This window comes from Musca autumnalis, unplaced genomic scaffold (genome assembly GCF_047663935.1).
Source record: "Musca autumnalis isolate F117 unplaced genomic scaffold, ASM4766393v1 scaffold_2, whole genome shotgun sequence".
NCBI classification, from domain to species: domain Eukaryota; kingdom Metazoa; phylum Arthropoda; class Insecta; order Diptera; family Muscidae; genus Musca; species Musca autumnalis.
The window spans coordinates 120,994,286-121,066,374 of NW_027411755.1; the positions used below are offsets into that span (position 1 = coordinate 120,994,286).

At 35.5% G+C, this 72,089-nt stretch overlaps 2 protein-coding genes across 2 annotated transcripts; one reads left to right on the forward strand and one right to left on the reverse strand.

Annotated features, from left to right (window-relative positions):
* Window positions 1-28,334: 28,334 nt before the first annotated feature.
* LOC141393197 (KIF-binding protein-like) lies at window positions 28,335-30,582 on the reverse strand. Its single transcript, XM_073966162.1, has 2 exons — window positions 29,663-30,582; window positions 28,335-29,406 (listed from the first exon to the last, which is right to left on the reverse strand). Exons 1-2 carry the CDS (start codon window positions 30,489-30,491, stop codon window positions 28,589-28,591), a joined length of 1,647 nt encoding a protein of 548 aa, XP_073822263.1. The 5' UTR covers window positions 30,492-30,582; the 3' UTR covers window positions 28,335-28,588.
* Window positions 30,583-31,632: 1,050 nt separating this feature from the next.
* LOC141392374 (KIF-binding protein-like) lies at window positions 31,633-35,393 on the forward strand. Its single transcript, XM_073965324.1, has 3 exons — window positions 31,633-32,461; window positions 32,718-33,328; window positions 35,295-35,393. Exons 1-3 carry the CDS (start codon window positions 31,633-31,635, stop codon window positions 35,391-35,393), a joined length of 1,539 nt encoding a protein of 512 aa, XP_073821425.1.
* Window positions 35,394-72,089: the final 36,696 nt, after the last annotated feature.

A 72,089-nucleotide genomic window follows, 5' to 3' on the forward strand; every position in this document is an offset into this window, starting at 1 on the left:
TGTTGGTGTGGGAGCAGTGTTGGCTCAAGTTGATGACAATGGAATAGAGCGCCCAATAGCTTATATGTCCCAAAAACTAAATAAGTCACAACGAAACTATACCGTGACAGAGTTAGAATGTCTTGCAGTTGTACTTGCTGTGAAGAAATTTCGAGCCTATATTGAAGGACAAGAATTTAAAGTCGTGACCGATCATGCGAGCCTAAAATGGCTAATGAAGCAGAATGATCTATCTGGTCGACTTGCTAGATGGGCTCTGAAATTACAGGCATTCGACTTTACCATAGAACACAGGCGTGGTAGAGATAATGTAGTCCCGGATACTTTGTCGAGGGCATTCGATGAAGGTAAACATATTTCTGAATTAGAAATAGATGTCCTACCAAGTATTGATATGGACTCCGAAGCATTCGACAGTGTTGAGTACTCAAAATGGAGGGCAGAATTTCAAAAATTAGAATTTCCCGATTATTGTGTGGTTGGCAAACACATATACAGACGGGTCAGTGTAGAACCCGATTTCGAAGGCAATACCAGTAGTTGGAGATTGCTCGTTCCGACTGAATTACGGGATAAGGTAATGTTTGCAGCTCACAATCAAGCCAATGCAGCCCATGGCGGAATAGCCAAAACAATTGAGAGGATTCGAAGGATATTCTACTGGCCTAGACTCGTATCTGACGTTAAGGAATATATTCAAAGATGTGATATATGCAAAACATCTAAATTTCCTACAACCATTTTGAGGCCACCAATGGGACAAATGCCTATAAGTGAAAGACCCTTTCAGCGGTTATATGTTGACCTGATCGGGCCTTTTCCTAGAACAAGTAAGGGTCATATTGGGATAGTGATAGTTTTAGATCACTTTTCCAAATTCACATTTCTGAAGCCCTTAAAGAAATTTGTGACATCTCCTATAGTGGCATTTCTTAAAGACGAAATCTTCAATTGCTACGGTGTTCCAGAAGTTATCGTTTCTGATAACGGAACCCAATTTAGAAGCAAGGAATTTAAATGTCTACTTAAGAAATTTGGAATTAAACACCAATTTACAGCGGTGCATAGCCCACAAGCTAATGCAAGTGAAAGGGTTAATCGCTCAATCAATGCTGCTCTTCGATCGTTTGTTAAAGAAGATCAAAAGAAATGGGATAATTATCTCAGCTCTATAAATTGTGCCTTGAGAAATAGCCGACATCAAACATTAGATAAAACCCCATATGAAATAGTGTTCGGACAAGTAATGACCACACATGGTGATGATTATTCGATTTTACGGAATTTGAAGATGTTAGAAGATAATGATCTTCGAATTCAGAGGCATGATCAATTTGTTATTTTGAGAGATTCTGTACAAGCAAAGATGAGGGAGGCTTATGAAAAGAATGAAAGATTGTATAATTTGAAATGTAGAAACCGTGAGCTGAGTATCGGACAACAAGTGGTAAGGAGAAATTTTCCGCAAAGCTCATTGGCAAATAAATTTAGTGCAAAATTAGCACCTACAGGAATAAAGGCAATAGTACTTAGGAAAGTAGGTAATGTAAACTATGAACTAAAGGATGTTGACACCGGTCGATGTGGTATTTATCACTTAAAGGACATTTGGGAGTAATTAAAATTGTTTTTTTTTTTTTTTTTTTTTTTTTTTTTTTTTTTTAACCGTGGTGTGATTGTGAGTTTCGTTTGCACTAGTTTGCCTTTCCTTAAATTCTTCAACCTGATATTCCACTTTGTACATTTTACATGTTTCAATCGAGTGGGCTGTTAGGAAATAAACAAATTGAAAACAGACTTTTTGAAAAGAAAAAAATATTGTCGAACATTCGGTTTTTGGCTTTTGCCCTGACAAGAACACATAAAATAAATATTAAAGAAAAAAAAAATATTATATTCCTCTAAAGGAAATTGTGAAAATTCCTTGAGAAGGAAATCCTTGTATATTCAAATTGTGTTCTAAGGATTGGCAATTTTAATATCCTTTGAATGGGACTCCTGCTTATTGATTTGTAAATGGAAATTGGAACAACTCTTTTAAAACGCTCATAGAACGAATTCCTCAGTCACTCAAAATTTGAAGAAGATTTTTCAAGAAATTATATACGAATTTTGCAATTTATCCGTGAAAGCAGGACGAATCCTTGAAAATAAGTTAAAGATTTGGAATTTTGTGTGATTTTGCGATTTTTTCAATGTTGGCTACTCTACAATTGTTGAAATATTAATATTCCTAATATCCTGAAGATCGAACATTTCAAGAACATCCTGTTTCAGGACTAAACCAAACCAAAACGTCTATAACAACAGCAATTTAATTTGGATATCAGATCATAACATCCTTTCTGTACTGGTCATATCATCCTCTGCCCTTCGAGGCATAATTTTGGAACCCATGAATTAAATCTTTGTATGGAGAACGCAGTTTTTATTATACGTTAAGAATCAACACACAGTTTAACATTTGTTTTATCCCAAATACTTGAATTTCATCTAAACGGGCGATGCAATTTGAATATTAATTAACTTTTCCATCCAGCAATTTCGACCAAAGAACCATTATCCTCAGGCCTGATGACAACGGTGATCTTTATTGGTAAGTCGACAATATAAATCAATATATATTCTCATTGTATTTGCTCGTTCACCCTGCAAGACACTTTATTACATACATTATTTATTTTTTTTTATGACCACCGGTCAGAATAATCACTAATACCCATAGTCAAAATCTTTTTATCACACAATTAATATAAATTTTACACTTAATACTAACTGTACAATCAACTTAGCTTTATTTTAACTCTATATATATTAACTTCATATTAAATCTATACCATCGAACGAATGGTTTTCATTTTGTTTTCAATCAACATTGCATTTACTAAACATATTATTTTCGGGATCAAAAATACTTGTTAACACCATTGCAACTTAGATTTTGTTATTTTTTATTGTTAAAAATATAATTGATTATGAATTTTAACTAAACTAATACGCCTTTTCTCGCACGAAAGATGAAAGGGAATTCATAAGGAAATTTCTATAACTGGGTCTAAAGAGTTATGAACTTCTTTAGAATGGTTGGGTGGGCGGTGGAACCGCTAGTGGCTGACTGATACCTTAGGCCACGTCTTTTCTTACGTCACTCCTCTTACTCCTTTTTTTTACTCTTCCCCAACTTCATTTATTTCTGGGGATATACTCCCCTAATAAGAGCTACCTTATTTAAATTTTACTTTATGTAAGCGGACCCGAATGCTATTATCCGAGGAAAACAACCCCCCCATGACTGAGCACGGCTGGGGCGAGAAGGTAGCCACTTCCTCCGGAAATAGAACCAGGTAGGGTGGGTCGTTACAAGTGCAATACAGCATTTCCCCCATCGACGTCCCAGATAGGCGAATGTCTTTTCAACAAGATGAACTTCATTTGATTTCGAATAAATTTTAAACTCATACGCCAAATAATCAGCTGCGGCCAGGTAATTTCGAGCCTCTTTGAAATTTTTACTTTTAATATAAAAACTGGACAGATTGGCTGATTGGAGTGCTAAATCACAACTAATGTACGATTTACTTTCAAGTGACAGTTTCATTGTCAAGTAGTGATATTTGGCAGACATATTAAATGTTCCCAAATTTTTATATACCCTGGCCAAATTTTTAGTAATTCTATTATAAAATCGATCTATTTGGGTAGTATCTTTTACTTTATAATCTTCATATTGTCCAGATTCTTTGTATCCTTTACAGGCCTTTTCTGCATCCGTAAGCAAAGTGAGAGCCTTCGTATTGTCAACGGTAATAATACCAAGATTAAGCAGCGATCCAATATATGGTGTAATTGCTTCTCTTTCAATATCACGCACTTTTATCAACTCAATGCACTCCTGCCAATATGCCTCGGCCTCGGTGGACTCGTTGCTATTGGCATTTAAACGTCCAATATCATAGTAAATATGAGCCAGAAGGATTTGGTACGCTAAATCCTTTTCGTCTTCGATATTATTTAAAAATTCTTTGAGATCATCCTTCAGCTGCAACAACAACTTCAGAAATGTTGAATTTGTTTCTTTATTTTCAGTCATTTGCTCTTTTATTTCGTTGTAACGCTTGAGGAATGTTTTGTCCATTTTGTAAATTTGTGTTTTTAAAATTTCTTTGTTAAAACTGCACTCGAGCTTGGTTGTATTTGTCGTTGTTGAAGCAACGATTGTTAAAATAAAACTGATCGTTTGAACACAGAAAACGACCTCACTTAATTTTTTGTGATTTAATTTTAGTCATGGTAAAGGACTGTGGCCACACTAGTGGTGCACAACTAGTGGCACAATACTAGTTGTGTTCCATCACATCTTGCCTACAAATGATTTTGCTGGTTAGTAATCCTTGTGTGTATCTTACAGGGAAGAATAATTCTACAGTATTGCGTTATTGATGTATCGTAAATTGAATTATAAATTCTCTTTTAAAGTGATTCTATGAAACTCAAACATTTTATTTTTATAAAAGCAAACATGACCAAAAAATTATTTACAATATTTGTAAAAACTATTTTCAAAGAAAACTACCAAACATTTTTTTCTATCCCCTAATTTTTGGCTCTATTAGGGCAACATCGTTAAATACTAGCCTAGTGTGGGGCAATTCTGGCTAATATAGAACTTCTCATTTATCATTAAATTGCTTGTACATTAGGGATATAACCAAAAAAATACCACGCCAGTACCATGTGCGGAATATTGTCCTGATAACGAAAACGCGTGTTTTAGTTCGATTCGGTGAAAAAAGTTTCTGCACCGACTGCGATTACTAAAGCCCTTTTGATATTTTTTATATTTAAAAATTTAAATTTGCTTTGTTTAAATAAATATTTATAAAAAACAAATACGATTCTCACAGGCAAAGTCATTAAAAAACAAATGACCACATATTCTCTTGTCCGATAGGTACAATCAATATACTCGTAAACATAAAATTCGCGAGATTATAAAGAAAAACAAAAAATATCAATATTGTCGCAGGTGCATTAAATGCTCTGAAATTTCGCGATTTGATAAGAAATTGGTCCAGAATGGTTTGATATTGATTTTAAATTAGATTAAAACTCTTAATAAGTTATTACGAAAATCGTATATGTCATTATAACAAATAAAATTAAAAAATGCATTATTAAACGTCAATGCATTTGGAGCAGGAAACTTTTTTCGCGATAGGGGAAAAATTACACCTTATTTCGTAGTAGCTTTTCATGCTCTACACGGCTATGCGGTTGTATTTTTGATATTGGCAAAAATTTCAAAAAAGTTATAACCCTATTGTACATTCTCTAGACATAACAGCTAATAATAATTTGTCATAGTCATTTTTTCGAAAATAACTGCAAAAACATACAAAAAATCAAATTGTTTCAAAGGACAAATTAACGTCAGGAACATCATTCTTTCTGCCGGAATCAATGACAGACAAAACTACTGAAAACAATAGAGAACAGTTTATTTCACTGTTCTGATTACTAAAATGCTAAAAAAGTAAATAATTTGATTACTTTTAAACGACTATTGTGGTGCATCATTTTAAATGCTCAATTTTAAAATGCCCATTTTTTGTTTTCCGCAAAATTTTAAAATAGCAGTGTGTAGAAAGGTATATTTTGAATGTTTTAAATTGTTAAAAATTCTCAACTCATTTCGTAGTTATCAGCGTTTACATTTTTGAGTTCAGTTTGCATAATTTTTAGTGACACTCAGTTTGAAATTTTGTGGAGAAGGTCTCAGCCTAAAGGTAAAAGCTTTAGGTATACATATTTTTTGTATGCAATGGACATTGAAAAGATATTCAGGCACAGTCAACATATGCCTTGTTCAGAATGACGGTAATTCGCTATCTATTCGTTGTTCGACCTCAAATTACAAATAAATTACTTAATTTTCCACACAAAATAGTGAACAACCATTCTTATACTTTTTTCAGTTTTAATTAATCTCCGAACGACGATAATTTAAAACTCTATTAGAAACTCAAACATTTTTAGAAAAACTGAAAAACATGAACAAAAAGGTCAATCTTGTAGAGAATTTTCATAGCTACAATATTTTCTTTAGTCCCATCTCGAAAGAGCTTGCAGTTTCCAAGCAAAATCGTGAAAATCTAAAAAACCTCTAAAAATGTCAACTAGAATCGCGATTTATGTAAAAAGCGCTCAGGCGATTTTTGTTTTTTTCATTTTTGATTGTATTTAAGTCTGGAGTATTACCCCAATGGATTAAACTTCATAATTTTTCTCATCTATGAACATTGTAGTTTCAGAATCCGTAAAAACTTCCCAGGTGTAAGCACATTCCATTTAAAATTGGTTCAAGAGGGTACATAAGCTGCCTTGCCTGCTTCTGATAAAAGAATAAAGAAGGCCGAGCCAATTTATGAACTAGGTTGTCCTTTTATTTTTTATTATACCCTCCACCATAGTATGGAGGGTATATTAAGTTTGTTTTTCCGTTTGTAACGCATTGAAATACTCATTTGCGACCCTATAAAGTATATATATTCTTGATCAGGGTAAAATTCTAAGTCGATCTGAGCACGTCCGTCCGTCCGTCCGTCCGTCCGTCCGTCCGTCCGTCCGTCCGTCTGTGGTAATCACTCTAGCATCCACAAAAATGGAGATAGGACGCTGAAATTTTGGGAAAATGCGTCTTTTGTTTGCAGGCAGGTCAAGTTCGATGATGGGCTATATCGGTCCACGTTTTGGTATAGCCCCCATATAACGGTACCCCCCGATTTACGATATTTTGACGTTTTTAGCTACATTTTCAGACCGATTTGGCTATAATTTGACATTTAGGGTTCTTAAGTGTCAATAAACATATATAACAAAACTTGTGGACATAGGTCCACGTTTTGGTATAGCCCCCATATAACGGTACCCCCCGATTTGCGGTATTTTGACGTTTTTAGCTACATTTTTAGACCGATTTAGCTATAATTTGACATTTAGGGTTCTTAAGTATCAATAAACTTATATAACAAAAGTTGTGGACATAGGTCCACGTTTTGGTATAGCCCCCATATAACGGTACCCCCCGATTTGCGGTATTTTGACGTTTTTAGCTACATTTTCAGCCCGATGTATATAATTTGACATTTAGGGTTCCAAAATGTCAATAAACTTATATAACAAAAGTTGTGGACATAGGTCCACGTTTTGGTATAGCCCCCATATAACGGTACCCCCCGATTTACGGTATTTTGACGGTTTTAGCTACATTTTCAGACCGACTTAGCTATATTTTGACATTTAGGGTTCTTAAGTGTCATTAAACTTATTTAACAAAACTTGTGGACATAGGTCCACGTTTTGGTATAGCCCCCATATAACGGTATCCCCGATTTGCGGTATTTTGACGTTTGTAGCTACATTTTCAGACCGATTTAGCTATAATTTGACATTTAGTGTTCTTAAGTGTCAATAAACTTATATAACAAAATTTGTAGACATAGGTCCACGTTTTGGTATAGCCCCCATATAACGGTAGCCCACTGATTTACGGTATTTTGACGTTTTTAGCTACATTTTTAGACCGATGTAGCTATAATTTGACATTTAGGGTTCTTAGATGTCAATAAACTTATATAACAAAAGTTGTGGACATAGGTCCACGTTTTGGTATAGCCCTCATATAACGGCACCCCCCGATTTACGGTATTTTGACGGTTTTAGATACATTTTCAGACCGATTTAGATATAATTTGACATTTAGGGTTCTTAAGTATCAATAAACTTATATAACAAAAGTTGTGGACATGGGTCCACGTTTTGGTATAGCCCCCATATAAAGGTACCCCCCGATTTACGGTATTTTGACGTTTTTAGCTACATTTTCACACCGATATAGCTATAATTTAACATTTTGGGTTCTTAAGTGTAACTAAACTTATATAACAAAAGTTGTGGACCTAGGTCCACGTTTTGGTATAGCCTTCATATAACGGTACCCCCGATTTACGGTATTTTGACGTTTTTATCTACATTTTCAGACCGATTTAGCTATCAATTGACATTTAGGGTTCTTAAATGTCAATAAACTTATATAACTAGTGGATATAGGTCCATGTTTTGGAATAGCCCCCATATAACGTTACCTCCCGATTTCAGGTATTTTGAGAATTTTACCAACAAGTTTTAACCGAAATATCTGTAATATGAACATTTGACATTTGAAATTCTTAGTGGTCACCACACCTCTCCACCAAAAATTGTCAAGAAAGCCCCCATATAACGGTACCTCCCGATTTTCAGTAATTTGATGATTTTAGCTACAATATTAAACCGAACTAGCAGTAATTTGACATTTGAAGTTCTTAGTGGTCAACACCTCTCCATCTAAAATTGTCAACATAGGTCCATGTTCGGATATAGCTCCCATGTAACGGTACCTCCCAATTTTCAGTAATTTGGCAATTGTAGCTACAGTTTTTAACAGAACTAACTGTAATTTGACATTTGAAGGTTGTAGTGGTCACCACACATCTGCATCAACAATTTTCAACATAGCCCCAATATAACGATACTTCCCGATTTTCGGCACTTTGAGGATTTTACTTAAAATGTTTAACCGAACGTAGGTCCATGTTTTTGTACAGCCCCAAAACATACCTCCCGATTTTCCGTACCTTAGTTTTATTTTTTGGACGAACTTTCTGTAATTTGAAATTTAAAAGTCAACAAAAATTCTGCAACAAAAATTGTTCATTTAAGTTCATATTTTCGTATAGCCCAGATACCTCCGAACTAGCTGTTAATGGCATTTGAAGTTCCCACGTTATGTACCGATTTTCGATATTTTGAGGATTCTAGCTAAATTTTTTAACCGAATTAGGAGTTATTTGACATTAAATGCTCCCATCAAAAACTGTCAACATAGGCCCATGTTTTATTATAACCCCTATATAACAGTACCTCCCAATTTCTAGCCCACCAAAAATTGTCAACAGTTAGATATAGGCACCATAAAAAAGGGCCTCCCGAATGAAGCATTTTATGTACATTATCTGACATTTTAACGTACTCACTTAAAGTTGGGGACAGGAATGAATATTTTATGGTGGAGGGTATGAAAAGTTCGGCCCGGCCGAACTTAATGCTTTTTTACTTGTTCTTTTATCAGAAGCAAGCAAGGCATTCAAAAAACAATTTTGTAGGCTGAAAAGTTGTCTTTAAGATGGCATACAAAATATTCCGTTTACAGTAACGTTATACTAAAATTTTACCGGACAACAACAAATGGGCATTGAAAAATTGAGCATTGAAAATATTCACCACAATAATCGATTAAAGGCTTGGGTACATAAGCTGACTCGCCAGTTTGCTTCTGATAAAAAATAAAAAAGAAAAGGACAACCTAGTTCGAAATTGGCTCGGCCTTCTTTATTCTTTTATTTTATTATGTCATACCCAGCAAAATGTTCGATGACAAAGATGCCATTCAATCATGGGTGCAAATGATCTGGCATGTCATCTTTTTAGCATCTTCATCGATGAAGAGCGTGGACCCCAAAAGATGCTATTAATTTTTGGATCCAAAGCATATCATTTACACCAATGCTTTGCCATGTCATTTACACCAATGCTTTGGCATGTCATTTCCACCAATGCTTTGGCATGTCATTTTCACCAATCTTTTGCAATGACATTAGGTGTGTTCGTTTACTCAACAATTTGTACAAATGTGTACAAGTTCAGCAACTTCTTGTAATCGGCTAAGGTCTTTTGCTTTGTACTGTAGAGTAAACGAACAACATCCAGTAACAATTTGTACAAATTTTGAGTGAACGAACACACATATTATCATTACGACGAGAGTTTTAACACCGTTGGTTGTGATTTCGAGTCTCCGACAACATCAAGCCTATTGCAAGTATTTAATCTTATATATTTAAAAAAATGTGTATAAATAAAAACACAAAATTTATCTCTATTGGATCGATGGATTGGGTTCAAATGCTGATGAAAAGATCGGATCTTTTACGACTTCCTTTGAATGGATTCAAATGCTAATGAAAAGATCGGATCTTTCACGACTTCGTTTGAACCAATGCAAAAGATGCCATGAAATCACGTCATCGCATGCAACCCCTTCATTAAAATTTTGCTGAGTAAATAAAGCAGGCAAGCAAGGCAATCAGGCGAGGCAGCTTATGTACCCAGGCCTTAATAATTTCCAAATATTCGGTATTTTATGCGATTTTAATAATCAGAGTGGTGGAATAATAGTTTCTCTATCGTTTTCAGTAGTTTTGTCATTGATTCCGACAGAAAGAATGATGTTCCTGACGTAATTTTGGCATGATTGTAATTAATGTCCCTTTGTAGGCAATTTGGCTACAAATTTCTAGTTTTTAAAGTTATTTTCCAACAAATGACTATGACAAATTATTAAGGGTTATGTCCAGAGTATGTAGAAACAATCTAATGATATATGGAAAGTCTTGTATTAGCCAGACATGCACTATATTATACTAGTCTTTAACGGCGTTGCCCTGATAAAGGTAAAAATCGGGGCATAGAACAAAATTTGTTGTACTTTTCTTTGAAAACAGTTTTTAGAAATATTGTTAACAATTGGTATGTTCCAGTACTGCAAGAATCTACTAATTTTTACTATTTTTTTTCGATAACATACACGAAAAATTGTTATCGAAGTTAAAAATAGTAGCTTCTTGCAGGTTCTGGAACCATGTTTGCTTAAAAAAAAAACAAAAATTTCAGTTTGAATGATTTTCAGTGACAGTCCTGATAGAACTGAAATATTTGTTATTTATTATACCCTATACCACAATGTGGAAAAGGGTATTATAAGTTTGTTTTGGTAAAAATTCATGTAACACCGCGAAATATTCGTCGAAAACCCCAAATGTGGTATACCAATCTTCATATCTCGACGAGATAAAGCGATTTTGAGATGTCCGTCCGTCTGTTCATTATAAATTGTAAACACGCTCCAGGCCGCAATTATGGACCGATCGTCACGAAATTTTGTATGGAGGTTCAGATCAGAATAGATCCCTATTCTTATTGGTGATGATCATTAAATATTTAGCGGGTGAAATAGACCAAAAACATAATATTTATCCAATTTTCTAGCGGCTCTGTAGGTCTCAATAATAGTCCGATCAACGCGTAATTTTAAATAAGGTAAGAGTATATCACAAAGGAGAAGCTTGCAATTTGAGATGGCGATCTGATAATATTTAGAGGGTTAAATGGACCAAAACTTTTGTGTGAAAGTTGTGAAAATTTTTAATATACAGCTTATATCTTAATTCCTGGAAGTGACATTCCGGACAAGTGAGATATACTTGAAAGTGGAACGCTTGACCTTTCAGTTGATGCCAATTATGTTGGTGTGCATGATCAGATAACAGAGTTACAGCCTAATATATTCCGTTATTTGTTTGTAGTGTAATAATAAACTCGCTAGAAGTCGGAATTATACTTCAATAGTCACGAAATTTTGCACCGGATAAGAGTATATGTCGAAAAAGATGCCTACAATTTTGAATGATGATCTGATATTCTTTAGCGGGTGAAATGGACCATTACTTTTGTATGAAAAATATACAAATTTTATTTTTGGTCGATATTTTAATTCTTTGAGGACATATATTTCGCAAAGTAGCCTACATATGGAAAAAACTACTGACCTTTCCTCTGATGTAAATTGCAATAAAGTGTTTGCTAGATAACGGGCCTACTGCCTAATATATAATGGGTTCTGTGTAGAGAACCACATTTTTATTCCATGCTACATATTGTCTCTCCAAAAGTTTATGTAACACCACGAAATATTCGTCCTACACCCCTTATTTGGTATGCCAAATTTCATATCTCGACGAGATAAAGCGATTTAGCGATGTGTGTCCGTCCATTAAATATTGTAAACAAGCTTAAGGCCGCAATTATGGACCAATTGTAATGAATTTTTTAAGGAGGTTGGGTTCGACCCAGAATAGAAATGATTAGTTTTTGGTGATGATCGTGAAATGTTGAGGGGATGAAATGGACCAAAAACAAAATTTTAACCAATTTTGTAGCGGCTCTGTAGGTCAAAATATAAACCCGCAAAATTTTAACCAAAGTTTGCGTTTATGATGAAGAAGAAGCGTACAAACCAACGTGAAGATCAGCTAATACTTAGCGGGTTAAATGGACTGAAACTTTTGTGTGAAATTGGTAAAAATTTCAATAACGTAGCGGTTAAACAACGGAAGTAGTAGTACTACATAAGTGGGTTTAATTACATTTTAGTTTGTGTGAACTAAATTTTCCGTTCCTGCTACAAAAATGTCTTTGTCATGCTAGATAACTTTTTGGTGTTGGTCAGAAGTATTATTAATTACATCTCTGATATTTGTTAATTAAATTTTCACAATCATTGAAAAGAAGTTCCGTGGAGGGCGATTGTCCAGGGATAGTGGTATAGGGTATCCAATGGTCGGCTCCGTCCGACTATAGACTTTTCTTACTTGTTGTACCCTGCACCATAGTATGGAGGGTATATTAAGTTTGTAACACATCGAACTAATCATTTGCGACCATATAAAGTATATATTTTTGATCAGGATAAAATTCTAAGACGATCTAGTCCGTCTGTCCGTCTGTTGTAATCACTCTAGCGTCCGCAATAATTGAGATGAAATTTTGCACCCGAGGGTCTTTTTTCCATAGGCAGGTCAAGTTCGAAGATGGGCTATATCGGTCCACTCTTTGGTATAGCCCCCATATAACGGTACCTCCGGATTTGAGGTATTTTGACGTTCTTCGCCACATTTGCAGACCGAATTAGCTATAATTTGGCACTTAGAGTTCCTAGTGATCAACAAACTTATTTCCCAAAGAATATGGACATAGGTCCATGTTTTGGTATAGTCCCCATATAACGGTACCTCCCGATTTTCGGTATTTTGAGGATTTTAGCCACAATTTTTAACCGAACTATCTGCAATTTGACATTTGATGTTCTTAGTGGTCATAAAACATCTCCACGAAACATCGTCAACATAGGTCCATGTTTTGGTATAGGCCCCATATATCGGTACATCCCGATTTTCGGTATTTTGAGAATTTTAGCTACAATTTTTAACCAAACTAGCTGTAATTTGCCGTTTGAGGTTCTTAGTGGTCATGAAATATCTCCACCAAACATCGTCAACATAGGTCCATGTTTTGGTGTAGGCCCCATATAACGGTACCTCCCGATTTTCGGTATTTTGAGAATTTTAGCCACAATTTGTAACCGAACTATCTGCAATTTGACATTTGAGGTTCTCAATGGTCATGAGGCATCTCCACCAAACATGGTCAACATAGGTCCATGTTTTGGTATGGCCCCCTTATAACCGTACCACCTGATTTTCGGTATTTTGAGCATTTTAGTTACAATTTTTAAACGAACTAGCTGTAATTTGACATTTGAGGATCTCAGTGGTCATGAAACATCTCCACGAAACATCGTCAACATAGGTTCATGTTTTGGTATAGCCCCCATATATCGGTACCTCTGGATTTTCGGTATTTTGAGAATTTTAGCTACAATTTTTAACCGAACTAGCTGTAATTTGCCATTTGAGGTTATCAGTGGTCATGAAATATCTCCACCAAACATCGTCAATATAGGTCCATGTTTTGGTGTAGCCCCCATATAACGGTACTTCCCGATTTTCGGTATTTTGAGAATTTCAGCTACAGTGTTTAACCGAAATAGCTGTAATTTGACATTTGAAGTTCTCAGTGGTCATAAAACATCTCCAACGAAACATCGTCAACATAGGTCCATATTTTGGTATAGCCCCCATATAACGGTATCTCCCGATTTTCGGTATTTTGAGAATTTTAGCTGCAATTTCTAACCGAACTAGCTGTAATGATCGGAATTTTTAGCTACAATTTTGTCTATTCAAAAATAATCGTTAATATAGGTCCATGTTTTGGTATATCCCCCCATATAACTGTACCTCCCGATTTTCGGGAATTTTCAGTGGTCACGAAATTTCTTCACTAAAATTCGTCAACTTGGGTCCATTTTTGAGGGTCTGCATTGTTTTGATGAAACTATCCCCAATTTGACTCATGAAGTTCCCTGCAGCTATAAAACTTTTCCGCCAAAAAATTTAAAGATAGGTTGACTCTTTGATATAGCCCCGTAGTGGTACCTTTCACCAAGCTGAACACATTTTTTTAGATTTGATTAGATAACACTGCGCAACCAAATGGAGGTGAAAGTCTGGGGCACGGAAAAGTCCTCTTGGGGAAGAAAGGCCTTGGTGAGTATATTATGAACCCCGAAGGACAGATCCGCCGTGAGTCGAATTTCCGCGTTATGGCGTGATGAAATTTTTGTTAGAGACCCTGTGGGCCATCAGGAATTAGCGTTTTATCTTTGTTCACTGTTGCTTAAGTGCTCTACAAAAACAACAAACAAAGATATAATGCTAATTCATGATGGCTTATAGGGTCTCTTGCAAAAATTTCATCACGCCATAACGCGGAAGTTCGACTCACGGCGCATCTGTCCTTCGGGGTTTTTAATATACACACAAACCATATTTCATCTCCAAAAGGAATTATCTCTGACTCAACATTTGTGTTCACAGTGTAATTTAAGCAATAGTGGGAGGCAGTAGTAGTCAATCCATTGTCGAAAAGTTGTTTCACCTAAAATTGTGAAAGGACCCAAATTATTCCATTTTAATTAAGACTATTTTATGGTGGAGGGTATAAAAAGTTCGGCCCGGCCGAACTTAACGACTTTTTACTTGTTTTTGAAATGTGTTTTGACAGCAAATGAAGGCTTAAAATCGCATTCGCCTTTGGTATCGCCTTCTTTAATTCGCCTTGGTTCATATTTAGGTATATTCACAATATGAAGGTACATCCGGGTTGTACACGCATAGCCAAATGGAGTGCTATTTCGGATTTTTAATGGTTGTAAAACATCGCAGCCTAAAGGGTATTAAACGTTGTTTAAAGCAGCTTAGTACTTCCATAACTTAATCTTCGAAAATAATTTATGTTTGGTACTAGTTGTTATTCTTGGTAATCCGGACGCCCCCGAAACATGTGGTGTCCGGATACTGTATGTATATAAATGTAATATGAGACTTATGCAATGTTAGTTATTTGCGTTTGAGAGCTATCCTTGGGAAACAAAAAAAAAAAACATTTTTAATGGACCGTTACATATTTTACAATTAAAAATTTTGGAATATGTATGCAGTTTTCTGTAAAAATAAATTTCTTTCTATATACTATGAGTGTGTGTGTTTTTAATGACAACCTTGACAACCCAGCAAGCAAAAACTATCGCGGAAGTGACTTAGGCGTGTCGCCCAGTGCGATGAAAACAGTCGCGGCGATAGTCGCAGAAGTCACCCTGGAGTGACCTCCGTTGTGAAGAAATGAACCACGCCGGCGTGTCGTCTTGGAAGTCACTCCAGCGACACTTCTGGAAGATCATTTCCGCGATAGTTCTGGAATTATAAAAAAATATTTTTTTATTTTTATTTATTTTTTTAATATTATTTATTTAATTTTTTTTTTTTGAAGTACGCTCTTTTAGAGAAATTATTCTTTGGAATTTCCGCCTACATTAATTTTGTCATTTTAAAAATGTGATATTTTGTTGATGACTTGGGAAGCGAACCCGGAGCTTCAGAGTGCAAAGCGAGTATGCTTACCACTGCACCACCATCTCATATAATCATCAGATAGAAAAATGTCCCACATTAGTTCAAATGTGTTGAATCATAAATAAATGTAAACAATCGCCTTGGAAGTCACTCAGAAGTCACTCCGAAGTGTCGGCATACGCGATAAAAGGCAATCACAATAAGGCTATAGAAATTGTTTGTGTAATACACCAATGATCTTCCTTGGCGTGTCTCCGGAGTGACTTCCTAGGCGAGGGAGTGCGAAACTCACTTCCAATTGCTGGCAGGGAATAAGCATGTTTCACACAAGACTAGTAACCCTAGCAATGTATAAATAAACACAACTAATGCTATCGTTACCTGCTCTCAATATGGCAACTGGTGTGTTCGTTTACTCAACAATTTGTACAAATTTGTACAAGTTCAGTAACTTCTTGCAATCGGCTAAGGTCTTTTGCATTGTACTGTAGAGTAAACGAACAACATCCAGTAACAATTCGTACAAATTTTGAGTAAACGAACACACATAACATCCTTCTTGATTTAGCTATCCTCTATTCATTTTCATTGGGGCTAATACAAAAAATATTTGAGCATCACTGGTTCACAAAAAATGGTGTGTGTACGTTTCCTGACGGCAAACGTTTAGATCAGTTTCGACCGTCGCACACTGGTCGAAACCACTGATCTAGCGGCGCTAAAGTCAGAAAATTACAGACACTTTGCAGACAAATATTTTGTTTTTTAATTTTTGTTATTGTAAATATTCACTCAGTTAGTTATTCACTATCAAATACAAGGGTTTTTTGTTGCAGCAGATTTTAAAAAATTGTTGCAAAAAATTAACTTTATATTAGTTTTAATGTTAAATGCATTCGTAATGAAACTGGACAAGATTTATATTCAATTAATAGCTGAGGGTGAAATTTAAATTATAAAAACTAGTTTGGGGTCTGGAGGTACTTAGTTATATAGCAATAAATTTTCAAAAAATTATTTTTTTTGTGTTTTTATGGGTTGTACGCGCTTGTTCCATAGAGTTTGTGCCAAATTTCACGTATCTCAATTCGTTTGCAAGTTATTGATTTCGCGCCGCTAGATCAGTGCTTTCGACCACTGTGCGCCGTCGCATTAACAACGATCGGTGTCGTTTAGTAAAAGAGTCGGCTAAAAAATAAAGTATTATATTTCATCTGCTACAAACAACTTAAGCAGCAATATACCACTACTCTGAAATTATTCCTGCAATTGAAGAACGAGATTGAAGAATATTTAACGTCCAGGAATGATGAAGGAGATGTGGCATATCAAGTTTTGACTCATACTTATCATGACATTGGATGCCTAAATGCAGATAATGGAGTGCTTAGAATTTATTAAAACGCGCAATATCCAAACAAAAGTCGGACCATTGCTTAATCTTGGCAATATTACCGATGATAATAAGAAGGCTCTTTATTTCCTTACGGATGCCGAAAAGGCCTACAAAGAACACAAGAAATCAAAACAAGGTGCTAATCATAATAAACAAAAGGGTATCACCGAAGAAGACCAACTCTATAAAGGATTTATTGAGAACTTGTCATGAGTATACAAAGAGTTGGGAATAGCTAATATGTCTGCCAAATATGCCTACTTGACAATGAAATTGTCATTTGAAAATAAGTCCTACAAGTGTTGTTATCAGCCCAATCAGCCGAGCTCTCATTTTTCTAAATTACACGTAGAAATTTTAAAGAAGACCGGCGTTACATGGCCGCAGCTAACTATTTTACCGATGCATTTAGAAACGAATCAAATGATGCTCATCTGGTTGAAGAAAAATTTACCTATATGAGTCGTCAATGGACACAATATGGCCTTTCACTACTGATAGTATCAAGGAAACGTTTGGATGGAGGAGCGCATGAATTACTTTTCGGTATGTATTGAAATGAAAATGGTCGTCATAGGCATTATACATATAAAACTAACTATCTTCGTGTTTTTACTATATATTTTTAAATTGAATGAGAGTTCAATTCCATTCCAATATTAAGACACGTTTCCCTTATTTCATTTCAGGAGTAAAAAATATTGCGTTGGATAACGAAATGCCATTTTTGTTTTCTCAACTGCCATTGGCGAAATATGAGAAGAAAATAACCGCTACTTACTGCACCACATTAAAGGATGCCAAAAAAGTAAACATAAACTTGAAAATAGAACACTTATTATGTACTTTGTAGAGTTTTAATTAGTTCTGTGATTGTTTTCAGTGAGAAAGTTGTTTAAATAATAAAAACGAAAATATAGAACACCTTATATATATCAAACCACACTCTTTTTTGCTTATTATTGAACAAAATTAAAGCACGTACGTAAGTATTGGACCAATTTTCCATGTTAGGCCAATTTGCTAGTGGCACATTTAGAAGGACTGTTTAATAACAAAAAAATAGAAGAATGAAAATTGCTTTTAAAAAGGATATCGAATTTGCACAAAGAAGAACCGAATCAGTTGATGAAGTATTCTTTGGGCGCTAATAAAACTTAAACTTGAAAATAAAAGTCTGATTTTGTAGAGTTTAGTTCTGCGATTGTTTTCAGTGAGAAAGTTGTTTAAATAATAAATAAGTATATAATTAAAAAAATTAAGGAACAGTGTTTTATTTATAAATGCACTTAAAAGTAGAAAATAATTTTTCATGATGGAATCTCTCAAATAAAACGCTTGCCGTTCAATATTGTCACAATTTTTAATTCAAATGCAAGCGTTTTATTTGAGAGATTCCATCATGAAAAATTATTTTCTACTTTTATAAATAAAACACTGTTCCTTAATTTTTTTTAATTATATACTTATTTTCTAGTTTTTAGTGCATTTAAAAATAGAACACTCAAACTTATTAATTTTATAATTATTTTTAATTTTTTTTGTAAATACATTTTTAAGATTTTCAATTTTATTTGCATACTAGCTGAACCCGGTGCGCTTTGCTACCCCGACTTAGATAAAATATAATGCAATGATTTTTTAATATTTTAACGTATAAATATAGGAGATATGAAGGCGTTCTCTACCCATTCAGGGCTGTTTTGGAGCTACTATGGTATTTTTGTATGTTTCAGGAGGTAACACTCCTCCTAAAGCCTTTTCGACTATAAGTATTCCTACGGTAGTTATCTACTCTTACAATATTAATTTCTCTTTATTTGTACAGATTGGATTTGGAGTGAATAAAATTAAGAATAGAACCAGGTTTGAGAACCTTAGGTTTGAGGATAGTTGTAATTTATTTTATAAATGGGACTTATTATTTCCAGGTCATATACATATTAACATATTGTGATATCTGAAATTACTCTTAGGATAACTCCCACTCGTATTCAAAATTTTTACTCAAATAATGATTTAGTTATATCATATTAAAACATTATTCTTAAGAAGTCTCTCAAAGATATAATATTTAATGCTGTAGCCTTGGTCAATTCCTTCTCAACTATAAGTACTCGTACTTGTGTATATAATGATGACTTCTAAGTATCTTCAAAATTTCATTCAAATTAAACATATGTAACAAAAACATGAAAATATATATGGGAGCTATATTCCGATCTGAACATATCTCGATATCATTTTGCACATTTATTTTTACACCAAATCCCGTCTCGCATTCCAAATTGCAATGAAATTGAACATACATAACGTGTTTGCCGAAAATATATATGGGAGCTATATTCAAACCTGAACCGATTTTGATATAATTTGTAACATTTGTTTCTAGACCAAATTCCGTCACACATTCCAAATTTCAGCAAAATTGGACATATATAGCGTGTTTGGCGCATAAAAAAAGGAAATCGGCCGAAAATATATGTATATGGGGACTATATCCAAATCCGAACCAATCTCATTATAATTTGGCACATTTATTTCTAGAACAAATGCCGTCAGACATCCAAAATTTCAGCGAAATTGGACATATATAGCGTGTTTGGTGCATGAAATAAGGAAGTCGGCCGAAAATATATGTAAGTGGGAGCTATATCCAAATCTGAACCGATTTGAAAATCATTTGGTAAATTTATTTCTACATCAAATTCCGTCACACATACAAAATTTAGAGATTGTATCTGTAATAGTTCTAAAGATATTTGCAAACAAAATCTAAATTTTTTTGGAGGTACCTCCGGTTTAGATGCTAAATCTCCAGATCAACGCGAAATTTCAAAAAATAATATAGCCTATTTTCATTCCAGGCCATGTAGCAATGTACCCTAAAAATTTCAGTAAGATCTGTTCAGCGGTTTTCGAGTCTATATTTCACAAACAAACAAACGTACAAACAAATTTCAAATTTATATATAGATAGCTGAACCCGGTGCGCTTCGATACCCCTTTAGATTGATATGCATTTGAAATTTTACGGATTTTTTGAAATCAGAAAGAAATCAAATTCAAAAATTTAAAGTAAAGTATTTATTGTAATGCTTTAGGATATACAATGTTTTTTGTTTTTCCTTCAGGAGCGTAAACAAACAAATCGGCCGGTCTACCAACACGTGAACATCCAACGTAGAGCTGACCATGAGAAAAGCAAGAACATGCTAAATTTAGGCCGCATACACGAAGAGTCTGTCCTTGGGATTTATTTATAGTCATTGCAAACGCCAAAAGTACAGGAAACTGCAATCTTTTAAAATTGAAGGGCGTTTCTGTTGCTATATACTTCCCAGTAATAATCGTTGCCTCAATTAAATAGTTATGTAGTTTTTTTACTGTTAACTTTGTACCATTGCAAAGGCGAGGTGGGTCTATGTTTCTTAATAAAATAATAGGAACACCAACTTTTAGCCTAATTATGTGGTGGAAAGCCTGAAGATCCAACGAACTTAGGAATTCAACTGGATAGTTAACCGCGTCGTCTTCAGTTGCCACAGTATCAATGGATTTGTACGTTCGTGCATTTCCTGAAATTCTATTGACTGAAATTCTTTCAATATAATTTACCAATTTGTTTTGTAGACCAATTCCCGCCACATATTCCAAATTTCATTGAAATTGGGCTTACATAGCGTGTTTGGTGCATCAAATACATGAAATCGGCCGAAAATATATATGGGAGCTATATGTAAATCTGAACCGATTTCAATATAATTTGACAAATTTTTTTGCAGATCAATTTCCGCCACATATTTCAAATTTCATTGAAATGCAAATTGCATAAAATATATGAAATCGGCCAAAAATATATATTGGAGGTATATCCAAATCTGATCCGATTTCAATATAATTTGGCAAACTAATTTCTAGGATCTATTCCGTCAAAGATTCCAAATTTCATCAAAATTGAACATACATGGCGTGTTTGGTGTAGAAAATACATGAAATCGGCCGAAAATATATATAGGAGCTATATCAAAATCTGAACCGATTTCAATATAATTCGGCATACTCATTTCTACAACAAATTTAGTAACACATTCCAAATTTCATTGATATGGACATACATATTGGGTTGGGTGCATCAAATACATGAAATCGGCCATAAATATTTATTGGAGGTATATCCAAATGTGATCCGATTTCAATATAATTTGGCAAACTAATTTCTAGGATCAATTCCGTCAAAGATTCCAAATTTCGTCAAAATTGAACATACGTGGCGTGTTTGGTGTAGAAAATACATGAAATCGGCCGAAAATATATATAGGAGCTATATCCAAATCTGAACCGATTTCAATATAATTCGGCATACTCATTTCTACAACAAATTTAGTCACACATTCCAAATTTCATTGAAATTGGACATACATAGTGGGTTGGGTGCATCAAATACATGAAATCGGCCGAAAATATATATAGGAGCTATATCCAAATCTGAACCGATTTCAACCTAATTTGGCATACTCATTTCTGTAACAAATTTAGTCACACATTCCAAATTTCATTGAAATCGGACATATGTAGCGTGTTTGGTATATCAAATACTTGAAATCGGACGAAAATATATATGGGATCTATATCCAAATCTGAACCGATTTCGATATAGTTTGGCACATTTTGTTATAAACCACGTTCCGTCACGCATTCCAAATTTCATGGAAATCGGACATATATAGCGTGTTTGGTACATCAAATACTTGAAATCGGACGAAAATATATATGGGAGCTATATCCAAATCTGGACCGATTTCGATATATTTTGGCACATTTATTTTTAGGCTAAAATCCATCACACATTTCAAATTTGAAGTCTGTATCTGTAACCGTTCTATAGATATTTGCATACAAAGTTTAAATTTTTTAGAGGTACCTCCGATTCTGATGCTATATCTCTGGATCAGAGCGGAATTTCGAAACTTTTAATAGCCTATGTTACTTTCAGGCGATGTAGTAATATACCCTGAAAATTTCAGCAAGATCGGTTCAGCGGTTTTTGAGTCTATAAATTTCAAACAAACAAACAAACAAACAAACATACAAACATTTTTCTATTTTATATATATAGATACTTGAGATTATAAATGATATTTAATGATGGAATCTCTAAGGGGCTATATCAAAATCTCAATTTTTGGTGAAGAAGTTGGGAACTCGAAATCAAAGTTACAGCCATTTCGGCGCAAAAATTAAGACAAAAAACACTTGAAGTCGGGTGGAGCCGTAATATGGGGGCTATACCAACACCTGGACCTATGTCACAATTTTTGGTGGAGAAATTTCTGTACCACTGGGATCTCCAAAGGCCAAGTTACACGCAATTCGGTATAAAAATGAAGATAAAATCCTTAAAACACTTGAAATCGGGCGGTACCGCTATATGGGGGCTATACCAAAACCTGGACCTATGTCCATATTTTTTAATGTGTACGTTTCTGTACCATTGGGAACCCTAGTTGTCAAAAAACTGCCAATACGGGCTTAATCCATATCGTACCGAGAAAAATTTTTTTATTTTTTAAAAACAAATCACTTTTTTTAGGGTAATTAGGATCCACTGATGTCAAAAATCAACTCAAAAAATTTTTCCGATTTTTCGTTTTCCGGAGAGTGGTGTTCGAAATTTCGAACACTGGCGCTTAAGCTATTTAAGCCATTTTTGTATAAAAATGGTTGAAGATTGGTATTGAGACTTCTTTGGACCTACAAAACTTTTAGAAATGGCTGAAATTTAGTATTTAGTCTTATATGGTGCTATAATAAATTTCCCCGCAATTTTTCAGTACATTTCCACGTTTTGGATATACCCATCGATATGTAGGTTAAGTACCAGTGTTTAAAATTTTGAACAGTCAACTTTGCACATATGTAAAGTCGCGCTTGCGCATGTAAATCATATTCTCTAAATTTTGTGAAACGGCTACATATATTGGCAATATTTCCCCATGATTACTTTTTTAATTTCCTTTTTTAAAATTTTTTAAAATTAATTTAAAAAAGATCCAAAAATATAAGATTCAAGAATCTACACTTAACATCGAGGGGGAGGGGGGTTTTTCAAGGGAACAATTTTTTTTTATTTGCTGACAGATTAGACTTTATACATATACCAAAACTTGTTTAAAATGTAACCTTTTTCATCCATTAATATTTTTTGAAAAAAGTGATTTTACTGTTCGAAAAATCGAACTCCAAGTACGAAATGGGTTAAAATGACGATAAAATACCTTAAATCGAGTGGTACCGCTGGGTGGGAGCTACAGGAAAAAATGGACCCATATCGGTTTTGGTTTCATATTCATGTATTGTCGTCCAAATCTGAAAAGTGTACAATGTTTTAGTTCGATTGGTCAACTACAACTGTGTGAAAAATGAGTTACCATATTTAAAAAGCAAATTAGATAAAAACTGTAAAACAGTGTAAAAATGGACCAATATTGGTTTTGATTTCTTATTCATGTATTGTCATCCATATCTGAAAAGTGTGCAAAGTTTTAGTTCGCTTGGTCAATTACAACTGTGTTAAAAATGAGTTACTAGATTTGAAAAACATGTAAAATTGAACACTGTACAACACAGTAAAAATGGACCAATATTGGTTTTGATTTCATATTAATGTATTGTCATCCAAATCTGAAAAGTTTGCAAAGTTTTAGTTCGATTGATCAACTGCAACTGTGTGAAAAATGAGTTACCAGATTTGAAAAAGAAAATACCGGAAATCGGGTGGTACCCTTATATGGGGGCTATAGGAAAAAATGGACCCATATTGATTTTGGTGTCATATTCACGTATTGTCATTTAAATCTGAAAAGTGTGCAAAGTTTTACTTCGATTGGTCAACTTCAGCCGTTTTAAATATCAGTTACCAGATTTGAAAAGGGGGTTAAGTTAGACACCGTAAAAACACTGTAAGAATGGACCAATATTGGTTTTGATTTCAAATTCATGTATTGTCATCCAAATCTGAAATGTGTGCAAATTTTAAGTTCGATTGGTCAACTGCAACTGTGTGAAAAATTAGTTACCAGATTTGAAAAGCAAATTAGATAAAAAACTGTAAAACAGTGTAAAAATTGACCAATATGGGTTTTGATTTCATATTCGTGTATTGTCTGTCATCCAAATCTGAAAAGTGTGCAAAGTTTTAGTTCGATTGGTCAACTGCAACCGTGTTAAAAATGAGTTACCAGATTTGAACTAAACACACACCAAAGCAAGTTAAATAAAACACTGTAAAAAAGGTAAATAAGGTGTTCTATACCTTATATTCATCAAACCACACTCTTTTTTGCTTATTATTGAACAAATTTAAAGCACGTACGTACGTAATTTCGTGACGATCGGTCCATAATTGCGGCCTGAAACGTGTTTACAATTTATAATGGACAGACGGACGGACGGACCACCCAGCCACCAAATTATGTGACCGGTTTCGCTGTTAGTTGGGCAGCTCTTCAGACATATCGACTGTTGGATGGCTTGTCTGTCCTAAAATATTTGGGTTTTCAAATGCAAATGTTTTTATACAATAACGGATATTTGGCCGTTAAATTGTATATCTTCATGACAAACGCTTTTTTGCACTGCCTTTGACGTTATGAGTTTGGCTTTGACCGCTAACACGCCGTGGCAACATTTTTTCATATGTTTTCAAGGGTTCAAATCCGAGCCGGGCTTATTCTGTTTTTTATTTTTTGAAATCAGCATTTATGCTAACGAGGGTATATACACTTTCATACGGGCAAAATATGCCTCACCGAAGTAATGGTTTTAGACCCCAAGTATGTTCCCAGCAAAATGTTTGTAGCCAAAGAAGTAGTTGAATCATGAGTGTAAGTGATTTCGGACTACATCTTTTTACGTGAAAGAAGTCATGAATAAATATACATTCCATGGAATGTATTTTGAATTGATTTTTCGATTCATTTAAAAATTGATTCGCAAGCAAGCATTTTGAGGATATGGGAGAAGTTAACATCTATTAAGCGAGGATTTTTCGCTGGTTTGAGACATCAGGGCCATTTGGAAAAATGTTTGGCTACAAACAAAGATGCAGTCTGACATTTCTTGCACCCATGATTATGTTTTTGGATACAAACATTTTGCTAAGTAATTAAAACACCATAAAATAAATTGTTTCTTGTGTTCTTAAGAATTTTATTTGCAAAAAGTTCTTATAAGTGTAAACATTGCTAAAACGTGAAAATGTTATGAAATGGATTCAAATCGGACATTGTCAAAATGTGCAGAACGGAATGCATTTTTCATGACTCTGCGTGGACTGCTTCTAAAAAAGCTATTCAATCACTACTTCACATGGAACAACTTCAAATAAATTTTCCTGGGTTTGGACGAAATGTGTTATATCGGTCCACTTCTTCCGGTACCTCCCTTTTTTTGATTTTTGTTGTAGCAACTTGTATTCACTGCCCCATACGATGCTATAAGTTGCATCAGGGGCAAGTCCATACTTCCTGGGAAAATAGCCTGAAAACTACAAAAAACCCCTATGACACCGTGTGTAGTGGTTGGAGCGCAAGATAACTCTCAAACGGATCTGCCGATTCGGTCAAAATTTTTCGGAAAAAATGTGCACACGATAAGTCTTGATGGGAGTGACCGATTTGGTCCATACTTAACACATCCTTATATATATACCAAATATAGATCAGGTTCGAATATGGACTATATTTGTCCACTCCTTCGGGTGCCTCCCACACAAAATTTTTGATAAATTCACTTTAAGACCTGCTCTCGAATTTTTGTTGAAGCAACTTGCATTCGCTGCCTCAATTACAACAGCAAAAGTTTTTTCAGGGGCAAGTCGATACTTCTTGAAAAAACAGCCCGAAAGTTGTAAAAACCCCTATGACACCATATGTAGTGGCTGGATAGCTCGAACCGAATACTGCGTTCGCCCACACTTTGGATATTATAATATTTCTTAGAATATTAGATGAAATTCGAAGTTGTTGCTTATAGGTCCTCTCCTTTCTGTGAGTTGAAAGCCCTTCAAGTTTATAGTTTTTAAAATTTATGATATATTTTATTTGCAGCTCAAAGGGGAGAACTGCTCCCCCTTAGAACGGCTGGACCGAATAGGATATTTTTTTAAATGTCCGTCATAGCCCAACTTAGGTTTTTTATGAAAAAGACAATTGACCACGCCCACTTTTATAAATATGTCACATCTATATAATTCTATATATTTATTGGCGAATTTCGGGGGCCTATTGTTTTATAATAGCTATTTTTGCTAAACTTATGAATGCATCGGCTTGCAAATTAATTTTCGAGACAACGGTGATTGCGCCCCGATCAATTTTTTTTGGTTCCCGCAGTCCCGGCCAAAGCCAGTTTTTAAGTATATCGAAAACTAGCGAACCGATTTTACGAAATTTTGTGGAATTTGCCGTGGTACATGTAGACATATTAAGAAAACCGATATATTTACAAATTTCCTTAAATGTTGAGGTTCAACGGTCCATCAGTCATGAAAAACCAAAAACGTATAAGTCTCAATAAACGGGAGAATGCGGCTGTACCATTTTTTTACTTTTAAAATTATATCGCTTAAGATAAAGATATGAGACATGCACGATAACAAATCCTTAACAGTATCAATGTGCGAAAAAATCTAACAAAGTCCGTAAGAGAAAAGAAAGGTTACAGACAAAATCGGTTGATAAATTTAAAATCCTCAATGAATAACTTGGTTTGACAATGGACCCAAAGGAATGAGACAATACCTATTTTTGAATTGTAAAGCATAAGTTCCATAAAAAGTTGTCATTAAAACTCAATACGACGGGCCAGCACCGCGGGTCTGCTAGTATGAGAATAAAAACTGCTATAACTACCTATTTTGTGAACGCGAACGCGATTTGAAATCAATTTTTATCCTTAATCTCTGTACTAAAAATCGCAATTTTTTATTTTTTTTTCTTTTCAAATGGAATTGCAAAATGAATTTGGTTTTTACCATATACCGAATTTTACCCATTTATTTAGGATAATGCGTTTAAATCTTGATTCGTTTCTGGGGGAAAGTTTTGTAGCACCAATGACAAAAACCAAAATACAAAATTTCTGCCATTTCGGTACTTCAAAATACCGAAAATCGGAAAATACCGTTCTATGGGTGCTGTGTCAAAATGTGGATATATGTATACTGCCAAGATTTTGGGGAAAAAGTTTTGTAGCCCCAAAGAAGACCAAATTTCTGCGATTTCGGTAATGTGGCTAAAACCTTCATAATGCCGAAAATATTGAAGTAGCGTTCTTTGGGAGCTACATATATCAAAACGTGGACCTATACTAGGTCCGCTCATACTACTACAAACATATTTTATTATTGTGTTGGTTTTGAAACCCAAACATTTTGATAGTTTCCCAACATACCATTCAATCTGATTTTATAAAATTTACGAAAAACAATTCGTATAATTACATTCTACAATTACACGGATAAGGTAATAATTAGCATACACATTCATTATTTTCAAGAAAATGAAGTTTCGTTTATTCTCCAGTGGCTACACAAGAATTTATAATTCAAACATTATGTTTTCTTCGAGTAATGTTGGTTTGTTGGATTGTCTTGTGTAATTATAAAGAAGGTTAACCCTGCAAAAAGCTCTAATATAAACAGCATATAATACAGGACTTTCCATACATCATAAGATTGTTTGTACGTACTCTGGATATAACCTTTAATGATTTTTCAATGTCATTTTTCAAAAAATAGAAGTTTCTAGTCAAATTGCCTACAAAGGGACATTAATTACAATAATGCAAAAATTACGTCAGGAACATCATTTTTTCTATCGAAATCAATGACAAAAATACTGATAACGATAGGGAACCATTTACCATTCTGATTACTTAAATGGCATAAAAAGCGAAAAAAATTATTAATCTATTATTGCGGTGCATCATTTTCAATGCGCAATTTAAAAATGCCCATTTGTTGTTTTCCTATAAAATTGTTTACAGTACCGTTACTGTAAACGGAATATCTTTGCATGTCATCTTAAAGACAACTTTTCAGTCCACAAAATTGTTTTATGAATAGTTAAAATATCTCAACTTGTTTACAATTTATCAACGTTTACATTTTTTATTTCCGTTTGCATCATTGTCAGTGACAGTCACTGTACCCCACTCCTTATTATTAAAAACAAATTTTTAGAAATAGGATACCAATCTTTATTTTTATTATTAAAACATATAATATGTCTGTTCCAGAACCTGCAAGAATCTACAAATGTTTACTAAGATGACAATTTTTCCTTCCGAAAATTTCGAAAAAATATTAAAAACTAGTTTCTTGCCGTTTTAGAACAGACCAACAATGCTTATTTCAATATTTTAACAATCAATTCTAGGAAAAATAAAGATCAACGTATTTAAATATAACTAAAAGGCTTTTGTCCAACTCTTCATTTGTTCAATACCCAAGCATACTATAACTTGAGGACATTGAGGACAAATGTCCTTGTGCTACTTCAATGTCTGATTTAAATTCAATTCTCATTTCCTCATCCTTACTGCATTCTTCGATAAAAGTTTTAAAATAAAAACCAGCCTTTGCAATGTATGACGGTTGAAAAGGGTTCATAGATTTTGAGTAAAGGAGTCCAAGTCTGATATGGGCATTCATGCACATTTTCTTCTCGTCAAATGTCATATCGGACAGGCAATAGTTCGATTCGCCTCTAAACGAGGAGACCACTTTTTTAAAATTTTCAATGGCACTTTCTGTCAATTGATTAAGATCATTATGATTTCTGTAACATTTAGTCCATTGATTACCATCATTATGATTTCTGAGAGGCGTATCGACATTTTCCTGGATCATTCGCATTTTAAGAATTAGCTGTCGCATATAACCCATAGCCGCTTCATACCAACATTCCCGAGACATTGCCATATGGGTTTTGGGGTTAAGTTTTGCAACCAGTTCTTTGTTGTATTGAATGCGCATTTCTTGCATTTGGAATTGGCTTCGCCTGTCTGTGTCGAAAAATGTCATGTGATCGTAGAGTTTTGCGAAATCCTTCATTACATCGACATACGTTACTAGGTCGACGCTTGGTTTATAAAAGTCTTTGGCCATTTCAAGCCACCTCTTTGCGAATAAGAACACTTTCTTAGCATCCTTCGATGTGGTGCAGTATTCAGCGGATATTTTCTTTTTATGTGACTTTAATGGTAATTCGGAGTATAGAAAAGGCATTTCACTTTCCAAAACAATATTTTGAATACCTAAAATGAAAAAAGAAAACATAAATTTCAATAAACTAGAAAAGTGATAAATGTTGGATATAATACTCCTGTGCCAGGCATTGGAAATATAACATGAAAATTTTTAACTTTTAGGAGAGAGAGGAGATATGCATAAGAGATCCCTTTCTCCCTTCTTACCCAGAAACTCAAAACATTTTCATGAAAATTTTCATGGTCTGGCACAAGACTTATACAAAGTTCTGTTGTATATCGTCTATAATAATACAATACACACCTGAAATTAAATTTTCCGCTTCTTGTTCTAAATGTTTCTTTGATGCCGACAATAGTGCAATGCAGTATTTCCCCCATCGCCATCCTAGATAGGCGAATGTCTTTTCAACACGCTGGACTTCATTCGATTTCGATTTAATTTTAAACTCATTCGCCAAATATTCAGCCGCGGCCAGGTAATTTCGAGCTTCTTTGAAATTTTTACGTTTAATATAAAAACTGGAGAGATTGGCTGATTGCACTGCTAAATCACAACTAATGTACGATTTAGTTTCAAGTGACAGCATCATTGTCAAGTAGTGATATTTGGCAGACATATTAAATATTTCCAAATTTTGATATACTCTGGCCATGTTTTTTGTAATTTGATTATAAAATTGATCTATTTGGGTGGTATCTTTTAATTTATCCTTATCTTCATTTGGTCTAGATTTTTTGTATTCTTTATATGCCTTTTCTGCATCCGTAAGCAAAGTGAGAGCCTTCGTATTGTCAACGGTAATAATACCAAGATTAAGCAGCGATCCAATAAATGGTGTAATTGCTTCTCTTTTAATATCACGCATTTTTATCAATTCAATGCACTCCTGCCAATATGTCTCGGCCTCGGTGGATTCATCGCTATTGGCATTTATACGTCCAATATCATAGTAAATATGAGCCAGAAGGATTTGGTACGCTAGATCGTTTTCTTCCTCTATGGTATTTAAAAATTCTTTGAGATCATCCTTCAGCTGCAACAACAACTTCAGAAATGTTGAATTTGTTTCTTTATTTTCAGTCATTTGCTCTTTTATTTCGTTGTAACGCTTGAGGAACGCTTTGTTCATTTTGTAAATTTGTGTTTTTAATATTGCTTTGTTAAAACTGGCACTCACGCTTGGTTGTATTGGTCGTTGTTGAAGCAACGAGTGTGAAAATCGAACTGATCGTTTGAACACAGAAAACGACATCACTTAATTTTTTGTGATTTAATTTTAGGCATGGTAAAGGACTGTGGCCACACTGACTTCAAGTGGCGCAACACTAGTTGTGTTCCATTACAACTTGTCTACAAATAGTTTTGTTTACTGGTGATCCTTGTATTGTGCGTTTCTTGTAGGTAAGAAATCAATAGTATTGCGTTGTTGATGTGTCGTAAATTGAATTGAATATCAGAATTCATTGTATGAGAAAATATGAACTAATATTTTAATTGGTTAAAAGTGCGGTAAAAACATTCCGATTATCTTAAATAGTTGATCTTTATTGAAAAACGATTGCAATATATGAGGCGCTCAGCGTCAAAACGGCCTAACCCACATGCCCAAAAAAAATCAAACTGACTATAAAGATTTAACTGGAACCTTTGGAAATAAAATCTAAAAAATTCCATATTGCATTATTTTAGAAGGTTGTATGTATAACTTAGTGTTATTCAATGCAATATGGAATTTTTTAGTAGCTATTTCAAAAGGTTCTAGTTAGATCTTAATAGCCTGTTTGATTTATTTGGGCATGTGGGTTAGGCCGTTTTGACGCTGAGCGCCTCATATATTGCAATCGTTTTTCAATAAAGATCAACTATTTAAGATAATCGGAATGTTTTTGCCGCACTTTTAACCAATTAAAATATTAGTTCATATTTTCTCATACAATGAATTCTGATATTCAATTCAATTTACGACACATCAACAACGCAATACTATTGATTTCTTACCTACAAGAAACGCACAATACAAGGATCACCAGTAAACAAAACTATTTGTAGACAAGTTGTAATGGAACACAACTAGTGTTGCGCCACTTGAAGTCAGTGTGGCCACAGTCCTTTACCATGCCTAAAATTAAATCACAAAAAATTAAGTGATGTCGTTTTCTGTGTTCAAACGATCAGTTCGATTTTAACACTCGTTGCTTCAACAACGACCAATACAACCAAGCGTGAGTGCCAGTTTTAACAAAGCAATATTAAAAACACAAATTTACAAAATGAACAAAGCGTTCCTCAAGCGTTACAACGAAATAAAAGAGCAAATGACTGAAAATAAAGAAACAAATTCAACATTTCTGAAGTTGTTGTTGCAGCTGAAGGATGATCTCAAAGAATTTTTAAATACCATAGATGAAGAAAACGATCTAGCGTACCAAATCCTTCTGGCTCATATTTACTATGATATTGGACGTATAAATGCCAATAGCGATGAATCCACCGAGGCCGAGACATATTGGCAGGAGTGCATTGAATTGATAAAAATGCGTGATATTAAAAGAGAAGCAATTACACCATTTATTGGATCGCTGCTTAATCTTGGTATTATTACCGTTGACAATACGAAGGCTCTCACTTTGCTTACGGATGCAGAAAAGGCATATAAAGAATACAAAAAATCTAGACCAAATGAAGATAAGGATAAATTAAAAGATACCACCCAAATAGATCAATTTTATAATCAAATTACAAAAAACATGGCCAGAGTATATCAAAATTTGGAAATATTTAATATGTCTGCCAAATATCACTACTTGACAATGATGCTGTCACTTGAAACTAAATCGTACATTAGTTGTGATTTAGCAGTGCAATCAGCCAATCTCTCCAGTTTTTATATTAAACGTAAAAATTTCAAAGAAGCTCGAAATTACCTGGCCGCGGCTGAATATTTGGCGAATGAGTTTAAAATTAAATCGAAATCGAATGAAGTCCAGCGTGTTGAAAAGACATTCGCCTATCTAGGATGGCGATGGGGGAAATACTGCATTGCACTATTGTCGGCATCAAAGAAACATTTAGAACAAGAAGCGGAAAATTTAATTTCAGGTGTGTATTGTTTTATTATAGACGATATACAACAGAACTTTGTATAAGTCTTGTGCCAGACCATGAAAATTTTCATGAAAATGTTTTGAGTTTCTGGGTAAGAAGGGAAAAAGGGATCTCTTATGCATATCTCCTCTCTCTCCTAAAAGTTAAAATTTTTCATGTTTTATTTCCAATGCCTGGCACAGGAGTATTATATCCAACATTTATCACTTTTCTAGTTTATTGAAATTTATGTTTTCTTTTTTCATTTTAGGTATTCAAAATATTGTTTTGGAAAGTGAAATGCCTTTTCTATACTCCGAATTACCATTAAAGTCATATAAAAAGAAAATATCCGCTGAATACTGCACCACATCGAAGGATGCTAAGAAAGTGTTCTTATTCGCAAAGAGGTGGCTTGAAATGGCCAAAGACTTTTATAAACCAAGCGTCGACCTAGTAACGTATGTCGATGTAATGAAGGATTTCGCAAAACTCTACGATCACATGACATTTTTCGACACAGACAGGCGAAGCCAATTGCAAATGCAAGAAATGCGCATTCAATACAACAAAGAACTGGTTGCAAAACTTAACCCCAAAACCCATATGGCAATGTCTCGGGAATGTTGGTATGAAGCGGCTATGGGTTATATGCGACAGCTAATTCTTAAAATGCGAATGATCCAGGAAAATGTCGATACGCCTCTCAGAAATCATAATGATGGTAATCAATGGACTAAATGTTACAGAAATCATAATGATCTTAATCAATTGACAGAAAGTGCCATTGAAAATTTTAAAAAAGTGGTCTCCTCGTTTAGAGGCGAATCGAACTATTGCCTGTCCGATATGACATTTGACGAGAAGAAAATGTGCATGAATGCCCATATCAGACTTGGACTCCTTTACTCAAAATCTATGAACCCTTTTCAACCGTCATACATTGCAAAGGCTGGTTTTTATTTTAAAACTTTTATCGAAGAATGCAGTAAGGATGAGGAAATGAGAATTGAATTTAAATCAGACATTGAAGTAGCACAAGGACATTTGTCCTCAATGTCCTCAAGTTATAGTATGTTTGGGTATTGAACAAATGAAGAGTTGGACAAAAGCCTTTTAGTTATATTTAAATACGTTGATCTTTATTTTTCCTAGAATTGATTGTTAAAATATTGAAATAAGCATTGTTGGTCTGTTCTAAAACGGCAAGAAACTAGTTTTTAATATTTTTTCGAAATTTTCGAAAGGAAAAATTGTCATCTTAGTAAACATTTGTAGATTCTTGCAGGTTCTGGAACAGACATATTATATGTTTTAATAATAAAAATAAAGATTGGTATCCTATTTCTAAAAATTTGTTTTTAATAATAAGGAGTGGGGTACAGTGACTGTCACTGACAATGATGCAAACTGAAATACAAAATGTAAACGTTGATAACTTGTAAACAAGTTGAGATATTTTAACTATTCATAAAACAATTTTGTGGACTGAAAAGTTGTCTTTAAGATGACATACAAAGATATTCCGTTTACAGTACCGTTATACTACAATTTTATAGGAAAACAACAAATGGGCATTTTTAAATTGCGCATTGAAAATGATGCACCGCAATAATAGATTAATAATTTTTTTCGCCTTTTATGCCATTTAAGTAATCAGAATGGTAAATGGTTCCCTATCGTTATCAGTATTTTTGTCATTGATTTCGATAGAAAAAATGATGTTCCTGACGTAATTTTTGCATTATTGTAATTAATGTCCCTTTGTAGGCAATTTGACTAGAAACTTCTATTTTTTGAAAAATGACATTGAAAAATCATTACAGGTTATGTCCAGAGTACGTACAAACAATCTTATGATGTATGGAAAGTCCTGTATTAGCCAGGCTTGCTCTATATTATACTAGTCTTTAACGGCGTTGCCCTGATAGAGGTAACAATTTGGACATAGAAGGTAGTGACCTCAATATAGCACCAAAAAGGCTGAAAATTGTCAGTATAGGCTGCTCAAAGGGCGCACTTCTGCTGTCGGTGTGTGTCAATTTACTCACTCACACAATTGAAAAAGAGATTTTTGAAATGAAAATTTTAAATACACAAATTTTTCCATTACACAAGACAACCCAAGAAACCAACATTACTCGCAGAAAACATCATATTTGAATTATAAATTCTTGTGTAGCCACTGGAGAATAAACGCAACTTGATTTTCTTGAAAATAATGAATGTGTATGCTAATTATTACCTTATCCGTATAATTGTAGAATGTATTTATACGAATTGTTTTCCGTAAATTTTATAAAATCAGATTGAATGCTATTTCAAAAGGTTCTAGTTAGATCTTAATAGCCTGTTTGATTTATTTGGGCATGTAAGTTAGGCCGTTTTGGCGCTGAGCGACTCATATATTCCTAGATGTGTTTCTGGCTAAGGCCATGTTTATATTATAGCCTTTTGCAGGGTTAACCTTCTTCATGAGGATTTATTTGAAATATAAACAATGGAATTGACATTTGAAACCCAGACGGTTTGTTAAATCCTGTTATATAAACGTACTATAAGGCGAACTCAAATTATCACACACATTCAAAACATCTACGAGTGTAACACTGGTCAACACGACTTCTGTATCTTCTGATATTTTTGGAGACTATCTCAGTTGTCTCCCTCTACTATAATATGGAGGGTATAATGGAATTTGAAAAACATCTAAATATTAGTCGGAAACCCTATAAAGTATATACCGTGACTGAAAACAAAAAAATGACAGTTTTAAATTGAGCATTGAAGATGATTCACCGCAATCATCGATTATTTAGAAAATTTTGGCTTTTTATGTTATTTTTAGTTATCAGAATGGTGGAATAACTGGTTCCCTATCATTTTCATTAGTATTGTCATTGATTCCGACAAGAAGGGTGCTGCTCCTGACGTAATTTTGTCATAATCGTAATTAGTGTCCCTTTGTTGGCAATTTGGCTAGAAATTTCTAGTTTTTGAAGTTATTTTCCAAAAAATTACTATAAAACTTATTAACGGTTATGTCTAGAGTACGTACAAACAATTTAATCACATATGGAAAGTCCTGTATCAGCCAGGCTTGACCCATATTAGTATAGTCTTTAACGGCATTGCCCTAATAGAGGAAAAAATCAGGGCATAGAACAGAAGTTTTTTCACTTTTCTTTGAATATAGTTTTAGAAACAATGTCGTAATCATGTTTGCTTTTACTAGGCATTTACACAAGACAATTTGTCTCCAAATACAACTCTGATTTACTAACACATACATACATTTGTCGGCTGTCTCCCAGCTGTCCATCATTTTTTCAAAGACAGTCGGGTTAACAAATTTTCGACATTTTTGTAAAAATGAGTGAGATAATAACTGAAATGTGTTGAAAACAAAAGAACATGAAGAAAAACAAAACATGTGAATGGAAAACAAAAAGAAATCGATGATTTTCATTCATAATTTTACAAATGTTTGTGCAGTTGTCGGGACGCCCACGTCACACAGGCAAGTTTTAGGATTTTGACAATCAATACATGAAGTCAACTGCCTGTCATGTGTAAACGCAGGGTTATAAAAGCAAAAATTTCAACACCCATTGTTGTATTCAAGCCCAGACAATACTACTCCCTTCGACGAGTTTGTTTCTATGAAACTCCAATTCTTTTTTTTGCGGGTTTTTTTCAAGCTATGTCATATTTTTGCGGGCATTGTGTGGTGTAAAATTTTTAGTTCGGATGAAAATCACTTTATCTGGCATAAAATCGATATTTTTCTTATGGGAGATGCCAATACACACTTGCGTTTAAATAAACTGTCGCTATCAAAACGCTTCGTAAGAAGTAGTATTGTTTGGACTTGAATGGTGTTGAAATTATTGTTTTTATAAAAGCAAACATGGTCAAGACATTGTTATCAATTGGTCTGTTCCAGAACCTGCAAGAAGCTACCATTTTTTACTACGATAACAATTTTTCCTTTATGTTATCGAAAAAAATAGTAAAAATTAGTAGATTCTTGCAGTACTGGAACAGACCAAATGTTTCTAAAAACTATTTTCAAAGAAAAGTGCAAAAACTTCTGTTCTATGTCCTTAATCGATTATTGTGGTTCATATTTTCTATGCTCAATTTAAAAATTTCCATTTTTTGTTTTCCTGTAAAATTTTAGTATAACGGTACTGTAAATTAATTATTTTTTGTTTATGTCATCTTAAAGACAACTTTTCAGCCTACAAAATTACATATTGAATTGTTAAAAAATCCATACTCGTTTCGAAGTCACCAACGATTAATTTTTTTATTTCATGTTGCATCATTTTCACTGACATCCACTGCACGAATACACAAACATGCAAAATTACCCACAGGCAACGTCGGGCCACAAAGGGTTAATATAAGCTATCATTTCACCAAATTCAGAAATATCCATGTTTTTACCCTCCACCATAATTTCCAAATTGTCATTCCGTTTGTAACACATCGAAATATTCGCCGAAGACCCTATAAAGTATATATTCTTGATCAGCATACAATTTTAAGTCGATTTAACCGTGTCCCTCTGTCCGTCCATCTGTTGAAATCAAAGCTCTGTTCCAGAACTAAAAAGTTTTTACAATTTTTACCACTTTTACACATTTTTCGTTCCCGTACACAAAATTTATATGAAAATCGTTTACGACTTTTACAACTTTTACCACTTTATAAAGTACGGGAACAGACCACAAGATACAGCTCACAATTTTTAAGATAGAGCTTCGTAGTTTGGTATAGAAGGTTCTATCACTCCTTGGATGTTTGGCATTGAAAATGTGTTATATCTGACCATGGTAGAATAATTACAGGTAGGCCACAGCTAACAGCTGATTACAATTGTTTTCTTATTATGGCCTATTCTGTAAGAAGCAGGGTTGACATTTTCTATTGTTGTTGGCATTATGCAATAATAATGGTAGATGCATCGGTGAATTGTTCCAACAAAAAACTTCTGCTGCTGCGCTATATCTTAAAATTAAAAACAAATTTAAAGTTTTATTCGCGTGGTAAAATTAAATTGTTAATTTTTAAATATTAATACTTGCGAAAGAACGATTGGTCAAATATTGATATTAATTGAAATTTGTTCCAAAAGTACGGGAATGTAAAAATTACAATTTTTGTAAAAATTTTGGCAGAAATGTATCTGCAAATCGGATGCCAGCAATTACGATGTTTGATCAGCCAAACATGTCATGTAAAAAATAAGAGAATGTTTTTTTCCCTGTCATAAGTTTGGGTACAACTATTTTTACAGTGTTACAGTGTTTTATTTAACTTGCCTTGGTGTGTGTTTAGTTCAAATCTGGTAACTCATTTTTAACACGGTTGCAGTTGACCAATCGAACTAAAACTTTGCACACTTCTCAGATTTGGATGACAATACACGAATATGAAATCAAAACCCATATTGGTCCATTTTTACACTGTTTTACAGTGTTTTATCTAATTTGCTTTTCAAATCTGGTAACTAATTTTTCACAAAGTTGCAGTTGACCAATCAAACATAAAATTTGCACACATTTCAGAATTGGATGACAATACATGAATATGAAATCAAAACCAATATTGGTCCATTCTTACAGTGTTTTTACGGTGTCTAACTTAACCCCCTTTTCAAATCTGGTAACTGATTTTTAAAACGGTTGCAGTTGACCAATCGAAGTAAAACTTTGTACACTTTTCAGATTTAGATGACAATACGTGAATATGAAACCAAAATCAATATGTGTCCATTTTTTCTTATAGCCCCCATATAACGGTACCACCCGATTTCCGGTATTTTGCTTTTCAAATCTGGTAACTCATTTCCCACACAGTTGCAGTTGACCAATCGAACTAAAACTTTGCAAACTTTTCAGATTTGGATGACAATACATGAATATGAAATCAAAACCAATATTGGTCCATTCTTACAGTGTTTTTACGGTGTCTAACTTAACCCCCTTTTCAAATCTGGTAACTGATTTTTAAAACGGTTGCAGTTGACCAAGCGAACTAAAACTTTGCACACTTTTCAGATGTGAATGACAATACATGAATATGAAATCAAAACCAATATTCGTCCATTTTTACACTGTTTTACAGTGTTTTATCTAGTTTGCTTTTCAAATCTGGTAACTAATTTTTCACACAGTTGCAGTTGACCAATCAAACTTAAAATTTGCACACATTTCAGATTTGGATGACAATACATGAATATGAAATCAAAACAAATATTGGCCCATTTTTACAGTGTTGTACAGTGTTCAATTTTACATGCTTTTCCAATCTGGTAACTCATTTTTAACACAGTTGTAATTTACCAAGCGAACTAAAACTTTGCACACTTTTCAGATATGGATGACAATACTTGAATATGAAATCAAAACCAAAATTGGTCCATTTTTACACTGTTTTACAGTTTTTTATCTAATTTTCTTTTTAAATCTGGTAACTCATTTTTCACGCAGCTGTAGTTGACCAATCGAACTAAAACTTTGTACACTTTTCAGATTTGGATGACAATATATGAATATGAAACCAAAACCAATATGGGTCCATTTTTTCCTGTAGCTCCCATCCAGCGGTACCCCTCGATTTAAGGTATTTTATCGTTATTTTAAGCCCGTATTGGCTGTTTTTGACAACTAGTGTTTCCATGGTACAGAAACGCACCCATTAAAAATTATGGACATAGGTCCAGGTTTTGGTATAGCCCCCATATAGCGGTACCGCCCGATTTCAAGTGTTTTAAGGATTTTATCTTCATTTTTATACCGAATTGCGTGTAACTTGGCATTTGGAAATCCCAGTGGTACAGAAATTTCATCACCAAAAATTGTGACATAGGTCCAGGTGTTGGTATAGCCCCCATATTACGGCTCCACCCGATTTCAAGTGTTTTTACAGTGTTTTATTTAACATGCTTTGGTCCGTTTAGTTCAAATCTGGTAACTTATTTTTAACACAGTTGCAGTTGAACTGAAACTTTGCACACATGGAATCAAAACCAATATTGGTCCATTTCACAGTGTTTTAACGGTGTTTTATTTAACTTGCATTTCAACTCTTGTAACTCATTTTCCCCACAGTTGCAGTTGATCAATCGAACTGAAACTTTGCACACTTTTCAGATTTGGGTGACAATACATGAATATGGGCCCAATTTTTCTTACATTCCCCATATAGCGGTACCATCCGATATCAGGTATTTTGAGGGTTTTATCTTCATTTTTGCCGAAATTAGCTGTCATTTGGCATTTCCAATGATACAGACATTTCCCCAACAAAAATTGTGAACATAGGTGCAGGTTGTGGTATAGCCCCCTTATAACGGTACCACCCGATTTCAAGTATTATGAGGATTTTATCTTGATTTTGAGACCGAATTGGCTGTAACTTGGCGTTTGGAGTCCCCAATGGTACAGAAACTTCTCCACCAAAAATTTTTGACATAGGTCCAGGTTTTGATATAGACCCCATATAGTGGTACCACCCGATTTCAAGTGTTTTAAGGATTTTATCTTCATTTTTAGACAGACTTGGATGTAACGTCGCATTTGGAGTCCCCAATTGTTCAGAAACTTCCCCACCAAAAATTATGGACATAAGTCCATGTTTTGGTATAGCCTTTATATAACGGTACTACACGATTCCCAGCAAAAATTTGGATCCAGTAGTCATTACGTAACCCTTTACAAAGTAATGTAAACAAGCTTCTTTTCGCATTACAGGTAATCTGAAAAGTAATGGGTTACTTCTTAAAAAAATTACAAGGTAAACCTACTTACTTTACTCCTCCCTAAGTAATGGGGACGGTGGCACAGTGAGTGTGTGTCCGACTATAAATCCTAGGGTTGTGTGTTCAACGCTCACTGTCGGCACGCAAGTTTTTTTTTAATTAAAAAATAACAGTTCGTGTTGAACATGTGCACTAGAAAATAATTTGTCGCTTAGCCTCAATAAATATATTCTTTCTCATGATGGAATCTCTCAAATAAAACGCTTGCATTTAAATTATAAATGGTGGTAAAATTAAACGGCAAGCATTTTATTTGAGAGATTCCATCATGAGAAAGAATATATTTATTGAGGCTAAGCGACAAATTATTTTCTAGTTTTAAGTGCATTTCTAAATAAAACACTGAAACTTAATTTTTTTTTAAAATTATATTTTATTATATTTGCAAAACAGATTTCTAGCAACAATATTCTGGAGCCTAGCTAACCCTGCAGTTACACATGCCAGTAAATCGGTGCCAGTTAAATACATGTATTATACTCAAAAATACCAAAAAAGTGTTCGACGGGCATGCAGTTTTCTTGTGTGTTTACACATGCCAGTGCAAGTTCAATTTCAAAATTATTTTAAACCGCATATAGCACACAAAATTGCATTATATTTTAGACTTAAAATACAATGCACAACATATTTTATTAATATTATTTTATTTCGTTTTAAAAATACTGTTTTCAGTCATAAACATAATGAATCAGAGGGGAAATTATTTGTCAACATATCTTTTTATGAAAAACATCAAAATTATGTCTTTATTTACAACTAATATATGGCAGCTACTGAGATGTTTTATTTGTATTTCTTAATCTTTTTGAAAATATGCATTGAATCTTTTGCATAAAAGAAACGAAAATGTACGTGGATTAAAAAATAGCCTCGGCAACTCTTGTTTCATTTTCGACATATCACAGTTCAAAAATTTACTGGCATGAAAAATCTAGTGCCAGTGGAGTCGACAATTCAAAAAAAAAAATGTAATTGTTGTAGTAAAATATTGTGTATGTATTGCATTTTTCGAACTGTCACTAGCATGTATAAACACTGGGTATAATAATTTCTATTGTTTATTCTATTTGGCACTTTAACATATAAACAGTGAAGTTCTAAATTCCATATGTTTTTGTAAAACGGGCTAACTATGCAGATACATCTACCTTTATTATTGTACCGTGCCATTTGACGTTTTATGCCATGGCTGTAGGGTTGTATTTTTCAGCGAATTTCATACCTGGCCTACCTCTACTTTATTATACCATGTATCGGACCCAGCGTTGCCGACAGTTTTTGATCGAAAATCGTCAAAAATCGTCAACATGGTTCAAAACTAGGTTTGGTTACTGTTTAATGGGATTTTTCGGCTGATTGTTTTGTCATTGAGCCTGACAACATAAGATTTACAACCCACAGTAATAAATCTAACCCAATCTTACTCAAATAGCGCTATAAAAACAGCTTTAACAAGATGCTAGTTTTTTTTGAATTTCGGAATTTAAATCTTGGCTAATTTCCAGATAACGCCACAACAGCCACAACAAGCAAGAGGGATAAATCCGCTATATCTTCAGTATTTTATCTGGTGATTATTTATAGGTTAATGTTGATTTTATGTAAAAATTCGGCAATGGCAGGCAGTTTATCTATTCCATGTTTGTTGATGAAGTCCACGGTGGATCTTGAATTTTTTATGAGGTGATTTGCATTTCTTTTTGTTGAAAAACGACGGCAATAAGTTTCGTTCCAGTACTTTTTTAATGATAAAAGTGTCGAAAATGAGTTCCACATACACATTTTTCCAAAATGTACGGGAACGGAAAAATGGCAGAAACGTCAAAAAACTGGAACAAATATCAGAGTCGGCGTGTCAGTCAATCGGAAGCCGGCAAACATGTTGCACATTTTTGCTCGCTCAATTTTGTCGTGTAAAAAGTTTCTAAAGAGAAAGGTATTCAGCGCCATTTTTGTTCAAAGAGAAGCAAACATTTTGCAACTTTTTTACGGGAACGCATATTGGGGAAAAACGTTCAAAATGTGTTAAATGTGTAAAAACTTTTTAGTTCTGGAAAGAAGCTATAATGTGGTCAATACTTTCTTCGATGTTACAGGTTTTACAAAGCGGTGATGGCACTATATTCATCTTTTCCAGGGTAGCATTGCAGAATGCGTGGTTTGTTACTATTCTGTTTAACTTTTTTGTGTCCACTGGAGCAGATATGGTTTTGTACAACCACGGACGCATGGCAAGATCGTGAAGAAATGAGAGGATCTGGTCAGGCCTCGGTCTTTATATACATATCCCTACTCAGACCATAGAATATGGGTAATATGGTTAATTGAGATAGTCAATGGTGTATCAATCTGCGACCCGATTTCCCTAGCCCAGTTTCATTAAGTGGAATACTACTATGTCCTGGAATGTGATGCAGATCCATTTCTTCGAAATGTTCTGAAATTAAATCTTTAATTCTATCTATAAGATAGTTACCTTTACAATTGCTTTAAATCGCTTTGAGATCACTTAGACAATCACAAAGAATGGCTACTCTTCGAAAAATGATAATTTCCCTATGGTAATCGAGTTTGAATAATGCCGCAAGGTAAAGCTGGGTACACATTGTCAGTTTTTAATGACAGCCTAGCTCAAATATCGCATGCTTGACAGTGTGACCGTCCATGTTTGTCGATACACGTACATTTTGCTTCTTGGGCAGTCGGATATCGATAAAAAACTGTCATTCAAAACTGACAGACCGCTTAAAGATGGCATTAGTAGGAAGTTAAGAAAGCTGGTCTCATATTTTTTTCGCATCCAGATAGATGTAATTCTCATTCGAAAACTTTTCAAGGATGATCTATTAACAATCCTAAATGAAAATTTTCAGCTGATGTAATTCGAAGGTGAGGCAAAGACTACGAAATTACCTGTATTCTAAACATCCGTATGGAAATCGCTATAAAACGTAAAGGCCTGGGTACAGAAGCTGCCTCGCCTGCTTGCCTTGCTTTCCTGCTTTATTTCTGACATAACAAAAATAAAAGAATAAAGAAGGCCGAGCAAATTTCGAACTATGTTGCCCTTTTCTTTTTTATTCTTTTATCAGAAGCAAGCAAGGCAAGCAGGCGAGGCAGCTTATGTACCCAGGCCTTTAGTTAACGTCTTTTATTTCATGCAATTTTAGCTTACGTGAAAAATGGTCATTTTTCAATTTTAGGCCAAAAAATCGTCAAAATGAAGATAAATCGTCAAATTCGGCAACACTGATCGGACCACGCCCTCATATAGCCCCCATTGAACGGTACCTCTCGATTTTCGGTATTTTGAAGATTTTGGCATTATCACGCCGAAATGGCTGAAATTTGGTATTTAGTCTTCGTTAGGGGTAAAAAATTGTCCACTTTCATAAAGCCCCCATATAACGGTACCTCCCGATTTTCGGTATTTTGGAGGTTGTTACATAAATATTCCACCGAAATGGCTGAAATTTGGTGTTCAATCTTCGTTGGGGGTATTAAACGTTCCATATGAAATTTGTCGATATAAATCCACATCCTCACATATAACGGTATTTCGGTATTTTGAAGGTTGTGGCCTCAATTTCCCCACGAAATGGCTGAAATTTGGTATTTAGTCTTCGTCAGGGGTATGAAACTTTCCACCTGAAATTTGTCGGTATATGTCCACGCCTTCACATAGCCCCTATAGAACGGCACCTCCCGATTTTCGGTATTTTAAAGGTTGTGGCCACAATAATCCACTGAAATGGGTGAAATTTGTTATAAATGTTGGTAAAAAATATTCCAGAAGAGAATTATCAGTATGGGCCTACGTCTTTATATAGCCCCAATAGAAGGGTACCTGCCGCTTTTCTGTATTTGGTAGGTTGTGCCCACCGAAACTACTGAAATTTGGTAATTTGTCTTCGTTGGTGGTATAAAACTTACAAAGTATGGACCAAATCGGTTATTCACTTCAAGAGTGATCGTGCGCATAATTTTTGCGAACAAATTTGAATTTTTGTGGGGGTGGTACCCCATGAAGAGGGCCCAAGGCGAATTTAACAAGGTGATCCAAAAGGCGAATTCAGACCGTAGTCTTCATTTTCTGTCACATTTTTCTGCGCGAAATATTCACAAAATGTAGAAGAAAACGGTAAAATATTTTTCGCGAAGCTTAAATAAAAATGTTGTACACAGATATTCTTTATAGAAGAGAAATATTTGTTATTTATTTTTGATTAAAAATTTGTTTTGACAGCAAATGAAGACATCAGCTGGTATTATTGTATCACCTTCTTTCTTGCACCATGAGAGGCCCGATATGGCCCATCTTCGAATTTAAACCAAGTTTGGACAAAATATTACGAAAGCCAAATTTTGGTTTTCAAAATGTAATAGGGTCTACTCATGAAATTTAGAACTTTGAAATTTGCTACAATAAAATTTTTCTTTTCATGCTGAACGTGAAATAAAAATGACATACGACAGTTCTGAATGATTTATATTTACATTTTGATTAAAATTTGTTCTATTTTAGAGGATTTTCAAAATGTATTTATGGTTTTTCCCATGATGCAAGAAAGAAGGTGATACAATAATACCAGCTGATGTTTTCATTTGCTGTCAAAACATATTTTTAATCAAAAATAAATAACAAATATTTCTTTTCTATAAAGAATATCTGTGTACAAGATCTTTATTTAAGCCTCGCGAAGAATATTTTACCGTTTTCTTGTAGCTTTTGTGGATATTTCGCGCCAAAAAAATTGAGAGCAAATGAACGGTCTGAATTCGCCCGAAGTCGCCTTTTGGATCACCTTGTTAAATTCGACTTGGTTTTTCCTGAGAAAATTTTAAGAACGACACCATTATTCAATATTTTCTTTGACATTAAATTTTCAATAACAAAAATTTTGTTTTATAATAGCCCGTTTCCACGGTACGTCGTTCGTTCTCTATTCGTTGTTCGACCCATAACTACGAATAAATTACTTATTTCCCCACACAAAATTCTATGAACGAACGACGATTTTTCTACGTTGTTCGATTAGAAATACTCTCTGAACGACGAATAAGTATGTCCCATCCCTAACAAATGAGAGAATTTATCGAAAAAAATTAATTATGACATGTCTAAATTCTAAATTGAAAAATTTGTTGAAAACACTAACATTTTTAGAAAAAAGGAAAAACATGAATGGAAATTAATGAACTAAATATTTTATATAGATGCAGAAGGAAGATGGTTGTGTTTCCTTCTTAATTCCACACACATTTCCTGTCCATTAGTTCAAAATTGCGTAAAAAATCAGAAACAAAAATTAAACAAATACCTGAAAGTCTGTGTACACAAACATTGTTTTGACATGTCTCTCTCTCTTTAATTTTGAAAATAGAAACATATAAAAATATATTGAAAATACAAAATTATTCAGAATTTATGGAAAAAATGAATGAAATGTGTGTAGTTAAATGTAGAAGATACATTTGAAGGAAAGTCTACTGCTTTTCCTATTCATTTAATGTATATTTTATGTGTTTTCGGTTCAAATTTTCGTGAAAACTAGGAAACAAAAATAAAGGAAATTTTGTTTATGTTTCTGTTAATTACGAATGGTGTCGTGGAAACGGGCTAATTCGTGTACGTCGTTCGACAGACGAACAACGTAATTGAAACGCTCGTGTGAACATGACATAAATTTGTTCGTTTTTGTAATTCATGCATATACCATGGCACAATTACCCAGGTAGTGGCATCGTAAAATTTTGAATATATTATGCCAAAACTTTCTTTATGTTGTTGGGGAAATTTCAACAAAAATATTTTTTTATAAAGGGATTTGACTTTTCATATTCGAACAGCTGGTGTGATACCACTACCTGGGTAATTGTGCCACGGCATATACCTTATATAAATTTGCAATGATTGTATATACCAGGGACGTACGCAGGATTTCATTTCGGGGGGGGGCCCAACTTGACCAAAAATCATGAAAAATTCAAATGTTGTGTAGCGTTACGTACAGCTATTTTAATGGGTTATGGCCACTTATAAGAATCAGAAAAGCCATTTTCATGCAGTTTTTATAGGAAATCTATTAAACCTTGTTACCTTCTATTTTTATTTATTTATTTATTTTATTTATTTTTTTTTTTTTTTTTTTTTTTTTTTGAAAAATCTTTCTGACAAATACCCACGTATAAAGCACTGTTTTTACTAAAGCAGTTTGCGGTACCCACTGCAGTTTGAAAAAGAGTAAACCGATCAGCATATATTTTTGTGGGATCATTACGAACTTAATAATCTTGTCCATTATCGAAACGGAATTAAAAAAATAAATATTTAAACATTTTGAACAGTTAAAAACAAAATTTAGATTTTAACAAAAAAAAAAACTGTAAAAAAAATATATTTTTGTCGGACTCCGTCAGCAGTTATTTAAGGACTCTCTCGGTTAATCACATGCTTTATGTGTATAATAGTCCCACAAAAACATATAAAGACCGGAGCATCTGTTTTCGAGCACCGTTTTCAAAAGTGCCTCTTCGAGGAAAAGACGTTTTTAGATTCTATGCTACATACAAAGCTCGAAAACTTATATCTCAGTAAATTTTTGTTCGATGGACTGGAGATTTTGGCACATATTCTAGTCTACATGTACTTTAAAATGAGCCAACAAAATTTAGATTTTTCGAATTTTATATGAAATATTGGTACATAGTATATAAATTCAATAGAATGAATTCATAATATTTAGGATACAATTTTAAATATTTGCAGAGTAAGATATTTAGAATTGAAAATAGGCAATATCTAGCAATTTTACAACCACAAAGAATTGCCGTTGTCGTTGCTATAGCAAGATTTTCATTATTTCGATGATCTTAGCTTAATTTTTAAGAATATCGTCTGTCATTGTCGTTGATATGTTTCCAAATGAACACATTAAGAAAAATTTCAAATTATGCAATTTTTAGATATGTATATTATAACATTTGAGGCAATAAATGTAGTTTTTCCAGTTCATTATTTCTCCAGAGATATAGCCCCGAGTTGCTTTAAAAAAGCAATATTTAACAATGTTTAGATGAGGCCATAAAATCCAAGCTGGATCTGACTCAACAAAACGCAACTAGGGCTGTTATATTTTGGGTCTGTACTTTCACAAAATCCTCACTTCGAATTGTTTGCACAAGATTACCTTAAAAATGTTGCACAGGCTGGGAGTGAAAAATTCTTTTTTGGTGATGAATGTCGATTAAGATAATATGATGAACCCGAAAGGACAGTTTTGCCATAGGTCAAACTTCTGAGTTATAGCGAAATGAATTATTTCTTGACAAACTATACATACCTACATGACAAAAAACCAAGCGAAATTTTATCACGCCATAACTCAGAAGTTTGACCTATGGCAAAACTGTCCTGGTTTTAATGTCGGAATATCCGGTTCAAAAACTGAGATAACCGGATCTATCCTCCAAGAAAATTTTTTATTAACGAGTTCATAATTACAAGAGCTATTTGTGGTAAATATTTTAAAAGCACCCCAGATTTCAACATAAGCAAAAACCAATTGTTGTGTCTACATATCTATACATAACCAATAACGAATATACAGAAAAACAAAACATAGTTTAATTCTGAACCGAAGTCCGAATAAATGCCAAAAATGGCAATGAAAACGGGACAAAATCGATTAGTTGCCAAGGAAAACCGTACCAATAATATTCTGAGGAACATTTTTGTAGAATATTTGGATGCTGAAAAATCTTATCTTGTGGTACATTCACTACGGTTCAGAAATAAAGGACGAAAAGGACATTAAAGGCATTGAGTTAGAAGAATGAAATGAAAGATTCGCCAATCGATTTGACTGAAGACATGTCACCTCAAAACGAAGCTACGCCAAACAGAGATATGGAGCTATTTTCCCAAGTATTATAGGTTAAAAATCAAAAACTTCATCGCGCAATATCTCAGAAACTTGACCTATGGCGAAAATTTCCTATTTATTATTTATTTATTTATTTATATAATTTATCTTATATAAATATAAGATAAATTTGGAGAATAACATAAGCAGCTTAGGCCATCAGCTAAAATTTCCTTTTCGGTTCTTAGTATACTCATTAAAGGCTATCATCTCCAAATAAAATTTTCCACCCCCAAAAATGCTGCTGCACAGTGTAATAAGCTAACTAATTTTTGAAATGGATCTTATTTTGAGAGACACTCCTCTCGATATTTATCGCGTCCATAAGTTATTTTAGTTGGTCACCGTAGTATTTAGAGCTTTGTCAGGAAGCATTAACTTGTCCACGAAAAATAGGATATCGCTGTAAACAAGACTACAAAATGTTCAAAGGATCCTCGAACATTATTTAAACTGCAATTATGTTTGACTTCTATGAGGGACCTGAAGATGTTGTCCAAACATATTCTCTTGGAACTTGATCTACTTTTGGAAGTAATTTTGCGAGTGGACCGAGATAGTCCATATTAGGTTCGATTTTAGACTGAATCGGTTAGCCCCTTCGACCATTTTAGTGAATATTTTTTAACTTTTATGGCAGAGGTACCGATATGACTTAAATTTAATTTGGACAAAACATTACGAGATCCATATCTTGGACCAAATCGGTTGATCCGTTCGAGAGTTATCATGAGTTCCAACCTGCCAGAAAAACAGAGATATAGACGGGCGGTGGTAAGTACTTCCATCTTGTCTGAAACGAATTTCGTCCAAACATATGTGGAGTGTAAAATCATAATTTTGATGAGAAATATTTGTATCATATCCTAGTGTATATAATCTCATAACCTTAAACTCTGAGGCTACAATTATACTTCGGTGATGATAAGGACAAAAATAAAGTGAAGCACAAAACTTCATTTGTCTTCATGATTTTCTCATACTGTTTAGCAGTCAATTTGTCTAAAATAGAATAACAAAAAATTTGCGATGGCAGTAAAACAAATGTTGTTATAGAATGAGTTTTAAGCCTTGAGAGCTCTATATATTTCGAATATGACATAAACTTGGAGTATATTTATTATGGAATTCGCATTTGATAGTGGAATGATATGACATGAAGAAGTAATTCAGATTTCATTGGATGCTTCTCTCAAAAACAGCACACAAACAAACATTTTTAAAATATTTTCTTACAAAACTTGTTAATGATGAGCATTTTCTGCTCAGAAACTAAAGAAAAGTGTAAGTTTTAATTTGAAATCTTCAAACATACAAACATTTTTATGAGAAAAAAAATATAATAACTAGCTACAGTAGCTTAACAAATTTTGTTCGACCAAACCATTTCGGGGGGGGCCCGGGCCCCCTGTGCCCCCCCCCTGCGTACGTCCCTGGTATATACGAGCCCTAACTACTATTAATTCGTACACAGAGAATATTTCAACAATGTGTTATTAAAGTATGTATATTTGGGCAACCAAAAAAAACTACATATTTTTATTTTTTTATTTTATTTTATTTTTATTTTGGAGCTCCTACCTCCTAAATTTGTTTTGATTTGATCCAAAAAAACGTATATATGTTTTTTTACGGGGATTGGTTAACTTTAACCCGTATCTACCGAGCGATCTTTGTTTCCATAGTAATTTGTATGGGGTCAAAGTGCATTTTCACGAAAATTCTCTATAGGCCGCAATTATGGTCCAATCGATGAAAAGACTTTAGCAGTTCATTATTGTGGCTAAAACATTATGTCTACAAAAATTTATGACAATCGGTTAACGATAACCCGTGCCCTCTTGCCGCTCTTTATTTGTCATAGAAGTTTGTATGGGGACCAAAAACGAATTTTACGAAAATCGCTCTATAGGCCACAATTATTTTAGAATCGATGGAAAAAATTACAAGTTCATTATTGTGGCTAAATAATGAATCCTACAAAAATTTATGAAAATCTATTCGCTTTAGACATACATTTGATGTTAATTAATGGTCTGTTCCAGAACTGCAAGAATCTACTAATTTTTACTACTTTTTCCGATAACATAAAGGACAAATTGTTATCGTAGTAAAAAATAGTATATTCTTGCAGGTTCTGGAACACACATTAAGTTTCATGTTAAATAGTGAAAAAATACCTGATGTACGAATTAATAGTGGTTAGGGCTCGTATATCTATATATATATAAAATTCTTCGAGACTGCCATGATGTTCGAAATTAAACTCCTCCGAAACGGCTGGACCGAATTCGATGAAATTTCGTATGTAGAGTTTTTAGGTCTGAGAATAGGTTTTTAGCTATTTTTTATACTGGTCAGTGGAGTGACCAGGGTACCTCCCCCACAAAATTTTTTAAGAAAACGTGAAATCAAAGATAATTTTGGACGTATTGTTTAAAAATTGATTGCAATACTATGGTAATAACTGTCTTGATCCTGAGTGGTCATCTCGGAAGTGGAATATCGCGGTCAGCCCATTTTTTTTTTAAATGTATAATTATAGGTAATGTCCTTAATTTTAGTAAGCGTGGCTACAAAAACGCTATAAACACTGGCTTCAATGATTGGGAAAGCGCGATCAGCCCCACAACTAGAGCTGGCAAAAAATCGATGGCACTATCGATAATATCGATTGTTATTTAAAAATTCAATATCGATAGATAGTTTTGACTATCGATATTATCGGAATAAAAACCGCTAACCTGAAATCCATTGAAATAAATAGAAATTTCGCCGCTTTTCGGTTATGTGTGTGTAAGAAAGTAAGTCCGTAGTCACACGTACACATTTTTCGGTAAGATAAAATGTATTTTTTACATTTTTTATAAAATAAAAGCATTTGTTTATTCTCCTTTACATTTCTGTGAACTACTTTTGCATAATTTCCAGAAAATCATTGACATTTCCGCCATTTTCATCTCCAAATTAATGGCGATGACAATTTAGCGATAATATCGATAGCAATCGATATTTTAAAACATTATATCGAAAATATCTAATGTTTGGAATATCGATGGTTTGCCAGCTCTACCCTCAACCCAAATAACGTTAAATGTCCCTTGACCGAAATTCCAAAAAATCGATTGAGAAATCAGGCAAAACATAATTTCAAAGATGGTTAAATAACTAGAACGTCTAAAAAATGTACATTGGTCACTAAAGCAATGGGTCAGAAATTCGGTACATCTATAACTTATCTAAATGTATATAGGGTTCTTTAAGACTGACATGATTTTCTAAATTAAACATGGCATGAACATTGACTTCAGTGCTTGGAATAACTCGATCAAGGCCACGTTTTTTTAATACAGCAAAGTCTAGATAAACCCAATAGCATTTTGAAGTCATTTTTATGAATCACAGATGTTTTCATGTTTAGGAGTGCAAAATAATAACGTGTTCAATGAAACATCTCTCTGTTAACAAGAAGTAAAAACTACGTTAACTTCGACCGGCCCCAACTTTTATGCATACCACCATAAATTATATTGAAATCAGGGTTAAGCCATTCAGGTTGAATAATGTGGCTAAAACATTCAAAATCCCCAAAAAATCGATAGGTATCGTTTTATGAACGAAAACATGGTTTTATGGCGACAATTCTCTGCTAAAATATTTGATACCTCCATGGAAGACTAAATACCAAATATAGCCATTTCTGATGCCGCTAAAACCTTGAAGATATTGAAAATCGGAAGGTATCGCTCAATGAAGGCTACATAAAAAACTTCTACAGAATATGCTATGCGGGAATCGAGAGGTACCGTTCAATGAAGACCATTTAGAAACCTGGACCTGTACCGAATATTCTATATTTTATACCCACACTGAATACTAAATATCAAATTGCAGTCATTTCGGTGGGATAATGAGACTAAAACCTCCAAAATATAGACACTCGGGCGGTACCGTTCTAGGATAGTTCTATCAAAACGTGGAACTATGCTGATAATCCTTTGCAAAAATGCCTTATGCCTCCAATGGAGACTAAATTCCAAAGTATTGCCATTTCGGTAGGATAATACGGGTAAAACCTTGAACATTTTGAAAATCGGGCGGACAGTCGGTGCTATATCAAAATGTGAACTGAATAATCAATTTTCAATACCATACATGCTACGAGAAAAAATACTAACTTCTGTACCAAATTGAAAAGCTCTATGTTAAATATCGCGAGCTGTATCTTGATTTCAACAGATAGACGGACATCGTTATATTCACTTATTTTTTATGTCGATTATGAATATATACTTTATAGGTTCTCCGACGAATATTCCGATTTGTTACAAACAGAATCATAAAGTTAATTATAGCCTTCATATTATGGTGGAGGCTTTAATTAAAGCAATATTCTATTTTACATCTGGGTTATACCAAAACGTCGATTTATCGTCAATTCAGTTCGAATATCTAGAGGTATGAATATTAGATGAATACATTGTAGATAGATTACTAAGCCTTACACGGAAATCCAAAATGACGGGCCAGCAACGCGGAACCGGGTCAGCTAGTATATATATATATTATTGATTTGTGATTTCATTTACATGCATTCAAATATTTTTCTGTCATAGAAAATTACTTATTATTTACTTAAAATTCATCAATACTGTCCATAATGTGACTAAAAGCTTCAAAATACCGTATATCGGGAGGTACCGCTCTATGTAATATATATCAAAACGCGAACGTGTGTCGACAGATATTTCCAAAGAAGTTTTGTAGTCCCAAAGAAGACGAAGTCGATTTATTGTCCGATTCGCATGAAAATTTGGGAAAATAGTTTTTTTTTTGGCTCAAGGACGAACGCTGTTTATTTTGTTAAAAATCGGTTCATATATATTTTCGGCCGATTTGAGATATTTGGTGCACCAAACACGCAAATTCTGTCCGATTTTGGTGTAATTTGGAAAATGTCACCAAATTTGGACTTAAAATAAGTTTGTCAAATTAAATTGAAATCGGTTCAGATTTGGATATAGCCCCCATATATATTTTCTTCCGATTTGAGATATTTGGTGCACACACACGCTATATACGTCCGATTTAAATGAAATTTGAAATGTGTGACTAAATTTGGCGTAGAAATATATGTGCCAAATCATATCGAAATCGGTTCAGATTTGATATATCCCATATTTAATTTCGGGCGATTTGCTAGTTGCTACACCAAACACCCTATATATGTCCGATTTCTATCAAATTTGGAACGTGTAACTGAATTCGATCTGGAAATATATGTGCCAAATTTTATTGAAATCGGTTTAGATTTGGATATAGCTCCCATATATATGTTCGGCCGAAATTTGGAAAATATGAAATTTGGAATGTGTGACTAACCCCCAGTTTTTGTAACAAATTTTATTGTTCTCACACGAATTGTCAAATTTTGTAGATCGATTTACTCGCCATAGCGCAAATGTGAAACGCTGATTTTTGAATGAGGAATTCTTAACTTTGTATAGAACGTGTCTACGAAGAATTAGGTCTGTGTGTCATCTAGGGGCTGAGCTATGGATGCCCAAATTATTACGAATATAGACGAACGAACAAAAAATAGTTACAAAAACAGGGGGTAAATTGGGTATAGAAATAAATGTGCCAAATTATATCGAAATCGGTTCAGATTTGGATACAGCCAAACACCCTATATCTGTCCAATTTTGATGTAATTTGGAATGTGTGACGGAATTTGGTCCAGTAAAAAGTGTACCAAATTATATGGAAATCAGTTCAGATTTATATATATCCCCATACAAGGCAAATCTATATAAGGTAAATTCATGAATTACAACAACTAACAAATTTACAAAACAACATTGTTGTTATTGAAAATTTAATGTCAAAAAAAATATTGAATAATGGGATTTTTCTTAAAATTTTCTCAGGAAAAAATCCTCTAAAATAGAACAAATTTGAATCAACACGTTTACGATGAAAAGACTAATTTTATGGTAGCAAATTTCGCAGTTTCAAATTTCATGAGTAGACCCTATTAGTCTTATGCCAGACTATGACAATTTCATTATTATGAAAATGAGTTCATAGGCAAGAAGGGAGAAGGGGGTGAAACTCTGTACACAAGGTTCTGTAATCTGAAATTATTCTTTGTGTTTAAATTCGTAACTCTCAAACCAAAGTAAAGCAATGAAAATATCAAAATTTTCATTTGATTTCATATACGTGTGTGGATGTCAATGAAATTTTAGAAGAAAATGACAAAGAGTTTTCAATGAAAATTTTCATAGTCTTATGTCAGACTATGAAAATTTTCATTGAAAACGTTTTGCCATTTTCTTCCAAATTTTCATTGACGTCTACACACATGTATGCAATCATATGAAAATTTTGATATTTTCATTGCTTTGCATTGGTTTGAGAGTTACGAATTTAAACACAAAGAATAATTTCAGATTACAGAACCTTGTGTACAGAGTTTCACCCCCTTCACGCCTCTTGCCTATAAACTCATTTTCATGTTATTGAAAATTTTCATAGTCTGGCATAAGACATAGTCTGGCAGAAGACTTACATTTTGAAAACCAAATTTACAAAAAAAGAGTAAAAACACAGCTGATTGTCACTTCTACCCAGCAAAAAGTTTGCATTCGCGGATGCAGTTGAGTCTCTACAAGTGTACAGTACATTTGCCGTTGACCCAGAAAAAAGTTTGCATCCGCGGATGCAGTTGAATCACTACAAGTGTACGGTACATTTGCCGTTGGAGTACATCTTTTCCTATGAATTCACTTATGAGTTTTACAAGAGAGCGCGCAGCTAGGATGCTCTCCACTTTGCTTCCACAGCACACAGCTAGGATGCGCTCCATTTTCGATCCAAATCACGGCTTAAGATGCAGTGCTTTGGATTGAATTTATATGCGTTCTTCGGATTGCATTTTTAATCAGTCTAAAGATGCAATTAAAATGCAAGCCATTGCGAAATATCCCAAAATAAATAAAATGCATTTATTATTTGCGTAAAACAAGAACACAAACGACTTTATTATATAAACACAAATTAAAAAAGTTTCCATTAAATTCAATTACATTTGGACTTACTTGCTACTTTCTCGATTTAATCCAAGCGCATCTGATTTTCTTTCATCATCCTAAAGTTTTTTATGTTGCCTTCCCATCACTAGTTCAGCTTTTGACTCCATTTACACTCCATTAAAAATTTCCGTCTCGTAAATTACCACAAAAATGTTTGCAACTTAAGTTATTATTTCTTTATTTTATAACAAATTCTTCGAAATGTATACATTCTCGTTTATCTTTTGAAGAAATGTGTAGGGATCAACCAACTGTTTTTTTCTGTAGGGATCTCTAGAGAAACTGCTTATAAAATGTATCGAACGGGGTGCATTTTTCATAACTCTGTTGGAGTACATCGAAATATGTTGTGAAATCATAACTCCAATCGCACAACTTCCAAAATTTTTTGCTGGGTACCTTATATAAATGTGTCTTGTCCCCATATATATTTTACATATATACAGAGGTGCAGGGTATCATATAGTCGGCCCCGCTCGACTTTGATCCTTTCCTTGACTTACGATATACATATGTACGTATTTGCAAAACTTATGATTTGCAAGACAAGTGGTTGTTTCTCTAATGGGTACTTTACACGATATGTTTTAACATATGGCTTGTCACTTTTTAAATACAAAATGTATATACAAAGTGACAACCCATATGTAAAAAACATATCGTGTAAAGTAAACATAATCAATGTTCTTATATGTACATAATGTTTTACATTTCAATTTTATATAATAGATTTCGAAAACTATCGAACCGATGTACATGGAATTTTCTGGAATAGGCATACATTGGCACTGTACGTCCTATATTTAAAAATAATAATAGAAGTCAGTCGTGAAGAAAGAAAGAAGTTTGGAGTAGTCATTTAATGACATCTAACAATAAAATATCCCAGATAACGATCGTCGAAGACGCATCGAAATAAATACAATTATAAAACAAAATAAAATTTGTTTTATTACTATGGCTTTAAGCCGAACAAATATTACCATACTAAAGTTCACCGGGCATGACTTTCCCAATACAAAAGTTCACCGGAGATGACTTTTCCCATACAAAAGTTCACCGGAGATGACTTTTCCAATACAAAAGTTCACCGGAGATGACTTTTCTAATACAAAAGTTCACCGGGCATGACTTTCCCAATAAAAAAGTTCACCGGAGATGACTTTCCCAATACAAAAGTTCACCGGAGATGACTTTTCCCATACAAAAGTTCACCGGAGATGACTTTTCCCATACAAAAGTTCACTGGAGATGACTTTTCCAATACAAAAGTTCACCGGGCATGACTTTCCCAATACAAAAGTTTACCGGAGATGACTTTTCTAATACAAAAGTTCACCGGGCATGACTTTCCCAATAAAAAAGTTCACCGGAGATGACTTTCCCAATACAAAAGTTCACCGGAGATGACTTTTCCAATACAAAAGTTCACAGGGCATGACTTTCCCAATACAAAAGTTCACCGGAGATGACTTTCCCTATACAAAAGTTCACCGTGCATGACTTTCCCAATACAAAAGTTCACCGGAGATGACTTTTCCCATACAAAATTTCACCGGAGATGACTTTTCCAATACAAAAGTTCACCGGGCATGATTTTCCCAATACAAAAGTTCATCGGAGATGACTTTCCCAATACAAAAGTTCACCGGGCATGACTTTCCCAATACAAAAGTTCACCGAAGATGACTTTCCCAATACAAAAGTTCACCGGAGATGACTTTTCCCATACAAGAGTTCACCGGGCATGACTTTCCCAATACAAAAGTTCACCGGAGATGACTTTCCCAATACAAAAGTTCACCGGGCATGACTTTCCCATACAAAAGTTCACCGGAGATGACTTTTCCAATACAAAAGTTCACCGGAGATGACTTTCCCAATACAAAAGCTCACCGGACATGACTTTCCCAATACAAAAGTTCACCGGGCATGACTTCCCAATACAAAAGTTCACCGGGCATGACTTTCCCAATACAAAAGTTCACCGGAGATGACTTTCCCAATACAAAAGTTCACCGGGCATGACTTTCCCAATACAAAAGTTCACCGGAGATGACTTTTCCCATACAAAAGTTCACCGGAGATGACTTTTCCAATACAAAAGTTCACCGGGCATGACATTCCCAATACAAAAGTTCACCGGGCATGACTTTCCCGGTGAACCAATACAAAAGTTCACGGGCATGACTTTCCCAATACAAAAGTTCACCGGGCATGACTTTCCCAATACAAAAGTTTACCGGAGATGACTTTCCCAATACAAAAGTTCACTGGGCATGACTTTCCCAATACAAAAGTTCACCGGAGATGACTTTTCCAATACAAAAGTTCACCGGGCATGACTTTCCCAATACAAAAGTTCACCGGAGATGACTTTCCCATACAAAAGTTCACCGGAGATGACTTTTCCCATACAAGAGTTCACCGGAGATGACTTTTCCAATACAAAAGTTCACCGGACATGACTTTTCCAATACAAAAGTTCACCGGGCATGACTTTCCCAATACAAAAGTTCACCGGAGATGACTTTCCCAATACAAAAGTTCACCGGGCATGACTTTCCCAATACAAAAGTTCACCGGAGATGATTTTTCCCATACAAAAGTTCACCGGGCATGTTTTTCCCAATACAAAAGTTCACCGGAGATGACTTTCCCAACACAAAAGTTCACCGGAGATGACTTTCCCAATACAAAAGTTCACCGGGCATGACTTTCCCAATACAAAAGTTCACCGGAGGTGACTTTCCCAATACAAAAGTTCACCGGAGATGACTTTCCCAATACAAAAGTTCACCGGGCATGACTTTCCTAATACAAAAGTTCACCGGGCATGACTTTCCCAATACAAAAGTTCCCCGGGCATGACTTTCCCAATACAAAAGTTCACCGGAGGTGACTTTCCCAATACAAAAGTTCACCGGAGATGACTTTTCCCATACAAGAGTTCACCGGGCATGACTTTCCCAATACAAAAGTTCACCGGAGATGACTTTCCCAATACAAAAGTTCACCGGAAAGGACTTTTCCCATACAAAAGTTCACCGGAGATGACTTTTCCAATACAAAAGTTCACCGGGCATGACTTTCCCAATACAAAAGTTCACCGGAGATGACTTTTCCAATACGAAAGTTCACCGGGCATGACTTTGCCAATACAAAAGTTCAACGGAGATGACTTTCCCAATACAAAAGTTCACCGGAGATGGCTTTTCCAATACAAAAGTTCACCGGAGATGACTTTCCCAATACAAAAGTTCACCGGGCATGACTTTTCCAATACAAAAGTTCACCGGGCATGATTTTCCCAATACAAAAGTTCATCGGAGATGACTTTCCCAATACAAAAGTTCACCGGGCATAAATTTCCCAATACAAAAGTTCACCGGGCATGACTTTCCCAATACAAAAGTTCACCGAAGATGACTTTCCCAATACAAAAGTTCACCGGAGATGACTTTTCCCATACAAGAGTTCACCGGGCATGACTTTCCCAATACAAAAGTTCACCGGAGATGACTTTCCCAATACAAAAGTTCACCGGGCATGACTTTCCCATACAAAAGTTCACCGGAGATGACTTTTCCAATACAAAAGTTCACCGGAGATGACTTTCCCAATACAAAAGCTCACCGGACATGACTTTCCCAATACAAAAGTTCACCGGGCATGACTTTCCCAATACAAAAGTTCAACGGGCATGACTTTCCCAATACAAAAGTTCACCGGAGATGACTTTCCCAATACAAAAGTTCACCGGAAATGAATTTTCCCATACAAAAGTTCACCGGAGATGACTTTTCCAATACAAAAGTTCACCGGGCATGACTTTCCCAATACAAAAGTTCAACGGAGATGACTTTCCCAATACAAAAGTTCAACGGAGATGACTTTCGCAATACAAAAGTTCACCGGAGATGACTTTTCCCATACATAAGTTCACCGGAGATGACTTTTCCAATACAAAAGTTCACCGGGCATGACTTTCCCAATACAAAAGTTCACCGGGCATGACTTTCCCAATACAAAAGTTCACCGAAGATGACTTTCCCAATACAAAAGTTCACCGGAGATCACTTTTCCCATACAAGAGTTCACCGGGCATGACTTTCCCAATACAAAAGTTCACCGGAGATGACTTTCCCAATACAAAAGTTCACCCGAAATGACTTTTCCCATACAAAAGTTCACCGTAGATGATTTTTCCAATACAAAAGTTCACCGGGCATGACTTTTCCAATACAAAAGTTCTCCGGAGATGACTTTTCCAATACAAAAGTTCACCGGGAATGACTTTCCCAATACAAAAGTTCAACGGAGATGACTTTCCCAATACAAAAGTTCACCGGAGATGACTTTTCCCATACAAAAGTTCACCGGAGATGACTTTTCCCATACAAAAGTTCACCGGAGATGACTTTTCAAATACAAAAGTTCACCGGAGATGACTTTCCCAATACAAAAGCTCACAGGACATGACTTTCCCAATACAAAAGTTCACCGGAGATGACTTTTCCAATACAAAAGTTCACCGGGCATGACTTTGCCAATACAAAAGTTCACCGGAGATGACTTTCACCGGAAATGACTTTTCCCATACAAAAGTTCACCGGAGATGACTTTTCCAATACAAAAGTTCACCGGGCATGACTTTCCCAATACAAAAGTTCACCGGAGATGACTTTTCCAATACAAAAGTTCACCGGGCATGACTTTGCCAATACAAAAGTTCTCCGGAGATGACTTTTCCAATACAAAAGTTCACCGGGAATGACTTTCCCAATACAAAAGTTCAACGGAGATGACTTTCCCAATACAAAAGTTCACCGGAGATGACTTTTCCCATACAAAAGTTCACCGGAGATGACTTTTCCCATACAAAAGTTCACCGGAGATGACTTTTCAAATACAAAAGTTCACCGGAGATGACTTTCCCAATACAAAAGCTCACAGGACATGACTTTCCCAATACAAAAGTTCACCGGAGATGACTTTTCCAATACAAAAGTTCACCGGGCATGACTTTGCCAATACAAAAGTTCACCGGAGATGACTTTCCCAATACAAAAGTTCACCGGAAATGACTTTTCCCATACAAAAGTTCACCGGAGATGACTTTTCCAATACAAAAGTTCACCGGGCATGACTTTCCCAATACAAAAGTTCACCGGAGATGACTTTTCCAATACAAAAGTTCACCGGGCATGACTTTGCCAATACAAAAGTTCACCGGAGATGACTTTCCCAATACAAAAGTTCACCGGGCATGACTTTCCCAATACAAAAGTTCACCGGGCATGACTTTCCCAATACAAAAGTTCACCGGAGATGACTTTTCCAATACAAAAGTTCACCGGGCATGACTTTCCCAATACAAAAGTTCACCGGAGATGACTTTCCCAATACAAAAGTTAACCGGAGATGACTTTTCCCATACAAAAGTTCACCGGAAATGACTTTTCCAATACAAAAGTTCACCGGGCATGACTTTCCCAATACAAAAGTTCACCGGGCATGACTTTCCCAATACAAAAGTTCACCGGGCATGACTTTCCCAATACAAAAGTTCACCGGAGATGACTTTCCCAATACAAAAGTTCACCGGGCATGACTTTCCCAATACAAAAGTTCACCGGAGATGACTTTTCCAATACAAAAGTTCACCGGGCATGACTTTCCCAATACAAAAGTTCACCGGAGATGACTTTCCCAATACAAAAGTTAACCGGAGATGACTTTTCCAATACAAAAGTTAACCGGAGATGACTTTCCCAATACTAAAGTTCACCGGAGATGACTTTTCCAATACAAAAGTTCACCGGGCATGACTCTCCCAATACAAAAGTTCACCGGAGATGACTTTCCCAATACAAAAGTTCACCGGGCATGACTTTCCCGGTGAACCAATACAAAAGTTCACCGGAGATGACTTTTCCAATACAAAAGTTCACTGGGCATGACTTTCCCAATACAAAAGTTCACCGGAGATGACTTTTCCAATACAAAAGTTCACCGGGTATGACTTTCCCAATACAAAAGTTCACCGGAGATGACTTTCCCATACAAAAGTTCACCGGAGATGACTTTTCCCATACAAGAGTTCACCGGAGATGACTTTTCCAATACAAAAGTTCACCGGACATGACTTTTCCCATACAAAAGTTCACCGGGCATGACTTTCCCAATACAAAAGTTCACCGGAGATGACTTTCCCAATACAAAAATTCACCGGGCATGACTTTCCCAATACAAAAGTTCACCGGAGATGATTTTTCCCACACAAAAGTTCACCGAGCATGTTTTTCCCAATACAAAAGTTCACCGGAGATGACTTTCCCAATACAAAAGTTCACCGGGCATGACTTTCCCAATACAAAAGTTCACCGGAGGTGACTTTCCCAATACAAAAGTTCACCGGAGATGACTTTCCCTATACAAAAGTTCACCGGGCATGACTTTCCCAATACAAAAGTTCACCGGGCATGACTTTCCCAATACAAAAGTTCACCGGGCATGACTTTCCCTATACAAAAGTTCACCGGAGATGACTTTCCCAATACAAAAGTTCACCGGAGATGACTTTTCCCATACAAGAGTTCACCGGGCATGACTTTCCCAATACAAAAGTTCACCGGAGATGACTTTCCCAACACAAAATTTCACCGGAAATGACTTTTCCCATACAAAAGTTCACCGGAGATGACTTTTCCAATACAAAAGTTCACCGGGCATGACTTTCCCAATACAAAAGTTCACCGGAGATGACTTTTCCAATACAAAAGTTCACCGGGCATGACTTTGCCAATACAAAAGTTCACCGGAGATGACTTTCCCAATACTAAAGTTCACCGGAAATGAATTTTCCCATACAAAAGTTCACCGGAGATGACTTTTCCAATACAAAAGTTCACCGGGCATGACTTTCCCAATACAAAAGTTCACCGGGCATGACTTTCCCAATACAAAAGTTCAACGGAGATGACTTTCCCAATACAAAAGTTCAACGGAGATGACTTTCCCAATACAACAGTTCACCGGAGATGACTTTTCCCATACAAAAGTTCACCGGAGATGACTTTTCCAATACAAAAGTTCACCGGGCATGACTTTCAAAATACAAAAGTTCACCGGGCATGACTTTCCCAATACAAAAGTTCACCGGGCATGACTTTCTTAATACAAAAGTTCACCGGAGATGACTTTCCCAATACAAAAGTTCACCGGGCATGACTTTCCCAATACAAAAGTTCACCGGAGATGACTTTTCCAATACAAAAGTTCACCGGGCATGACTTTCCCAATTCAAAAGTTCACCGGAGATGACTTTCCCAATACAAAAGTTAACCGGAGATGACTTTTCCAATACAAAAGTTAACCGGAGATGACTTTCCCAATACTAAAGTTCACCGGAGATGACTTTTCCAATACAAAAGTTCACCGGGCATGACTCTCCCAATACAAAAGTTCACCGGAGATGATTTTCCCAATACAAAAGTTCACCGGAGATGACTTTTCCCATACAAAAGTTCACCGGAGATGACTTTTCCAATACAAAAGTTCACCGGAGATGACTTTCCCAATACAAAAGTTCACCGGAGATGACTTTCCCAATACAAAAGTTCACCGGGCATGACTTTCCCAATACAAAAGTTCACCGGAGGTGACTTTCCCAATACCAAAGTTCACCGGAGATGACTTTCCCAATACAAAAGTTCACCGAGCATGACTTTCCCAATACAAAAGTTCACCGGAGATGACTTTCCCAATACAAAAGTTCACCGGGCATGACTTTCCCAATACAAAAGTTCACCGGAGATGACTTTTCCCATACAAAAGTTCACCGGAGATGACTTTCCCAATACAAAAGTTCACCGGAGATGACTTTTCCCATACAAAAGTTCACCGGAGATGACTTTTCCCATACAAAAGTTCACCGGAGATGACTTTTCCAATAGAAAAGTTCACCGAAAATGACTTTTCCTATACAAAAGTTCACCGGGCATGATTTTCCCAATACAAAAGTTCACCGGAGATGACTTTCCCAATACAAAAGTTCACCGGGCATGACTTTCCCAATACAAAAGTTCACCGGAGATGACTTTTCCCATACAAAAGTTCACCGGAGATGACTTTCCCAATACAAAAGTTCACCGGAGATGACTTTTCCCATACAAAAGTTCACCGGAGATGACTTTTCCCATACAAAAGTTCACCGGAGATGACTTTTCCAATAGAAAAGTTCACCGAAAATGACTTTTCCTATACAAAAGTTCACCGGGCATGATTTTCCCAATACAAAAGTTCACCGGAGATGACTTTCCCAATGCAAATATTCACCGGAGATGATTTTCCCATAAAAAAGTTCACCGGAGATGACTTTTCCAATACAAAAGTTCACCGGGCATGACTTTCCCAATATAAAAGTTCACCGGGCATGACGATCCCAATACAAAAGTTCACCGGAGATGACTTTCCCAATACAAAAGTTCACCGGAAATGACTTTTCCAATACAAAAGTTCACTGGGCATGACTTTCCCAATACAAAAGTTCACCGGAGATGACTTTTCCAATACAAAAGTTAACCGGGCATGACTTTTCCCGTACAAAAGTTCACCGGAGATGACTTTCCCAATACAAAAGTTCACCGGAAATGACTTTTCCCATACAAAAGTTCACCGGAGATGACTTTTCCAATACAAAAGTTCACTGGGCATGACTTTCCCAATACAAAAGTTCACCGGAGATGACTTTTCCAATACAAAAGTTCACCGGAAATGACTTTTACCATACAAAAGTTCACCGGAGATGACTTTCCCAATACAAAAGTTCACCGGAGATGACTTTTCCAATACAAAAGTTCACAGGAGATGACTTTCCCAATACAAAAGTTCACCGGAAATGACTTTTCCCATACAAAAGTTCACCGGAGATGACTTTTCCAATACATGACTTTCCCAATACAAAAGTTCACCGGAGATGACTTTTCCAATACAAAAGTTAACCGGGCATGACTTTCCCAATACAAAAGTTCACCAGAGATGACTTTCCCAATACAAAAGTTCACCGGGCATGACTTTCCCAATACAAAAGTTCACCGGAGGTGACTTTCCCAATACAAAAGTTCACCGGAGATGACTTTCCCAATACAAAAGTTCACCGGGCATGACTTTCCCAATACAAAAGTTCACCGGGCATGACTTTCCCAATACAAATTTCACCGGGCATGATTTTCCCAATACAAAAGTTCACCGGAGATGACTTTCCCAATACAAAAGTTCACCGGAGATGACTTTTCCCATACAAGAGTTCACCGGGCATGACTTTCCCAATACAAAAGTTCACCGGAGATGACTTTCCCAACACAAAAGTTCACCGGGCATGACTTTCCCAATACAAAAGTTCACCGGAGATGACTTTTCCAATACAAAAGTTCACCGGGCATGACTTTCCCAATACAAAAGTTCACCGGGCATGACTTTCCCAATACAAAAGTTCACCGGGCATGACTTTCTTAATACAAAAGTTCACCGGAGATGACTTTCCCAATACAAAAGTTCACCGGGCATGACTTTCCCAATACAAAAGTTCACCGGAGATGACTTTTCCAATACAAAAGTTCACCGGGCATGACTTTCCCAATACAAAAGTTCACCGGAGATGACTTTCCCAATACAAAAGTTAACCGGAGATGACTTTTCCAATACAAAAGTTAACCGGAGATGACTTTCCCAATACTAAAGTTCACCGGAGATGACTTTTCCAATACAAAAGTTCACCGGGCATGACTCTCCCAATACAAAAGTTCACCGGAGATGACTTTCCCAATACAAAAGTTCACCGGAGATGACTTTCCCAATACAAAAGTTCACCGGAGATGACTTTTCCCATACAAGAGTTCACCGGGCATGACTTTCCCAATACAAAAGTTCACCGGAGATGACTTTCCCAACACAAAATTTCACCGGCAATGACTTTTCCCATACAAAAGTTCACCGGAGATGACTTTTCCAATACAAAAGTTCACCGGGCATGACTTTCCCAACACAAAAGTTCACCGGAGATGACTTTTCCAATACAAAAGTTCACCGGGCATGACTTTGCCAATACAAAAGTTCACCGGAGATGACTTTCCCAATACTAAAGTTCACCGGAAATGAATTTTCCCATACAAAAGTTCACCGGAGATGACTTTTCCAATACAAAAGTTCACCGGGCATGACTTTCCCAATACAAAAGTTCACCGGGCATGACTTTCCCAATACAAAAGTTCAACGGAGATGACTTTCCCAATACAAAAGTTCAACGGAGATGACTTTTCCCATACAAAAGTTCACCGGAGATGACTTTTCCAATACAAAAGTTCACCGGGCATGACTTTCCCAATACAAAAGTTCACCGGGCATGACTTTCTTAATACAAAAGTTCACCGGAGATGACTTTCCCAATACAAAAGTTCACCGGGCATGACTTTCCCAATACAAAAGTTCACCGGAGATGACTTTTCCAATACAAAAGTTCACCGGGCATGACTTTCCCAATACAAAAGTTCACCGGAGATGACTTTCCCAATACAAAAGTTAACCGGAGATGACTTTTCCAATACAAAAGTTAACCGGAGATGACTTTCCCAATACTAAAGTTCACCGGAGATGACTTTTCCAATACAAAAGTTCACCGGGCATGACTCTCCCAATACAAAAGTTCACCGGAGATGATTTTCCCAATACAAAAGTTCACCGGAGATGACTTTTCCCATACAAAAGTTCACCGGAGATGACTTTTCCAATACAAAAGTTCACCGGAGATGACTTTCCCAATACAAAAGTTCACCGGAGATGACTTTCCCAATACAAAAGTTCACCGGAGATGATTTTCCCAATACAAAAGTTCACCGGAGATGACTTTTCCCATACAAAAGTTCACCGGAGATGACTTTTCCAATACAAAAGTTCACCGGAGATGACTTTCCCAATACAAAAGTTCACCGGAGATGATTTTCCCAATACAAAAGTTCACCGGGCATGAATTTCCCAATACAAAAGTTCACCGGAGATGACTTTTCCTATACAAAAGTTCACCGGAGATGACTTTCCCAATACAAAAGTTCACCGGAGATGACTTTTCCAATAGAAAAGTTCACCGAAAATGACTTTTCCTATACAAAAGTTCACCGGGCATGATTTTCCCAATACAAAAGTTCACCGGAGATGACTTTCCCAATGCAAATATTCACCGGAGATGATTTTTCCCATAAAAAAGTTCACCGGAGATGACTTTTCCAATACAAAAGTTCACCGGGCATGACTTTCCCAATATAAAAGTTCACCGGGCATGACTTTCCCAATACAAAAGTTCACCGGAGATGACTTTCCCAATACAAAAGTTCACCGGAAATGACTTTTCCAATACAAAAGTTCACTGGGCATGACTTTCCCAATACAAAAGTTCACCGGAGATGACTTTTCCAATACAAAAGTTAACCGGGCATGACTTTTCCCGTACAAAAGTTCACCGGAGATGACTTTCCCAATACAAAAGTTCACCGGAAATGACTTTTCCCATACAAAAGTTCACCGGAGATGACTTTTCCAATACAAAAGTTCACTGGGCATGACTTTCCCAATACAAAAGTTCACCGGAGATGACTTTTCCAATACAAAAGTTCACCGGAAATGACTTTTCCCATACAAAAGTTCACCGGAGATGACTTTCCCAATACAAAAGTTCACCGGAGATGACTTTTCCCATACAAAAGTTCACCGGAGATGACTTTTCCCATACAAAAGTTCACCGGAGATGACTTTTCCAATACAAAAGTTCACTGGGCATGACTTTCCCAATACAAAAGTTCACCGGAGATGACTTTTCCAATACAAAAGTTCACCGGAAATGACTTTTCCCATACAAAAGTTCACCGGAGATGACTTTCCCAATACAAAAGTTCACCGGAGATGACTTTTCCCATACAAAAGTTCACCGGAGATGACTTTTCCCATACAAAAGTTCACCGGAGATGACTTTCCCAATACAAAAGTTCACCGGAGATGACTTTTCCAATACAAAAGTTCACCGGAGATGACTTTCCCAATACAAAAGTTCACCGGAAATGACTTTTACATACAAAAGTTCACCGGAGATGACTTTTCCAATACATGACTTTCCCAATACAAAAGTTCACCGGAGATGACTTTTCCAATACAAAAGTTAACCGGGCATGACTTTCCCAATACAAAAGTTCACCAGAGATGACTTTCCCAATACAAAAGTTCACCGGAGATGACTTTTCCAATACAAAAGTTAACCGGGCATGACTTTCCCAATACAAAAGTTCACCAGAGATGACTTTTCCCATACAAAAGTTCACCAGAGATGACTTTTCCCATACAAAAGTTCACCGGAGATGACTTTTCCCATACAAAAGTTCACCGGAGATGACTTTTCCAATACAAAAGTTCACCGGGCATGACTTTTCCAATACAAAAGTTCACCGGAGATGACTTTCCCAATACAAAAGTTCACCGGGCATGACTTTTCCCATACAAAAGTTCACCGGGCATGTTTTTCCCAATACAAAAGTTCACCGGGCATATTTTTCCCAATACAAAAGTTCACCGGAGAGGACTTTCCCAATACAAAAGTTCACCGGAGATGACTTTCCCAATACAAAAGTTCACCGGGCATGACTTTCCCAATAAAAAAGTTCACCGGAGGTGACTTTCCCAATACAAAAAGTTCACCGGAGATGACTTTCCCATACAAAAGTTCACCGGGCATGACTTTCCCAATACAAAAGTTCACCGGAGATGACTTTCCCAATACAAAAGTTCACCGGGCATGACTTTCCCAATACAAAAGTTCACCGGAGATGACTTTTCCCATACAAAAGTTCACCGGAGATGAATTTCCCAATACAAAAGTTCACCGGAGATGACTTTTCCAATACAAAAGTTCACCGAAAATGACTTTTCTCATACAAAAGTTCACCGGGCATGATTTTCCCAATACAAAAGTTCACCGGAGATGACTTTCCCAATGCAAATATTCACCGGAGATGACTTTTCCCATACAAAAGTTCACCGGAGATGACTTTTCCAATACAAAAGTTCACCGGGCATGACTTTCCCAATACAAAAGTTCACCGGAGATGACTTTCCCAATACAAAAGTTCACCGGTCATGACTTTCCCAATACAAAAGTTCACCGGAGATGACTTTTCCCATACAAAATTCACCGGAGATGATTTTTCCCATACAAAAATTCACCGGAGATGACTTTTCCAATACAAAAGTTCACCGGGCATGACTTTCCCAGTACAAAAGTTCACCGGAGATAACTTTCCCAATACAAAAGTTCACCGGGCATGACTTTCCCAATACAAAAGTTCACCGGGCATGACTTTCCCAATACAAAAGTTTACCGGAGATGACTTTCCCAATACAAAAGTTCACCGGAGATGACTTTTCCCATACAAAAGTTCACCGGGCATGACTTTCCCAATACAAAAGTTCACCGGAGATGACTTTCAAAATACAAAAGTTCACCGGAGATGATTTTCCAATACAAAAGTTCACCGGTCATGACTTTCCCAATACAAAAGTTCACCGGAGATGACTTTTCCCATACAAAATTCACCGGAGATGATTTTTCCCATACAAAAATTCACCGGAGATGACTTTTCCAATACAAAAGTTCACCGGGCATGACTTTCCCAGTACAAAAGTTCACCGGAGATAACTTTCCCAATACAAAAGTTCACCGGGCATGACTTTCCCAATACAAAAGTTCACCGGGCATGACTTTCCCAATACAAAAGTTTACCGGAGATGACTTTCCCAATACAAAAGTTCACCGGAGATGACTTTCCCAATACAAAAGTTAACCGGAGATGACTTTTCCAATACAAAAGTTAACCGGAGATGACTTTCCCAATACTAAAGTTCACCGGAGATGACTTTTCCAATACAAAAGTTCACCGGGCATGACTCTCCCAATACAAAAGTTCACCGGAGATGATTTTCCCAATACAAAAGTTCACCGGAGATGACTTTTCCAATACAAAAGTTCACCGGAGATGACTTTCCCAATACAAAAGTTCACCGGAGATGACTTTCCCAATACAAAAGTTCACCGGGCATGACTTTCCCAATACAAAAGTTCACCGGAGGTGACTTTCCCAATACCAAAGTTCACCGGAGATGACTTTCCCAATACAAAAGTTCGCCGAGCATGACTTTCCCAATACAAAAGTTCACCGGAGATGACTTTCCCAATACAAAAGTTCACCGGCATGACTTTCCCAATACAAAAGTTCACCGGAGATGACTTTTCCCATACAAAAGTTCACCGGAGATGACTTTCCCAATACAAAGTTCACCGGAGATGACTTTTCCAATAGAAAAGTTCACCGAAAATGACTTTTCCTATACAAAAGTTCACCGGGCATGATTTTCCCAATACAAAAGTTCACCGGAGATGACTTTCCCAATGCAAATATTCACCGGAGATGATTTTTCCCATAAAAAAGTTCACCGGAGATGACTTTTCCAATACAAAAGTTCACCGGGCATGACTTTCCCAATATAAAAGTTCACCGGGCATGACTTTCCCAATACAAAAGTTCACCGGAGATGACTTTCCCAATACAAAAGTTCACCGGAAATGACTTTTCCAATACAAAAGTTCACTGGGCATGACTTTCCCAATACAAAAGTTCACCGGAGATGACTTTTCCAATACAAAAGTTAACCGGGCATGACTTTTCCCGTACAAAAGTTCACCGGAGATGACTTTCCCAATACAAAAGTTCACCGGAAATGACTTTTCCTATACAAAAGTTCACCGGAGATGACTTTTCCAATACAAAAGTTCACTGGGCATGACTTTCCCAATACAAAAGTTCACCGGAGATGACTTTTCCAATACAAAGTTCACCGGAGATGACTTTTCCCATACAAAAGTTCACCGGAGATGACTTTTCCCATACAAAAGTTCACCGGAGATGACTTTTCCAATAGAAAAGTTCACCGAAAATGACTTTTCCTATACAAAAGTTCACCGGGCATGATTTTCCCAATACCAAAGTTCACCGGAGATGACTTTCCCAATACAAAAGTTCACCGGGCATGACTTTCCCAATACAAAAGTTCACCGGAGATGACTTTTCCCATACAAAAGTTCACCGGGCATGATTTTCCCAATACAAAAGTTCGCCGAGCATGACTTTCCCAATACAAAAGTTCACCGGAGATGACTTTCCCAATACAAAAGTTCACCGGGCATGACTTTCCCAATACAAAAGTTCACCGGAGATGACTTTTCCCATACAAAAGTTCACCGGAGATGACTTTCCCAATACAAAAGTTCACCGGAGATGACTTTTCCAATAGAAAAGTTCACCGAAAATGACTTTTCCTATACAAAAGTTCACCGGGCATGATTTTCCCAATACAAAAGTTCACCGGAGATGACTTTCCCAATGCAAATATTCACCGGAGATGATTTTTCCCATAAAAAAGTTCACCGGAGATGACTTTTCCAATACAAAAGTTCACCGGGCATGACTTTCCCAATATAAAAGTTCACCGGGCATGACTTTCCCAATACAAAAGTTCACCGGAGATGACTTTCCCAATACAAAAGTTCACCGGAAATGACTTTTCCAATACAAAAGTTCACTGGGCATGACTTTCCCAATACAAAAGTTCACCGGAGATGACTTTTCCAATACAAAAGTTAACCGGGCATGACTTTTCCCGTACAAAAGTTCACCGGAGATGACTTTCCCAATACAAAAGTTCACCGAAATGACTTTTCCTATACAAAAGTTCACCGGAGATGACTTTTCCAATACAAAAGTTCACTGGGCATGACTTTCCCAATACAAAAGTTCACCGGAGATGACTTTTCCAATACAAAGTTCACCGGAAATGACTTTTCCCATACAAAAGTTCACCGGAGATGACTTTCCCAATACAAAAGTTCACCGGAGATGACTTTTCCCATACAAAAGTTCACCGGAGATGACTTTTCCCATACAAAAGTTCACCGGAGATGACTTTCCCAATACAAAAGTTCACCGGAGATGACTTTTATAATACAAAAGTTCACCGGAGATGACTTTCCCAATAAAAAAGTTCACCGGAAATGACTTTTCCCATACAAAAGTTCACCGGAGATGACTTTCCCAATACAAAAGTTCACCGGAGATGACTTTTCCCATACAAAAGTTCACCGGAGATGACTTTCCCAATACAAGAGTTCACCGGAGATGACTTTTCCAATACATGACTTTTCCAATACAAAAGTTCACCGGAAATGACTTTTCCCATACAAAAGTTCACCGGAGATGACTTTCCCAATAAAAAAGTTCACCGGAGATGACTTTTCCAATACAAAAGTTCACCGGAGATGACTTTCCCAATACAAAAGTTCACCGGAAATGACTTTTCCCATACAAAAGTTCACCGGAGATGACTTTTCCCATACAAAAGTTCACCGGAGATGACTTTCCCAATACAAGAGTTCACCGGAGATGACTTTTCCAATACATGACTTTTCCAATACAAAAGTTCACCGGAAATGACTTTTCCATACAAAAGTTCACCGGAGATGACTTTCCCAATAAAAAAGTTCACCGGAGATGACTTTTCCAATACAAAAGTTCACCGGAGATGACTTTCCCAATACAAAAGTTCACCGGAAATGACTTTTCCCATACAAAAGTTCACCGGAGATGACTTTTCCAATACATGACTTTCCCAATACAAAAGTTCACCGGAGACGA

What these genes read in the sequence shown, in the direction of transcription:
- LOC141393197 (XM_073966162.1), bottom strand. Translation starts at nt 30,491, where the DNA reads ATGAACAAAGCGTTCCTCAAGCGTTACAACGAAATAAAAGAGCAAATG. An exon ending in AGCGGAAAATTTAATTTCAG is followed by an intron (nt 29,407 to 29,662) that starts GTGTGTATTGTA and finishes TTTTCATTTTAG; the next exon opens with GTATTCAAAATATTGTTTTG.
- LOC141392374 (XM_073965324.1), top strand. Translation starts at nt 31,633, where the DNA reads ATGAACAAAGCGTTCCTCAAGCGTTACAACGAAATAAAAGAGCAAATG. An exon ending in AGCGGAAAATTTAATTTCAG is followed by an intron (nt 32,462 to 32,717) that starts GTGTGTATTGTT and finishes TTTTCATTTTAG; the next exon opens with GTATTCAAAATATTGTTTTG. An exon ending in AGAAGAAAATGTGCATGAAT is followed by an intron (nt 33,329 to 35,294) that starts GCCCATATCAGA and finishes TGTTATTTTTAG; the next exon opens with TTATCAGAATGGTGGAATAA.